Source organism: Borostomias antarcticus (assembly GCF_949987555.1).
Source record: "Borostomias antarcticus genome assembly, chromosome: 14".
Classification (NCBI taxonomy): Eukaryota; Metazoa; Chordata; class Actinopteri; order Stomiiformes; family Stomiidae; genus Borostomias; species Borostomias antarcticus.
This window is the reverse complement of record NC_140247.1, coordinates 25,358,517-25,430,605: the sequence shown is the minus strand read 5'-3', so window position 1 is coordinate 25,430,605 and position 72,089 is coordinate 25,358,517. Positions and strand designations below refer to the sequence as shown.

The 72,089-nt window shown below is 45.4% G+C and overlaps 1 protein-coding gene across 1 annotated transcript; it reads right to left on the bottom strand.

Annotated features, from left to right (window-relative positions):
- Positions 1-36,149: 36,149 nt before the first annotated feature.
- arap3 (ArfGAP with RhoGAP domain, ankyrin repeat and PH domain 3) lies at positions 36,150-61,815 on the bottom strand (the record flags this gene model as incomplete). Its single annotated transcript, XM_084448661.1, has 33 exons — positions 36,150-37,742; positions 40,381-40,419; positions 41,114-41,251; positions 41,489-41,552; positions 42,086-42,121; positions 42,249-42,331; positions 42,797-42,933; positions 43,113-43,241; positions 43,585-43,702; positions 44,175-44,249; positions 44,357-44,425; positions 44,813-44,960; positions 45,470-45,575; positions 46,066-46,278; positions 47,099-47,262; positions 47,454-47,517; positions 47,745-47,943; positions 48,474-48,576; positions 49,238-49,394; positions 49,751-49,855; positions 51,524-51,665; positions 52,862-53,044; positions 53,871-53,956; positions 54,443-54,642; positions 54,898-55,004; positions 55,633-55,817; positions 56,391-56,511; positions 56,732-56,801; positions 57,187-57,423; positions 57,525-57,598; positions 57,880-57,956; positions 60,539-60,570; positions 60,749-61,815. 33 exons carry the CDS (start codon positions 61,813-61,815, stop codon positions 37,233-37,235), a joined length of 5,238 nt encoding a protein of 1,745 aa, XP_084304787.1. The 3' UTR covers positions 36,150-37,232.
- Between the last annotated feature and the right edge of the window lie 10,274 nt (positions 61,816-72,089).

Genomic DNA, 72,089 nt, shown 5'->3' with positions numbered 1-72,089 from the left:
AGGAGCTGTTGGTAGTGTTAACATTGGAGGCTGAATGAGGCGGGTCCTTCTCTGGGTAGAAAAGGGGACGTTTGATGCCTTTCTTTCTTCTCCATTCAGATAAAGGAGTGAAAAAATTCCAAGTGGGCCCATTGCCTCTGTACTTAGATTAATTAGGCTTCTTTTTAGGGGCCATTCAGGCTCCGTCTCTCAAACGGGGGTCCGAGTTACATTCTGGAAAGTTTTTCAGGGCCATTTGCATGTGTTTCTATGGACTGAGTTAGTATTGAGGAGCACTTGTGCAGAGACAGAGGCACCTAAAAACAAGGGACAAGAGAGGAAAAATATTCTTTCAATGGCTTTTTCTGTGATCAACACTGTTTTCTTTACCCCATTCATGTTAACAGCACTCCAAAAGATAAGTGCTTGGAGAAAATACAGAAATGTTGTAAAGAGAAAGGTAAAAACTCGGTCTGTGAGGGCTTTTGGTTGAAATGAGATCCTTTTGCACAAAGAGGTCTGGGTGAATATCTGTGGTAGGTCAATCCTTGAGTGTATTCATGCTTCAGTATTGTTTAAAAGGTCTAATACTGCATTGACAGCATTCCTAATCCTTAATGAAAACAATAAACAAGAAAGTTCCAAGAAAGAGCTCTTGGGCTTTGAGTTGGGGACACATTTATTCCACTGTGAAATAAGCACCTGTTACAGAAATTCTTATGCACTTTGCTTGTGATAAAACAACATATTAAAGCACAATATTTGTTTTATTTAACGCATTCTGTAATGACGGCAAAAGTTTACTAGTTGAACTCATAAATACATGATCTAGTTTGGATACTTTGACGAACACTCACATTATTCATCTGATATCCGATATTTCCCACTGTACGCCATGCATGTACAACCAGGCGTTCAATCCTATGCTCAAGTGCTCAAGCTGCGGAGACCATGGAGCACCCAGGAGTTATTATCAGGAGTCAATGGGGGCTCTCGTGCACAGTAGCGAGACACGCCGCGCACGTGAGACAACAACAGATAAGTTGTTCGCTGTGAGAAAGGGGGTCCCCTCTCGACCCACACCCTTAACACCACCCCTGACCCCCCCCCCCCACACACACACACACACGCACACACCCCACCCTGATCCCCTCACAAGCAGGCTGAGACTAGGGGGGGGTGGGGATTGGACAACAGGGAGCAGTGTGCAGGTTGAAGGGTTGGAGGTTGGTGGTCCTGGGGAGGGAGAGAGGGAGCCCCCCCTGACTGCCCACAAAGCGCGGGCAGGGCGGGAGTCTGGGGTGTTAGCGAGGGGATTGGGGAGTGTGGGGCCTGCTTAATACTCAGCCGCGATTAAGGACACAATGGGGCCTGGATGAGGCGGCGTGAATGGCAGCCGTGTGTCCTCCATCACGTCAGGGTCTTAGCCGGGGGGGGGGGGTTGTTCAGGATTAGCCCCTAGTGAAAGTGTCTGGGAATGAAAGAATGAGGAGAGAGAGAGAGAAAGAGAGAGAGACGGTTGTCCTCTTAATTGCATTTTTATATTCAAGTGTGGTTCGGCAGAGACTAGACTTGGCAGACCTGGCCGTCGCCATGACGAACTATGCATTGGGCTGTGAGTTTTCAGCCGGATCCACTTCTGTCTCAAAGGATCCAGTCAGAAGGGTACTGATGACAGGTCCATCAATGTTGGATTCACGAAATAAAAAATGTGCGCTGTGCATCAGGAATTCATATAAAATACATTTCTCACAATAACTACTTTTCGGGACCCGCGTAAACTTATCTTCACTCTCATGAAGAGCTCTGCATTGCGTACTTTGTGCGAAATCTACATCAATAAAGTTTTGATCAATTGATCCACTGATCTGATTGATTACAGTAGCGGCCTAAACCCAGGTGCCAGCAGTCCCAGTAAAAGATAACTTAACTAACTTCAACATTGTCTTCCCATTTATCTGAGGCCAAACAAAATGGACGTGGGAAATGGCAGGTTTGCTGCACAGTTATTTGCATTGGTAGATAATGGAGAATGTGTAGCACCTGCTTCTATCAGGGGCAACACTGGAGAGGAGGCCCCTGGTCTCGGGGGGGGGGGGGGGGGGGGGGTTCCCGGGGGGGAGGGGGGTTCATTTTTCTTGTCAGTCTGCAGTTGATGATTTTGAAACATTGGCAAGTGTAGCACAGGTGCCCTGGAGATCAGCCTTTTTATCGTGATCCCTAGTCCGAGACTATAGGGAGTCAAAATCTTACCCGCAGACTGAATTTGTCCTCTTGGTCTAATGGTAGGCACTGGGGCTTGGTGTGCCATGGACTGGGGTTCGATCAAAGCCATAAGTGCTATCTTTTTGAAAGTGTTTGTTACAGTGAGCGCGCTAAAAAGTAGATGCTCCAGATTCCACAGTCCACACAGGCACAGCAACACACAGACAGATCCGTTGTAGAAAAAAAACAAAACACCAAATGAGTGGAAATAGTGGAACTCCAAGAAAAATAGAGAGGTGCAAGACTTTTGGCTCAGACTCAATTTTTATTTTATTTTTTATTAGGCTATATCAGGCTATGGCGTTTCGGCATAGTGCCTTCACCAGAGCATCAGTGATCCCTTTACGTCCAGGAAAAGTAGCCCAGGACAAAGAATAGCCGGGTCTGAATAGCAACAGTGTATTACAGACCCGCAGAACAAGGAGGTCGCCTGTGGACATGGAATCTTTCTGGTTCCTCCGGCCCTCTGGTGCGTTTGACAACATCTTCCCGGCCTCACCTTTGTGCCCAGGCCTCAGCCTCTACTGCTCCTTGGGGAACCGGGCGGTCATGTGCGTTTGAACCCTGCCCCCCCCCAACCACAATGTGAGCCCACCCCAGGCCCCTCTCCATTTCCTTGGGGGGGAGGGGGGGGGACACATCCACACAGAGGTCATGGGGGTCACAGGGGTCAGCCCAAAGTGGATAACAAAGCTTTGAAAAGCTCCGGCACTTGAAGATACCGCTGCTGGCCAAAGCACACACGCACACACACACACACACACACACGCACGCACACACACACACACACACACACGTACATGCACGCACACGCACATACACACATACACACAGACGCGCACACACACACACACATACGAGCATGCATGTTCACACACATGCACAAATGTACAAGCAGACATCAAGCCCTGGAGCTATTTCTCCCTCTATGTCCATCTCCAAACACAAAGACACCCTCTCTGCAGAATTGGACTGTCTCTGTGTCTGTGTCAGTGTGTGTGTGTGTGTGCATCTTTGTCTCAAAACACCTGGCTTCACATTATGACTACAGTACATGGCAACAGTACAGAGATAAAGAGCAGATAGATATCGGTCTGTCCTGAAAGTACAGGCTTTTTCATACAGTATGACTCTGTAGTCTTTAATGGTACAAGAATGAAGCACCCTTGTACAACCCGCCCCCCCCAATCCCCCCCCCACCCTGCAGCCTCAACCCTTCAGGGTCAAAGTTCACCTCAACAACTGGCAGCAGTCACGGTTCTGTGACCTCTACTGTTGGGGCGGTATCGGCTTTCTGTCTCTGAGCTGAGGTGACTTTGGTGGCTACACAGCCGACAGCCCTGTCTCAGTTCAGCCTTTGTGTTCTTGTTGCTGCTGCTACTGCTGCGCCGACCTCAGTGCTTGCGCTACGCCAAATTTGATTTGAACTGGATTCTTATGTTCGTTTGTGGGATTATAAAAATAAAAATAAAAATCTTTCCACATTAGTCTGACATTATCAACAACAGATTGTATGAGTGTATAAGTGAAAGATGTTTTCAGTGGAACCCACAGCAGTGTTTTGCTGATTTGTCTAACAACCTGCTAGAATCTGTTCTGCTACATTGCTGTCGGCAGGCGCCCATCAGACCAGACCAGCCTGCAAACCAGGTGGGGGTGGGACTAGACAATCGGGACCCCCCCCCCCCCCACACCCCCCTCCTCACTCCAACCGCTCACCTCCCCTGTGGCTCTCTCGTGTCAACAACAGTACCAGCCTCAACTCACCTCCCACCTTGAGGACCCAGCATCACCTGTAGCGGTGACTTCTAAAACCGTGGTCTTTTGCCCCTTCTTTGGGGTGTGTGTGTGTGTGTGTGTGGGGGGGGGGGGGGGGAGGAGGGGGTTGAAGGGGCACCGTGGGCAGAGACAGGGGGCCGAAGTGTGCCGCCTGGCAGCCAAAAGGCGCCGTTGAATGGGCCCGAGCAGGAGCTCAATGCGAGGCCCCATGCAAAATCCCATTAAGGTCCCAAAAGCCACTTGTTGCCTTGGCTGAGACCTCCGCCGGCCGGCCTGCCCCGGGCTACATATCGCTCTTTGTGCACCTTGTCTTTTTCTTAGATTTTATCACATTAGTTCCAGGGTAAGCTGGAAATCGGCTATAATTGCGAGCCCTGTGATGCTGGCTGGGGGAGAAGAGAGGAAGGGGCAAGAGGGCAAACTGGGGAGGGGCTGGAGGGGTGAGGAGGTGGGGGGGGGGACAGAGGGGGCTGTCTGGTCAAAGGGGAGGAGGGAGGGAGGGAGGGAGGGCAGTGGCGTTTTTGTTCTTGATGCTTTTATAACAAAAAGAGAGAGAGGAGGCATTTAGACAGCAGTGATGCTTAATCTCCTCTGGCACGATACGCCGGCTATGGACTTAAGGAGAGAGAAGGACTGGAGAAAGAAGGAGAGACGAAGAGGAGGAGTGAAATAAGATAAATAACTGACTGTATTTGTTTGTTGTTGCAAAAATCATACTGCTTATAACTATAATCGATTTACTACATTATTCCAAAAACATTTATGGAATAACACCAGGAGTGGCAGGACGGGGGGTTATTCAAGAATACAAATCATCCACCGCTGCTTTTGCCTTCCCCCAAATCAATAAGAGGATGACTATGAAAGAGAACCGAGGACCTCAGGAGGAACCTGGGATGCGTCGGCTGTCGCTCAGCTGATGATGTTCATCTGTCGGGCCGAACATCATCCCCGCTCTCCTGAAGGGCCATGCACTCAACCCAATCAGCAGCCCTCTTTTCTCATTCGTGGATGGGGCGGCGGAGGGGGGGGGCGGGGGGCGGACCAACCGCCCGAACTCCCACTCTGAACTTTGACGTAGTGGGCCTCAGCGGTGGGTCGGGCGCTTCCTGTAGGCATTCCCGGCTGAGATCGTTGATCACCACTGCTGTGGCGGAGTGAGCAGGCCAGGCCAGGCATCCATCACTGGGTCTGAGGGCCTGTCAGGGGGCTGAGGGTGCAGATAGGGTCTCCCTATCTGCCTGACAAAAGGATGATTAACCAGACCTGCTGAGACACCCACTAGTCCAGCTGAGCACTGCTGCCCCTTTTCACTCCCTCCTGCAGTAGGCAGGGTGGGTGGGGGGTAAGGTAGGGGGTAAGGTAGGGGGTAGGGTAGGGGTAAGGTAGGGGGTAGGGTAGGGGTAAGGTTGGGGGTAAGGTAGGGGTAAGGTAGGCGTAAGGTAGGAGGTAAGGTAGGGGTAAGATAGGGGTAAGGTTGGGGGTAAGGTAGGGGTAAGGTAGAGGGTAAGGTAGGGGTAAGGTTGGGGGTAAGGTAGGGGTAAGGTTGGGGGTAGGGTAGGGGTAAGGTTGGGGGTAAGGTAGGGGTAAGGTAGGGGTAAGGTAAGGGGTAAGGTAGGGGTAAGGTAGAGGGTAAGATAGGGGTAAGGTTGGGGGTAAGGTAGGGGTAAGGTAGGGGTAAGGTAGAGGGTAAGATAGGGGTAAGGTTGGGGGTAAGGTAGGGGTAAGGTAGGAGGTAAGGTTGGGGGTAAGGTAGGGGTAAGGTAGAGGGTAAGGTAGGGGTAAGGTAGGGGGTAAGGTAGGGGTAAGGTAGAGGGTAAGATAGGGGTAAGGTTGGGGGTAAGGTAGGGGTAAGGTAGAGGGTAAGGTTGGGGGTAAGGTAGGGGTAAGGTAGAGGGTAAGGTAGGGGTAAGGTAGGGGGTAAGGTAAGGTAGGGTAGGGTTAACTCCCCTTTTCAAGAAGTACTACCACGATCCTCCCTCTTAAGCACCTATTGTATTTTGATTGCTATACTTGCACTTTGCCTTCAGCACTAGATTATGCTCTTAGTCACTTGTTTTAGAAAGGAGAGGCAGTTGTGAGTTCTGGCAAGTAGTAGTACATTGGCTTTTCCCATGTTAAATGCAATAATTCTAAGTCGCTTTGGATAAAAGCGTCTGCTAAATGACTGGAATGTAATGTTCTGTATTATAAGGGGTAAGGGTGTCAGTTTGTCAGGGAAAGCCAAAGAGGCCAGTATGGGTGTTCCAGTAGGCCTATCTCCCTCTGCGTCATAGAAACTGTACTCTTTTCAGGGTGGTGTCATTATGCTAAGAGAGATCTCTACATAATTTATAATTCATTTAATCTTTAGAGTGCTTGCTTTAGAAAAAAACATACCATGCTTTTTGGGGGTGCTTGCATCAGACAAAACTATTAAAATGGCTCAAACGTATTTATGAGTGGGCCTGTGTAGCAGAAGTGGTTTGGAACCACATTCTGGCGCTGCCCTGTCTTGGGACTTGTACGCTCTAAAGGCCACGAGGAGGGTTTATTTGTATTTTGTATTTGCACTGTTTTTTGTAGTTTTTCACTCTCCTGTCCTGTCCTGCACCCTGTCCTGTGACATCTGCAACAGCGTATGCCTTAACCCTAGTCACATTCCTAGTATGTGTGAACCATATACATGGCAATAAACAGATTTTGAGTCTTGGTCTAATAGTAGACAAAAAAAGAGGGAAATGGTGGTTAATTCCCCACCCATTACAATGCTACCTATCGGGTCAGTCTGTCATTGAAAGTAGCCTCCACAGCCTTTCAACAACAGTGAAAGGGCAGGGAGATTGTAAACCAACCAGGGCACCAATACTGAAGAACAAAAATAAGCCGCCATTCTCCTCAGGAACACTGACACACTCTTCACAACAATCGCACTGTGTTTACGGCATGAACTGTTGAACCCGTGCTTTCACCTTTTGTGTTCGGTACACACTTGGAATGAATCTGGATTCTAGACGCTGACACTTTATGGTCCTGGTGAAAAGGGAAGTTGCATCATCTCAAGGGGCATGTTGTTATTTGGGACACACATAGGGATGGGACGGTTACTGGTGTCACGGTGAACCGTGGTGAAAACAGTACAACCGGTTAAATTTTCATTTATCAAGATAACCGTGCATAAAAACAATAATTAAATTTAAAAAAAATAACGGTGCATGACTACGTCACTGAAAAATCATACTAAATGCTGTCTGACTTTAAAAAACATACTAAATGCTTTCAGACTCTCATCCCCGTTCAATTTCTGAGGTAAAGCCACACAGGTAGCAGCGCGTAGGCGGATTTTTGACTTCACGCAAAAACAACAACACTAGCGGCATGGCCGAAAGTGAGATGTATTTTGGTGGAGAGAATGGCTGAGCGCTCAAAGCAATCTAAAGTGTGGTTACATTTCCATAAAAGCTAAAGAAAAGGAGGAGGCGAAATGCAACCTGTGCTCTAAGATATTTTCCTGCAAGGGGGGAAATACAACGTCTATGCTAAAGAACTTAAATGGTGCCCATCAGATTAGAACTGGGACTTGCACTACATTTGATAGTCTCAAAGTGCGAGACCAACTCCCTCGTCCTCTTCTACCACCCCAGCTATGCATGCTGTGCACACCTCAATAAGTCCTGTTCATTGACATTGACAGTACTTAAATCTAGTGCTAGATGTATTCTTTGCTAGCTGGATTCCCTCTGTCATCAGCTTGCTAAAGCTATAACTTACAGTGGTTCATTCATTAGACTAGTAGTAACGTACTGCAGCTAGCCAGCTATACCTAAAGTTAGCTACCGTTAGCTTGCTAGCTCGGTGCAGTGAAGTTACGTTACTGGGCACAACTAGTGAATGAATGAATGACCCACTGTAGTCTAAGTTATACTACAATGTTTTTGTAGCCTTTAGCAAGCGGATGACAGAGGGAATCTAGCTTGCAAAGAAGACATCTAGATTTAAGGACTGTCAATGTCAACGTAAAATAGCCTAATAGTGTATAGCATAGCACTTGCATGTACAATTCTATAGCACTAGCTGCTTAACGTTAGCAAGCTGCAGGGCTCTTCATGTCATGTTGTTGTTGTTATTGTTGTGTAAAGTATACTGTAGTGAGGGGGAGAGAGGGAGATGGAGAGAGGGAGGGAGGGAGGGAGGGAGGGAGGGAGGGAGGGAGGGAAGAAGGGGATGGAAAGAGGGAGGGAGATTGTCTTTCTCTAATACTGTTTAGTTAAGAGCAGCCATTTGTTATGTAATGGTGTGTTGTTATGTTGTTATGTAAAGCATAGCCTATAGGCTACTTTATTTAATTTATATGCAGTATAATTAATTTTTTGTCTTTTCCCGTTATGCCCTGTGCATCAGTAGTGTCACAAATTAACAATGCCAATTCAGTTCTTTTAAGAATTTATAGTTGTCTTGTCTTTCCATCAAATAGTAGAAAAGTAGGGTATCGATAGTGGGATCGATAAAGACTCGAATCGTTAAGCAGTCTCAATAATGGTATCAGTATCGATAAAAATTAACGACACCCATTCCTAACCGTGATAAAACCGTGAACTGTGATAATTTTGGTCACTATAACCGTGATATGAAAATTTCAAACCGTCCCATCCCTAGACACACAGTAAAAGGTGAAGGCAACGTGTGGATTCTTTTTGTGTGATAAAAAACAATGACTGACCAGCAATTAATGTAAATGGTAAATGGACTGCACTTATAAAGCGCTTTTCCACCTTAGCGGCACTCAAAGCGCTTTACAATGGCCTCTCATTCACCCATTCACACACACATTCACACACCAATGGCGGTAGCTGCCATGCAAGGTGCTGACCTGCTCATTGGGAGCAATTTGGGGTTAGGTGTCTTGCTCAAGGACACTTCGACATGTGGACAGTCGGAGCTGGGATTCGAACCACTGACCCTTCGATCATTGAACGACCCGCTCTACCAACTGAGCTACAGCCGTCCCAAATGTAAGAGTTTGCTTGTTGAATATACCATATTTTTTATTACAAGGAAAATCATCACTTTTCATCACAACTCTTTTGATTTGAGATACAAATCCATCCTACTTGTTCTTTTTTTAATCTTTATTGGCTATTAAGTATATTTTGCATTTCCAACCTTTGCTGTAATTTTCCACTGTTGAAACGCCCACATTTCCTCCTACAGGGATGATTAAAATTCATATCCATCTACTCAATCAAGCATCACATTAACTTTACATTACATTACAGCCATTTAGCAGATGCTTTTATCCAACGGGACTTAAAATAATTGCATTTAATTGCACTTGTCACTCATTATTTACCCACAACTCAACTCCTGGATGTCAATTTTTCTGTAATTTCCATACTCTCACAGGGTACAGGACTGCATATTTACTACAGACCAAAGTTTAACCAGGCGCAACGGCTCGTTCTTCAAGGGTACACTGAAAGCAATTTTGCCTAAGCCAACTGTTGCTGACAGAAGTTTGAAAGTTGGACCCTTAAAGAAAGAGTTTTCTGCTCTGACTCTGCAGTAGGCCATGGGACAGCCCGTTCAACAGGAGGAGAGGCGCTCACTAATTGGACTGTGAAAGCCTTGAAGAAAGATAGGCAGGACTTCCCTGCGAGGCTGGCCATTCATCCAGATATGTAACCTGACCTGAATGTATTATTAGGCCAGGGTGCGAGGCCCTTGTTAAGGTTTGGCCACTGTGGTGCCACCTTCAAACCAGGCCATTGTCTGCAACTTTAGAAGCCAAGATTAGATGGTCAGGTTAAAAACAAGAGAAAGGACTCAACCACCACTCCTCCTCCTCCTCCTCCTCCCTCCTCCCCCCACCCCTTACAAACTCCCTTAAATGTTCTCTATACAGCGACGGGATATGTTTTTCGGCATTAGGGAGCACTTGAGTGATCCCTTCAGGTTGCCACGGTCACCTGGTGCCACCCAGCAGGCTTCGCTTTCATCTTTTGTGGCGGAGCGGGGAAGGGGCGGGGCTTCTGCCAAGCAGCTGGTATTAGGAGGAGGGTTCCCAACCCCCACCCCCCCGCCCCACACAGCAGCCTTGTCCCACCTTGTCCCAGGCTTCTACATCGGCCTTACCTATCCTCATCCCACCTCCCTCCACCCACCACCACCTGAGTCTCACCCTGTCCTCCCTTCTGTTCTCAAACCTCCCCTCACCCCCCCGAGTGGCTTTGTAACACCCCCCCCCCTCACTCACACACACACACACACATACATTTCCCCGTCCGCTGCCAAAACCGTTCACTTAATGTTGACACACGGAGCGGCCATCTTGATTTTGAGGTCGGAGTTGTGGTCAGGTCAGGTTGGGGGAGGTGAGGTTCCCCTGACTTATATATATATATATTAGGTCGTCCTCAGACGAGCTTGACAGCGAAGTCTCCAATCCTCTCAGTCGTACATACATCCAGCCAGTTCCGCAGAACTCTCCACTCCTGTGTCCCTCCTCAGTACATCCACGTATGTTGGTGTGGGACGTCCTCTTAATCCGTGCCTGTGTGTTGGTTCCCAGAGCACCTGCTTGCTGGCTGGGAGTTCACGATGTCTGTGGCAGTGGCCAGCAAGTTTCATCCTTCTGGATGCCACTTTCTCACTCAGCTTTGGTAGCCCCCCATACAGATGCTAGTTGGTAACATGCTCTCTGGTTGACATTTAGCACCACATGCAGCATTCTGGTGTATCACCCATCCAGAGACTTCTGCAGGGTGGGCTTCAGGGTCCAGGTTTCACAGCCGTATAGGAAGACAGACTCCACGGTCGATGGAAGAAGCTCAGTTTGATGTGTCGAGGGAGATTGGAGTTCCACACACTATTCATGCCATTCAGGGCCCTCCATGCCAGCGCTTTTCTCACCTTAAGGTCCTGTTCTGATGAGTTGACCCGGGAACCCAGGTAATTGAAGTCGCTAACTTCTGCTAGAGCATTGCCCTCTGCTGTCTTGAGAGGTGGGTGGTCCAGGGGGGTGTTGTAAGTGATTGCCTCAGTCTTCTTTGCATTCAACCTGAGGCCAACCCTGGCACATTCTGCCTCTACTCTGTTCAAGAGCTCCTGTCATCTGCATAGTCCAGGTCTGCCAGGACTACAGCAGGGTTTCTTCTAGACTTCCTAGTTGTTATTATGAAGCCAAGCTCCTGCTCCTGCCCACTGATGGCTTTCCTAAGCGCGTAGTCCAGGGCTACAATGAGGAGGAAGGGGGCAAGAGTGTCCCCCTGTAGCACTCCTGCTAGGATGTCGAACTCCTCACTGTTGCCATCCGGTGTTGCCACTTTGGCTCTTGTGCCCCTGTACATGGTCTCTATGGCCTTGAGTAGGTTAGGAGGGACCCCGTAGGCCTTAAAGATTTTCACCATCACGCCTCTGTGTATTGAGTCAAATGCTTTTTTTAAATCAATAAAACACAGGACTGCTGTTAGGTTGTTCTTTTTCACCTCCTCGATTATCTTCCTTAAGGCCTTTTCTGAAGCCATTTTGGTTGTCCCTCAGGTGAGGGTCAATGGCATCTCAAATCCGGTTTAGTATCATGCAGTTGTACATTTTTGCTATGACACATGTCAGGCTAATGCCACGATAGTTGTCTGGCTTAGACAGATCTCCAGATTTCGGCACCGGGGTGACGTTGGAGAGGGACCATATATCAGGCTTGATGTTTTCTATCAGAGCTTGGTTGCAGATCTCCAATATGATGTTGTCGAGATCACAGTCCTTAGGGACCTCTGGGGGGATGCCATCCGGCCCAGCGCTTTTCCCTTACTTCAGAGCGGACTTCGCTGTGGCAAACTTCGTAGCTGTAAAGGGGCCATCGTCAATCACAAGATTTGTGAGGACTGCAGGTATTTCTTCCTCAGCTCCTTCCACTGTCGAGTGTGTGCCTAGGAGATCCCAGAAGTGGGTGAACCAGGAGGCCACTCTCTCCTCTGGGCTGCAGCCTGCTAGTTATCCTTCCCTCGACCTCTTGCACCCACTCATCTCGTTTATGACCCTCCATGACTTCTTGTACTGTCATTCGCCATGTACCGCCTCCACCGTCCTCACCTTCTCCATCAGCTCCTCCCCTTTGATCCTGTCGTAGGTGTTGAACAGCTGCTGTTTGGCCTCGTTGAACACCTCCCGACTCTGTGGTCCCCTCTTCCTCGAAGCTGCTACGCGCCTCTTCCATCTCTGCCCGCGCCCTAATGACCTCCGGGTGCTTGGATCTGGGGGAGGCTCTGAGTCTCCCCTTCGGCGCCCACTTCCTTGTTGCCTCCTCGTTAGCAGCGAGAAACTGCCCATATGTTGTCCGAGGCTTTTCCTCTTCAGCCTGCAGTTGGACGCGGCTTCTCACCTCCGCCGTGTAGCTTGCCTGGAGGTTGGAGCTTCTTGCGAAGGCCTCCCAGTCGGGCCGAGGCCTCGAGATGTTCTTGGCGACCCTCAGGCTCAGACGCAGCCTCTCAGAGACCACACGGTGGTCGGAGCCTACAGAGTCGAACGTACTGTATGACTGCGTTGAGGATGGACGTCCTCCATTTCTTTCTTACCAGTATGTAGTCCAGCTGACATAGCATACCAGTAGCTCGGTCCTGGAATGTCCATCTCTTGCCCATTCTCTTACGGAACAAGGTGTTGGTGGCCAGGAGCTCGTGTTCTGTGAGCAAAGCAGTTAGATGTTCTCCGTTGCGATTGGTTTTGTTGTGGTATGTGAAGGGTGCATCTTCTGGTCCGAGCCTCGCATTGAAGTTCCCCCGGATTATCAGGAAGTTGTGAGCTGGCAAATGGTGGATCGCTGTGCTTAGGTCCTTGTAGAACTTCTCTACTTCCTCAACTGGTGCTGCGTTGGTGGGAGAGTACACACTCATGACAGTTGTTACCGGGTTCCCCTCAAAGTCAGCGATAAGGATCCTGTCGGTGTGTTGCTGCACCCTGCTGCTTTTCGTGCTCCAGGGCTCACCATTAGCCCCACGCCACCTGGGCGTCATTCCGCCATGCAGATGAGGTGATGAATGAACATTCCCCCACTCTGCGGTATACAATTGTCTCGTCAGTGTGCACTCTCCTGTGCTCCTGGACTCCCAGGATCTCCACTCCCCTCTCACCAACACAGTGCGCTGGTTCCTCTAGCCGTGTCTCCTCCCTTACTGTGTTTGCTTGAAGGTTCCCATAATAAATGGTATCCTACAGTGCAATAGTGCATTGGACAGTGGGCTGTGGTCAGACTGAACCCTTCCTCTCCAATGGAGAGGGTTTGGGGTCCAGTCGTCATAGTGTCCCCCCGAGGGAGGACCAGCACCACCGTCCGCTGCTTGGTTCCTGCGGACTCCCGCCGCTGGAAGTATAGGATTCTCGATGATCTGTGTCTCCATTGTCAGGCTTTACAATGCTAGTTAAGGACTGTGGGGCGCAACTCCTCACAGCCCTACTCTGGTTGTTTTGGGCTTAAAGCCCTCATTCGCCCTTGCTCCACACCTCCAGATGGTATATGGTGCGGAGCCAGGCGCGAGCAGCACCTGTGGTTTTTGTTCGGAGTGACCTTCTCCTAGATGGGTTGCCTACCATGGCTATGAGCCCCATCTGCCCATGCTATTTGCCCATAGCTGAGACAGTGGTTGGCAGGAGCCAGGGCACGTCCACACACGGGTGGGCCTGCGCGCCTTGCCTCTGGGGCCTACTGTTGCTCCGAGATCCCCTACAGTTTAGCCTCAACCTTCATCTCCTCACCCAGGCCTACCCCAATTCCACCTACCCTCGCCTAACACCCCAGTCGCCCTCCCCCACGGCCCCTAAGCTACCCCTAATCCTCACTACCCATACACCCTTACCTATCACCTGTCAACACATATTATATAGAGAGCGCAGAGCACTCTGGGAGAAAGAGTCTGTGGAATAAGTGTGTACACAACAGCAAAACAACACTGACATGGATACACCTTGGCCTGTAACCATGAAATCAAGAGTGTGCAGTATCTCTCAAGAGAAAGCCCTAATATCACATAAGCTACTCAAGTAAGCTCCAGCCTAGATCCTTGGGGGACTGCACTCGCTAGATTCTGCCCGTTGCGGGGTCTCTCTCTCTCTCCCTCTCTCCTCTGTTCAGTGAGGTGTGAGACCAGAGAATGGTGCAGGGTTAGTATGGAACACTTTTTTTTTTTATTGGATAATAAGTGGAGCAGCCATTGTGCCTTTGAGCCTGGGCTCTTAATCACCTACCCCCCCCCCTTTCCCCCCCCTCTCTCTCTCTCTCTCTCTCTCTCTCTCTCTCTGAGGTGAGCTGTGTTCAGAGGGCAGGGGGATAAAAGAGGCTGTGCCATTGAAAGAGCTGTTGATCTAGGTTCTCATTGTCTATGCCACCGGGGTTCGGGCGAGCAAGGTAAACAAATGGCAAACAAAAGGCGGTGCTTCACAGCAAAGGGTGGGGGGGGGGGGGTCTCTTAGAACGTGACCGCTTTCCCTAGTCGCCCCCCTCCATACACACACACACATCACCCCAGTTCTCCCCTTTTTACTTTCATTCATTCATTCATTCATTCATAACCTTTATTTTGTACTCAGAGATAGAATTGAGGGCAAGTCCTCATTTTCAATGTAGCCAAGTTGACATAAAATATATATATATGTATACAAAAAGTTATTATTATAATTATTATACTTATTAGTTATGCACCATGCTCACCTATACCATCTACACACACACACAAGTAAGCGCATGCACACACACACATGCGCACACGCACTCACACACGCACACACACACTCACGCACGCACACATGCATGCACGCACACACGCACGCACGCACACACACTACACCCCTGCAGGACATGAGAGGCCAAGGTGGTGGCGGTAGTTTGAAGCATGTCACATTTAACCTAACATTGGCGCTTTGAAGCAGGGAGAATAGCTGAATAGAAAAGCCCTCTGAAAGATTAGGGTCTCTAAGCTTTGCTTCTGCAGGAAGCACAACTGAAATATGTATCTGTGGAAATGCTGATTCCTGTCACAAACATCAGTTTCAAGCAAGTTTCAAGCAAACTTTCAATATTATATTGCTATAAAGAGGCACTGATGTTTAATCAACACATTTTTCAGGTTTTACTGAGTAATACGTTTAAACTATTCAACATGGTAAGGATTTAATTGTATATTTAATTGTATATGGCACCAAGATCTTGTAGAGTACATGAGCATTGAATCTTTGAAGACAGCATCAGAATTATATAACATAATTATTTTTGCCAGGTAGGTTTTCACACATACTAAGATTTTTTTCTGGACTGTTGCTACATAACACTAATGAATAGACAATATTAGACAGGCTGCAAGGACTAGACAGGACAGTGCAGAGACAGGACAGCACAAAATATATAATACTGTAGTAGCGCAAGAAGCAAAAGGCAAATACAATATGATGTGCAATGTGTTTATTTACCATATACACTATATGGACAAAAGTATTGGGACACCTACAGGAGCTTTTATGAAATCGCATTCAAAATTCATAGGCATTAATATGGAGTCGGACCCCACTGACAGCTTCCACTCTTCTGAGAAGGCTTTCTACAAGATTTTGGAGTGTCTGTGGGAATTTTTGCCCATTCATTCAGAAGAGCATTTGTGAGGTGAGACACTTAGTAAGTAAGTCAAGTTTATTTATATAGCACCTTTCAAGATACACAATCACAAAGTGCTTTACAGTAAAATCGAACATAGTGGAAGACAATTAAAACAACCACATACCGATTAAGATAAGTGCAACATAACCAAGTAGAATAAAGCAAATACAGAATGAATAACACAAGTAAAATACAGAAGAATAAAACGATAAAAGCAAGTACAGGTTGAAAAAACTGGTAAAAATAAAACATAAGGAGACAAATTAAAACTCACAAGGGACAGAAGGGGACATATCAGGGCTAGCCAAAAACCTGTCTAAAAAGCAGTGTCTTCAGCTGTTTTTAAAAATGATCACAGGACTCTAGATCTCAACGAGAAAGGGAGAGAGTTCCATAACTTAGGGGCAACTGCCTGAAAGGCCCGATCACCACGAGTCACAAAGCGGGGACAGACAGTAAGTTTATCGGAAGGTCGGAGGGCCCGATTGGTTGAGTAGTGAAACAAGAGGTCTGCAATATAGCCAGGTGATTGTACATGAATGGCTTTAAAAGTGAGGAGAAGCACTTTAAAATGTACTCTGAACATCAGGGGGAGCCAGTGCAGTGAGGCTAAAATAGGCATAATATGAGCTCTCTTGTTGCTCCTGGTTAAAAGTCGAGCAGCTGCATTTTGGACAATTTGTACACGGTCCAGAGCAGACTTGTTCAGCCAGGTAAAAAGCACATTACAGTAGTCGGAAAGAAATTAAGGCATGGATGATCATCTCCAAATCTGGCTTGGATACAACTGATCTTAATTTGGCTACTGTATATTCCTCAGTTGGAAGAAACAGGAACGTGTAAGCTGACTGACATGATGATTAAAAGACAAGGCTTGGTCAAAAATTACCCCTAGGTTGCGTAGTTTATGTTTAACACACATGCTTAATGACCCAATGCTGTGCTTGATGGTGGGGACTAGGTTATCAGGCGCAAGTATAAGGGTTTCAGTTTTCTCATCATTCAATTTCAGAAAGTTGTCAGTCATCCAATCCCTAATGGAACCCAGGCAATCATTTAAAACAGACAATAAACTACACTCATCTGGTTTAATAGAACAATACAGTTGGATATCATCAGCATAAAGATGATAGGAGATGCCCTTGAAGCGGCTGATAATCTGACCAAGAGGTAGCATGTATAAGGAAAACAACAAAGGTACAAGGACAGAGCCCTGGGGGACACCACATGACAGAGGGGCAGAGTCTGACATAAACTGGCCCACAGAGACAGAGAAACTGAGATCAGCAAGATATGATCTGAGCCAGCCCAGTGCAGATCCAGTAAAACCCAAATCATTTAACCTACTCAAAATAATACTGTGGTAAACAGTGTCAAAGGCTGAAGAAAGGTTCAATAACACCAATAATGAGCATTTCCCGTCATCTGCAGCCATCCCATCTGCAGCCACTTATGTCGGACAAGAGGGCCTAGCTCGCAATCTCCGTTCTAGTTCATCCCAAAGGTGTTCGATGTGATTGAGGTCAGGGCTCTGTGCGGGCCAGTCAAGTTCTTCCACATCAACCTTACCCAACCATGCCTTTATGGACCTTGCTTTGTGAACTGGGGCATAGGCATGCTGTAACAGAAATGGGCCTTCCCCAAACTGTTCCCACAGATTTTTTGATTCAGATTGAAGTTTTAAAGCCCATATTAGTAAGGTGACCCAAATAGCTTTCTTCCACTTGAGAAATGTAGCCAAAGTACGGCCATTTTTAACACATCAGGATGCTGAGAAACTAATTCATGCTTTTATCACTAGTAGGTTAGACTACTGCATAGGGATGGGACGGTTTTAAATTTTCATATCACTGTTATAGTGAACAAAATTATCACAGTTCACAGTTTTATCACGGTTAGGGATGGGTCTCGTTAATTTTTATCGATACTGATACCATTATTGAGACTGCTTAACGATTCGAGTCTTTATCGATCCCACTATCGATACCCTACTTTTCTACTATTTGATGGAAAGACAAGACAACTATAAATTCTTAAAAGAACTGAATTGGCATTGTTAATTTGTGACACTACTGATGCACAGGGCATAACGTGAAAAGACAAAAAATAAATTATAAATAAATTATAAATTAATTAATAAATTAAATAAAGTAGCCTGTAGGCTATGCTTTACATAACAACATAACAACATAACAACACACCATTACATAACAAATGGCTGCTCTTAACTAAACAGTATTAGAGAAAGACAATCTCTGTCTCTCTTTCCATCCCCTTCTTCCCTCTCTCCCTCCCTCCCTCTCTCTCCATCTCCCTCTCTCCCCCTCACTACAGTATACTTTACACAACAATAACAACAACAACATGACATGACGAGCACTGCAGCTTGCTAACGTTAATCAGCTAGTGCTATAGCATTGTACATGCAAGTGCTATGCTATACACTATTAGGCTATTTTACGTTGACATTGACAGTCCTTAAATCTAGATGTCTTCTTTGCAAGCTAGATTCCCTCTGTCATCCGCTTGCTAAAGGCTACACAAACATTGTAGTATAACTTAGACTACAGTGGGTCATTCATTCATTCACTAGTTGTGCCCAGTAACGTAACGTCACTGAACCGAGCTAGCAAGCTAACGGTAGCTAACTTTAGGTATAGCTGGCTAGCAGCAGTACGTTACTACTAGTCTAATGAATGAACCACTGTAAGTTATAGCTTTAGCAAGCTGATGACAGAGGGAATCCAGCTAGCAAAGAATACATCTAGCACTAGATTTAAGTACTGTCAATGTCAACGAACGGGACTTGTTGAGGTGCGCACAGCATGCATACCTGGGGTGGTAGAAGAGGACGAGGGAGTTGGTCTCGCACTTTGAGACTATCAAATGTAGTGCAAGTCCCAGTTCTAATCTGATGGGCACAATTTAAGTTCTTTAGCATAGACGTTGTATTTCCCCCCTTGCAAGAAAATATCTTAGAGCACAGGTTGCATTTCGCCTACTCCTTTTCTTTCACTTTTGTGAAATGTAACCACGCCTTATCCCGCGTTCCAGATAGAATTTTGAGCTCGTAAGTTACGACTTTAAGTCACGACTCACGACTTCATAGCGTTCCAGGCAAACTGTCTGAATGCGTGGCATTCTGGATAAATGTAAACAAGCCGATATGGTAAAAGCTTGAGATTTGGCACATTGTCAGAGCTGGCAAGCAAAACATTGTATGCCTAATTTCGCTATGCTAAGAAATCGTACGTTACATTTCATTTATTGACATCATCGAATTTTCGCCGTTTGCATGGTCACGTTGCAGGTTTACCTTAATGTTATCTAGCTAGCACTAGCTATCTCTTGTCAACATATTTGGGCATCATTACATACACATAGCAGGTTGTAGTGCATAATCGTTTGTATTATTTTGATTACAACGTACAAATTTACTTTACGTTGCCCTAAAGTTATCTTTGTTGCCATGCCCATGCTCATTGTAGGCTCCTCCATGGTGCGCCATGTTGTAGTCCCAAAGGCCAAGACCTACTGCTTCCCAGGGGCCAAGGTCCGGGACATAAATTCCATTGTCACTTCGCTGACCCCAGGCCTCATCAGTCATCATCCACGTTGGTGCCAATGATCTCAAGCTCCAGCAATCAGAGCGGCTGAAAGAAGACTTCAAAACGCTTATCAGCACTGTATCAAGAACGGGAAAGATCTGTGTCATCTCAGGACCCTTTTCCTCTCCTCGATATGGTAATGTTAAGTACAGCCGGATGCGCAGCCTCCACATCTGGCTAAAGGGATACTGCTGCCGCATGGAGGAGCACGTCTATGCTCCTTTGATGATTTTACCTCTTTTGAATACCACGCTATTGTCTTAAAATGCCAGCCCCCAGTTCTGGCAGTACCCGTATATAGGCCTCCCAAACAATGCCCTGCCTTCTCTACAGAATTTTCAGAACTCCTGTCCATCATCCATACAAATTCTGATAAGATTATCATAATTGGAGATTTCAACATACACGTGGATACTGAGGCGGACTCGAAAGCCAGGGACTTTATCAACCTCCTAAACTCCATGGATTTTACCCAACATATCACTGAGCCAACTCACAACCGCGGCCACACCCTTGATCTAGTGATTACTAAGGGCCTGACTATCACTGTCTCCTCTATTAGTGACCTTGCTCTCTCCGACCATTTCTGTATCTTCTTCACTGCATTGGTTCCTAAAGTCAAAAGTAGTACTGAGCGCTTTATCAAGAAACGTTATCTTACCTCCGCAGTAGCCGATAGTTTTAGAGAAATGATGATCACAAACAATTTATCAACTCCAGAAGTGGGGCCGTCAGGCACTATTGAAGACTTAGCAACCACCTTTAACACCAGAGTAGGGGCATCCTTGGATTCTGTAGCACCTATTAAACTGAAAAGGATCACAGCCAATCATAAAGCTCCATGGCGAAATGAGGAAACAAATCAACTAAAGAGAACCTGCAGAAGATCTGAGCGTATATGGCAAAAGAACAAGCTACAGGTCCACCATGATATTCTCAAAGAACATCTCTCTGCCTTTAATAAAGCAATAAGAAATGCAAGGAAAGACCACTTCTCAAAATTGATATCTATCAACCGAAACAACTCAATTGTGCTCTTCTCAACAATTCATAGTCTAATAAACCCCACCGTAAAAACACCAGATAACCTGCTCTCTACCTCCAAATGTGAGGAATTTGCAGCTTACTTCAGAGATAAGATCATGAATATTAGGAGCAATATCACCCAGGAAAGGCTATGCATCCTGTTCACAGATCCTCTTCCTCCATGTAATGGACACATGAGCTTGTTTACACTGGTGGACACAGAAATGTTGAGAAAAGTAGTATCCAAACTCCAATCCACCACATGCCTGATGGATCCCATCCCCACCGATTTTCTCAAAACTATTTTTGACTCTGTATCCTATGACATTTTAGCCATTGTCAATGACTCCCTATCTACCGGTGTCTTCCCACCAATACTTAGAACTGCTTTGGTGAGACCCGTGCTGAAGAAAAACAACTTAGACACTTCAGTCCTTAGCAATTTTAGACCAATCTCCAACCTTCCCTTTTTGAGTAAAATTCTGGAAAAGATTGTTTTCAAACAGATTAATGATTTCCTAGCTACAAGTTCTACCCTTGACCTTTTCCAGTCTGGCTTCCGCGCCCATCATAGCACAGAGACGGCATTAGTCAAAGTTGTAAATGACCTCAGAATTAATGCTGACTCCAAAGAGCTCTCTATTCTCGTTCTCCTTGACCTGAGTGCAGCCTTTGATACTATAGATCATGCAATCCTCATCAAAAGACTGGAGAAGTGGGTTGGCCTCTCCGGTCCAGTCCTTAATTGGCTTAGGACCTATCTAACCGGTCGTGATTTCTTTGTTGCCCTCAGTGACCATAGTTCAGGAAAGATCCCTATGACCTGTGGGGTGCCCCAAGGATCGATCCTAGGACCTCTACTTTTCAGCCTGTACATGCTGCCCCTTGGCAGTGTCATTAGGAGGCACAACATTAGCTACCATAGCTACGCAGATGATACCCAACTCTATATTTCTGTAACACCCAGTAACTACAGCTTGGTTGACTGCCTTGTCAAGTGTATTACGGATATAAATGTATGGATGTCACATAATTTCCTCCAACTAAACCAGGACAAAAGTACTGATCATTGGAGAAAAAGCTTTAAGAGAGAAACTATCTGCACATTTAAAAACTCTGGAAATTGACACCAAATGCCAGGCTAAAAACCTAGGTGTCATACTTGACTCAGATCTTAATTTCGAAAACCACATCAAGAATATTACAAAGACATCTTTTTACCCCCTAAGGAACATTGCCAAGGTGCAACCCTTTCTCTTTCAGGCTGACACCGAAAGACTAATGCATGCTTTCATCACAAGCAGGCTGGACTACTGCAATGCTCTACTATCAGGCCTACCAAAGAAAGCAATCTCTAAGCTACAAATGATACAGAATGCTGCAGCACGAGTCCTCACTAAGACTAGACAAAGGGCATACATCACACCAGCCTTAAAATCACTACACTGGTTACCTGTCAACTCTAGAATAGACTTTAAAATACTATTACTAGTCTATAGATCTCTCCACAGTCACGCACCAGAATACATTTCAGATGGTTAGGTACATGCCCAACAGACCACTCAGATCCTCAGGTACTGAACTTTTAACAGTTCCAAAATCCAGGACCAAGAAACACAGAGAGGCAGCTTTTAGTTTCTATGCCCCAAACCTCTGGAACACCCTACCGGAGTGCCTAAGAAGGGCCGAAACAACGGAGGTCTTCAAGCGAGATCTCAAGACGTACCTTTTCGACCTAGCCTACAATCACTAGTCAGGCCCTTGAAACACAGAAAGGCAGCCTCAAACCTACCTGTGAATCCTCAGTATACATTGGTGTATATTCTGCTATGCACTGTATGTATATCAAGTAGTGTACAGAAGCTGGTTACCCTGAAACAGGCTTGTTCTGTTCTGACATCTGTGTTGCTTCAAAGGCTTAGCATGCTACTAACCATTTTCTGCCTCCCCTAGTGCCTCTCTCTCTCCCTCCTACCTTCTAACCAGGTCCAGTGGATGCCCCACTGTCGCCCGCAGACCACCCTGAGATCGATAGATACCCCCGTGTCAGCTGTGGATGTTGTAGTATTTAGTTAACACACACACACGTACACACAGACACACATCAGTCCACATCCGGCTTAGGCCTGGACCTGATGCTCTTAGCCTTTCTTGCTCTGAAAATGTAATTTAATTTATTGCTCTATAAATGTTCTTAGCCGTTAGACAAATATATTCCAGGAGCTTACTCCAGGTTGCCTGGTTTAATATCTGTGTTGCTTTTATGGCTCTGTGTGCTACTAACCCTGTTCTGCCTTCCCTCTTCCTAGTGCCTCTCTCTCTCCCTCCTATCTTCTAACCAGATCCAGTGGATGCCCCACTGTCACCAGCAAACCACCTTGAGTCCGATAGATACCCCTGTGTCTGCTGTGGATGTCGTAGCATTTAGTTAACACACATACACAGACATACACCAGCCCACTTCCGGCTTTAGGCCTGGGCCATGGCAAACACACACCAGTATTTGCCATATCTCTCCTATGATGTTTTTAGCCTCTCTTACTCTGAAAATATAATTTAATGTAATTTATTGCTTTATAAATGTCCTTAGCCGGTAGACAAACATACTTCAGGAGCTTGCTCGATCGCCTTGTTGAGAGGGGTCAGGGAAGAATTTTTACAGCTCACTTATCTGGCCCCCGGGTGATAGTGTTTTTTTGCTTCCCTCTGGAATATGTAGGGGTGGGTCGTATGCCCACCTCCCTTGTTCTCTGTAAAGCACATTGTGTTGCCTCTGGGTATGAAATGCGCTAAACAAATAAAGCTTTGATTGATTGATTGCTAGATACTGTATATATGTGTGTATGTATATGTGTATTACTAGATATATCCATACAGTCTGTATTCAATTCTTTATTTCGGACCCAGGGTGTGTGTGTGTGTGTGTGTGTGTGTGTGTGTGTGTGTGTGTGTGTGTGTGTATGCATGTATGTGTGTATGTATGTGTGTATGTATGTATGTATGTATGTATGTATGTATGTATGTATGTATGTATGTATGTATGTATGTATGTATGTATGTATGTATGTGAGGAGGCTCGTCCATTGAGGTAGGGGAGGACAGTCCTCAGTTTTTGGAGAGAAGAAAGGGATTAAAATATAAATATATGCATTTATTTATTCATAATTCATATTTAATATGATCTCAGTTTTGTTCATAAAGTAGGTTTTCCCTATGGATAAAAACCCATTATTGAAATTCTACAGTGAATCAGTGACATCTATAACATGCAGCTGGAGGAACCATAGATATCTATGGAAGGGAGGCTAGCCTCCCTTGGGCGGGTTCTTTTATATTAAATCAACGTAATGCCATTTTTCTTGCTAATTTATGATTGGCCAAAACACTGAAAATGACGCGCATCGGAGGACTGTCCTCTGGCCCTGTCTGAACAGGATTGAGATATTGACATTTTGTTGGTCCAATCACAATCCTACGGAAGAGCATTAGGGCCAACAACAGAGTTTTTTTTTTTTTTAAGCTTCTGAGTTTAAAGTCAGAAATTCTGACTTTTTTCTCAGAAGTTATTTCTGACTTTTTTCTCAGAAATTCCGAGTTTTTTTCTCAGAAATTCTGACTTTCAAGCAATACATCGCAATATTTGGACCTTTACAAACATGTCTGGTGCTAATTCTCCAATTAGATTTACTAAAAGTAAGCTGAATCGTCCAAACAGTCTACTCAGAAAGATAATACATTGACAGTTATTACCTTTTAAAACTCGTGCCCCCGGGACGCAGCATTCAGTCGAAGTACACATGCCCAACGTTGTGCTTAAACAACACAGTAGTAGTTAACTATTCCGGCGTCTATGGATATCATGCGTTTTTAGCTCAATGATATCATGGCGGAGGTGAGAAAACCAAAGCGAAACATCAAGGAGGAAGCCAGAAAAAGAAAAAGACAATCTGATAACTTTACGACAGTACGAGACACTTGCAGAGCCTGTGGGGGCGCATTCCCGAGAAAACCGGAGAAAACGCTATGTATTTCTTTAATCTCAGAAATTCAGACTTTAATCTCAGAAGTTATTTCTGACTTTTTTCTCAGAATTTCTGACTTTCTACGGAAGAGCATTAGGGCCAACAACAGAGGTTTTTTTTTAACCTTCTGACTTTAAAGTCAGAATTTCTGACTTTTTTCTCAGAAGTTATTTCTGAGTTTTTTTCTCACAAATTCTGACTTTAATCTCAGAAGTTATTTCTGTTTTTTTTCTCAGAAATTCTGACTTTAAAGTCAGAAGCTTAAAAAAAAAAAAAAAACTCTGTTCCATCCATCCATCCATCTTCATCCGCTTATCCGGGGTCGGGTCGCGGAGGCAGCAGTTCCAGCAGGGGGCCCCAGATATCTCTTTCCCTGGCAGCATCAACCAGCTCTGCCTGGAGAATCTTTATCCGCTCACAGGCCAGTGCGGAGATGTAGTCCCACCACCTAGTCCTGGGTCTGCCTGGGTCGGCACGCTTGGAACACCTCCCTCAGGAGGCGCCCAGGAGCCATCCTCACTAGATGCCCGAACCACCTCAACTGGCTCCTTTCAACGCAAAGGAGCAGCGGCTCTACTCCGAGTCTCTCGTGGATGACTGAACTTCTCACCCGATCCCTCAGGGACACCCCAGCCACTCTCCGGAGAAAACTCATTTCGGCCGCTTGTATCCGTGATCTCGTTCTTTCGGTCATGACCCATCCTTCATGACCATAGGTGAGGGTGGGGACGAAGATAGACCGTTAGATCGAGAGCTTTGCCTTTTGGCTCAGCTCTCTTTTCGTCACAACAGTGCGGTAAAGCGACTGCAGAACCGCACCAGCTGCTCCCATTCTCCTGCCAAACTCCCTCTCCCTCTCATGGTTCCCTCACTTGTGAACAAGACCCACAGATACTTGACCTCCTTCACTTGGGGTAAGGACTCATTTCCTACTCGGAGTGGACAGACCACCGGTTTCCTGCTGAGAACCATGGCCTCAGATTTAGAAGTGCTGATTCTCATCCCAGCTGCTGCATACTCAGTTGCGAACCTATCCAGAGAGTGCTGGAGGTCGCAGGCAGATGATGCCATCAGGACCACATCATCTGCAAATAGCAGCGATGCGATCCCCAGCTCACCGAACTGCAAACCCACCTCCCCACGACTATGCCTCAATATCCTGTCCATGAAAATCACAAACAAGATTGGTGACAAAGCGCAGCCCTGGAGGCGGCCAACCACCACCGGAAAGGAAGACGACTTACTGCAGAGGACAAGGACACAGCTCTCGCTCTGGGTGTACAGGGATTAGATGGCCCTAAGGGATCCCCTCACCCCATACTCCCGCATAACCCTCCACAAGACCTCTTTAGGAAGTAGGCATAGTGACGGACCGGGCGAAACAGTTCATCAAATCTACCGACAGTGCTAAATGCAACTTATGTAAAAAGTTAGTTGTGTCCACAGGCAGGGCCGTTGCTAGGAATTCTGGGCTCCCTTAAAGAATATTGCTGTGGGCCCCTACACCTCTGACTTTTCGTCACTTTTTTCAAACCCTTTATTTTTTTTATTTTAAATTATGTATAATTTTGTATTTATTTTTCTGTTTCTCTATGTTCTTTTTCAAATTAACCTATCCATAGACACTAGGTATAATTATATAAATAAATTATGCATTGTGTATTATCTGTGCTTGGACTGTCTCTGTAGCAGTTTCATGACTGGAACTACTCTGAGCCTCTCACTCCCTTCACTCTGTTTCTGACTGGCTAGGACCTGACTCTGTAGACAGTAAGAACTGAACAGTGTCTTCTTAAGACTTGGGAATAATCAGCACTGTAGAGTTTACAGGAAGCTGGCTAGGCGGCTGTTGATTGGCTAATCAACGCCTATCTTATTTCAAGAGCAAATACCCTCTCTAAAATAACAAAAATGAACTGAACAAATCAGCATTTAAACTGAAATTAACTCTATATACATTTCTATGAATTAACAACAATATTTATTTATTTATTAACTATGAATGTCTTTATGTAATGTAACTGTTTCATATGTAGGCTATCTTAACCTGGATTACATTTACATGTTGCTATTCAGTACAATAGTTCAGTAATAAGTTTAACTAGCCAACCAGTGTCTACCTCACTCACCATCTAAAGCATCTTCTGGGGGCTGGGGGTGGGTGTCTAGGTCAGACGAGGCCACAGCTGATTCTGTGAGTAGCAGGACATAAAGGTTTTACAAAAAATCAACTCTATATGAATTTCTATTAATTAACTTAACACTATTTATTTATTAACCATGAATTTCTTTATGTAATGTAACTGTTTCATATGTAGGCTATCTTAACCTGGGTTTACTTACATCTACATTTTGCTATTCATAGCAGTACAGTAGTTTAGTAAAAAGTTTAATAGCCAACCAGTGTCTACCAGTCACTCACTCACCATCTAAAGCATCTTCTGGGGGCTGGGAGTGGGTGTCTAGATCAGACGAGGGCACAGCTGATTCTGTGAGTAGCAGCACATAAAGGTTTTAAAAAGATATGTCAACAGGACCGGCTAGCTAGCACATTATAATATAAGCATTCATGAGAATGGAAACATGTGTCCTGGCTGCTGCTACTGGATTTTATTTTTATTATTTGGACAGGAAGTATTTGCAAGTGTGCCAGCTGGCAAGCTAGCTAACAGTAGCCACCTCACTAGAACAGTGCAGTGTTGAGGCTGGCTAGCGAAAGCTAGCTTACTAGAACTGTAGTAGCTGTCTAGTTAATGGTAGTGTAACGTTATCTAGCAGCTAGCTTACCAGAACGGTAGTTGGCTGGTTGCTAGAACTGTAGCTAGCAGTAGCTGTCTAGTTAATGGTAGCTAACGTTATCTAGCAGCTAGCTAACCAGATCGAGTTGTTACCAGAGCATAAGCTTACTAGCTAACGTTAGCTACCTAGCTTAGCACTTTCTAACACACTAGGCTAACGGCTCTCGTTGTCATGGTTACTGTGAGACCGCGGGCAACTGACCGACCGTCTCCTAGCAACACAGCTACTCTCACCTTTCTAACATATATATATATATATATAATAATATAATACCGTCTGAACACAGCTACTCTCACCTTTCTAACATATATATATATATATATATATAATAATATAATATAATACCGTCTTAACAGAGCTACTCTCACCTTTCTAACATATATATATATATATATATATAATAATATAATACCGTCTTAACACAGCTACTCTCACCTTTCTAACATATATATATATATAATAATATAATATAATACCGTCTTAACAGAGCTACTCTCACCTTTCTAACATATATATATATATATATAATAATATAATACCGTCTTAACACAGCTACTCTCACCTTTCTAACATATATATATATATATATAATAATATAATACCGTCTTAACAGAGCTACTCTCACCTTTCTAACATATATATATATATAATAATATAATACCGTCTTAACACAGCTACTCTCACCTTTCTAACATATATATATAATAATATAATATAATACCGTCTTAACAGAGCTACTCTCACCTGTCTTGTGGAAAAAAATGCTTATGGGCTCCCGCTCTGCTGCCTTTTCTCCTGGTCTCTCTCTCCACTCTTTTCTCCTGGTCTCTCTCTCCACTCTTTTCTCCTGGTCTCTCTCTCCACTCTTTTCTCCTGGCCTCTCTCTCCACTCTTTTCTCCTGGTCTCTCTCTCCACTCTTTTCTCCTGGCCTCTCTCTCCACTCTTTTCTGGTGCCTGGATTTATGTTTTGGGCATGATGTTTATGATTGAACGTTAGGCTATTAGTGCTAGTATTTGACAGCCAGCCGGTATAGTAAAGTTAATATCAAAAGAGGTGAGACTTGCCAGCATGAACCGTGGCATGGACTAAACCATTTAAGAAGGGGGATATTACTCAGGAAATTACAACTTTTTTCATCTGTATTGCATTATTTGTGGCTTAATTTGAATTCTGATGCAGCATTAGTGTGACTTATCTACATGCAGAATAATTTCCTCATAGAAAGAGGGACCTCTTGTGTTTTTTGTGGGCCCTGCTTGCTTGTGGGCCCTTATAATCATCATCACCTTTCACCGCTAAACAACAATAACACCAGCAACCTCGTGAAACACTTATGGTGCATTCGTTTGTGGTCGGAGGTGGCAAGTCGCAAGTGGCAAAATACCCACCTCCGACCTGTGTGCATTCAGATATATACCATTATATCACAGTTACCTAGTTATATCTATATACCATTATATCACAGTTACCTAGTTATATCTATATACCATTATATCACAGTTACCTAGTTATATCTATATACCATTATATCACAGTTACCTAGTTATATCTATATACCATTATATCACAGTTATCTAGTTATATCTAGTGCATTCGAGCAACTGGGGGCTGAGAAACATCCGAATTTGCGACGAGGAAGTGTGAGTTCATGCGGTGTTTTATTTAATCATTCCTAGTAGCAAGTCGCAATTTGCACCTCCCAGTTATAAACGAACGCACCATTAGAAGGGTCACCTTCAGTAAATGTGGAGCAGCGTTAGACTGCTTAGCAGCTAATGCTAACGCTTTTGGCTCTAGCAATGCTGCAGCAGCAGATGAGCCAGGCTAAAGATACAGGTAACACTCATTATCGTTATTATAAATAATTCTGTACAGTGCCCCCCCCCCCCAATAGAACCTCCCACCCCTCCTGAAAGACCCCCACAAAAATGAATGCCAACAGTCGCGGACTTTTAGATCGCTAACGTTTTTAGCATAAGTCAATGGAGTTTAACACAGCGAAAATTAGCATCGGAATTAGCTTGTCAGTTACTGTTAACTGTTACTGTAGGGAGATGACCACAGCCCTTAACCCCAGTTACCAGAGGCACATTATCAGACACCCTCATAGCTGCTTAGCATGCAGTTGAAAAGAGAAATATCATAGGTGAGCTTGCCAATGTGTCAAAAGTAGCCATAACCAGCAATGACTGGACAAGTAGGCCTATATCACACAGGATCACTATATTACAGTGACAGTCCACTATGTAAATGAAGGCCAACAGACGTGTATGACTCCCAAAGTGGTAGTGTAGTATCGATAAGAGTATCGTTAAGTATCGGTACCGATAAGCAGTATCGGTATCGATAAAATCTTAACGATACCCATCCCTACTCCTGTCCTCCAGCCACCACTGGTATGTATGTATGTGTATTCCTAGACATATATATTTAAACAGACTAGATGTATGTATGTACCTGTACATGTATTTTTTATTTATTCTATTCTATACTGTACACATGATGTACATTTGGATGTATATTTCATCTCCAACCTTGCTGTTATTTCCACTACTGAGACATCAAATTTTCCCTATCTATCTATCTATCTATCTATCTATCTATCTATCTATCTGTCTGTCTGTCTGTCTGTCTGTCTGTCTGTCTGTCTATAAGATCAATATTCCTGCCTACAGTATACTTTATCATGATCTGAATTACAGTATACAGGTTTATATATATGGGCCTATATTCTATAGCTAGCTAATCTATAAAATTATTTTGCGGGTCACTGGTTATCAATCTAAATAAGAAGTAGATATGCGTGAAGTTTTAAAAGCTAGTTAAGTGCTATTATTCAACAGAATAAAAAAGGCATGCGAGGAGAAGGCGTTAAGAGGCGAGACGTGGGTATTGTGGCGAGGATGCCATCTCTCCACGCCCTCCAGAAAAACCTCACCGGATGGCAGCCGAGAATCCGTCTGCAGAAAAAGGCTTTGACTGTCACTACAAAAGCAATCTAATTGAGAACAAACTGTCATTGAATGAGATGGTGGACCATGACAGGCGGACTGGAGCGGGACGCGCTCCTGCACTCTCTCTCTCTCTCTCTCTCTCTCTCTCTCTCTGGCTCGGGGCTATGGCTCGGTGGGGGTGGACCCGTGGGGTCCTGGCGGGTCCCCAGTTAGCCTCTATGTGGTCCCCCCTCGGTGCCCTCCGGGCCCTTGTGAGTGACACGAGGGGCCACAGCAGATAACACGCGCAACAGGCCCAGACAATGGGCTTTCACTGGCTCTGTGAGGGGACACAGTCCCTGCGCAGCCGACTGTCAAGTGTGAAGGGGAGGAGGAGAGGAGAGGCTGAATGGAGCGATAGATGGATGGATGGACGGATGGATGGATAGATGGATGGATGGGCTGGAGGTTGGTCTGGGTCTGGAGGTGATCTATTAAGACGGTGTCAGCTCGAAGATGACCCATCACTGTTTTATATAGTAAAACAGGATACACAACGAGAAGATTATTTACATAGAAGATGGAAGATACTTGAGTGTTACGTTGATTCCATTTATTTTACATTCACTGTTTAGCACATCCAAGAGGGAGTTTTGTGTAGGTAAAATATTAATAAGGGGGGCAGAGGGAACAGAGAAATTATTCACTTTTTTAGACAGATATTCTATCAAAAAACTCCAGCACACATGCAAAGATGAATTTTTTCTTTTTTTTTTTCATTCTTAATTGTGCTTTCAATTAATTCAATGCCTTCATTTGAATATGCCTGACAGACATGTATAAAGCTTCTATCACATGTAGACAAAGTTCACAATGCTTCAGCAGGTCCTTTTCGAGAAAAAGGCTCCATTTCATAGTTCAATAAAGTATCAACAGTAATATCTTTCCAGACACAGGATGAACGAGCCCTGATACAACTACAGAGAAGAGTCGTGCTAGTGAGAGAAGGACGAGAGACAAAGACATGAAAACAGAGCGAGAGAGAGAGAGACACACACACACACACACACACTAAGAGAGACAGAAGAGAGAAAGAGGGAGACATACACACACAGACACAGAGAGACTGAGAGGGACAGAAAAGACAGAGAGAAAAGACAGAGAGAGAAGAAAGAGAGAGAGAGATAAAGAGGCAAAGAGAGAGAGAGATACTGTAGAGAGAGAAGACGGAGGCAAAGAGAGAGAGAGAGGACCAAAGCACCAAGTAGTCTCAACTAATCTAAGATTCTGTCGCCTTTAACAGCACCATCAATCATTCCATTCCTGGAGTCAAAAAGAGATTCAAATGTCAGTCGAACTCATCAATCACAACCTCAACTTTTTTTGTGCATTTTGTCCTGTGAGCACTTTAGGAATAGTTGAAGAATATGCTATTTTCTGCATTCATTTCCATACACTCATACCCTCCCCCTTACAAATAGAGAATAGTTCTCACTACCTAGTCGCTATTCTCCAAACAATTCACTGCATCCCGAACAATTTCAGACTCTTAACTTGTGACGGTTGAATCGATATGGTGCAGAACGCGCCTGAAGCTGGGTATCGTAAGCTACAAAGAACGATCTAGAACCAGGGCACATCAGACTGGGTAGTTTTACCGACCACACTTCACACTGCCTCTAGCGTCCCGTAGACAGCTAGCCCGTAGCCGCCTGTATGCTGAGGGCAGTGTCCCCCCTTTGACCGGGCGTTGGAGCCTCCAGCAATGGAGGGGGGTTCGCTCGGGACGGACGCGTTAGTATTTTATTTTGTTTTGTATAAACAACGGGCATCACGCGCCACCTTTATGGGCCTGCCGCCGCCGGCCCCAGTCACGATTATTCCTCCCTCTAAGTCCACCCATCTGTCCCCGTTTATCTGGCCTGAGCCTCTTTCACAGCCCCCTGACAGGAGCCTGCAGCCCCAGAAAGAGGGGAGCTGGTAGGGGGGCCGTCGTCTCGCCCCCCCCTCACAGCCTCCTGATTGTGCCCTTCCAGACCAAAGCACTCTTCTATAGCTTTTTGATAGGCTTTCAATCCCCGCACCACTGACAAGGTTTTCTTTCGGAGGAGGAGCGAGGAGGAGTTGTGTAGCTTTTTCCCTCCCTGTATTGGGGCCGGGGGGGGGGCGGGTCGGAGGGGTGGGCTTACTGAGGAGATTTAGGAGTGGGTGGGGGGGGGGGGGGTGAAGGGGGGTTCAGAGGTGATTTTTTTTCTGGGGAGGGCAGTAGAGGAGGAGGAGGTGGAGGTGGAGAATGGGAGGGGGGGGGGGGGTGGAGGTGGTTGGAGGAGAAGCCCACGGTGGTGGTAGGAAAGGAAAAACTGGAGCAGATGGGTCTGATTGTGCTCTCTACGCAAATTAAGGAGCGAGACATCTGCAGCGGAGAGAGGCATACTGGTGGTCCAAGGCAATTAAGGGCGGGGTGGGGGGGGGGGTGGATAGGGGGCTGGGGAGGGGGGTGCTAAAGTACGTAGAGAGAGGAAAGGACAGTCTTGCCCCTGACAGTGCATTGAGATGAAGTCAGGCTCACATTACAATGAGGGCCCGGTTACAATAGGGGGAGCTCTGGAGGTGGAGATGGGCCTGCCTGGAGGGGGAAGGGGGGGGTGAAGATTAATGTACGGGGAGCAGTCAGCAACAACACACTCTGTGCAGCAGCCAAACGCAGTGGAGGGAGGGGTTTCAGCAGTGGTGGTGGTGGTTTGGTCTGAGTTATAAAGTGTGTCCTTTTCTCTTTTTTTCCCCTTCTCCTCCTCTCCTCCTCCTCCTCCTCCTCCTCTCCTTCCCCATTTGAACCCAGGGGTCATTTACAGAGGTGACAGCTTAGACGCGCAGTGTCGTGGATTTAATGCGGGGCATTTTTCTCTCTTCTTCTTCTTCTCTCCTCTCCTTTTTTGGGGTTTTGTTTTGTTCCCTCTCTCCACCCCCCCCCCCACACACACACACCCCGCTCTGTTCCAGAGAGGTGACGTGACAAAGCGAGGTCATCCCTGGGATAATTCCTCCTTTAACATAGCTTTTATTTATTGATTCGGTGCTGTGGGGGATATTTGGGGCAGGAGAAGAATGCTATGCCATGGGTGTTTACTGCAGGCCCCCGGATCTGTGTGTGTGTGTGTGTGCGCGTGTGTGTTTGTGTGTGCAACAATGCAACCCACGTCCTGGATTTGCATACCACTGTCTCAATCAGAACAGCCCGGAGTTGTTTCTGGTTATTGGGGCAACTAACTGGCTGCATGGCGGTGATTGTTGTGGGCGCGGGGCTCTGAGCTAATGCCACACACTAGAGACCAATTATATACTCTAACTGTCTGATATGGAAGCAATGAGCGATGTGATGTGGGTAGGAGGTCCACACATGCTGGAGAGTAAGAGGGCTGGTGTATCTATGTACTGTAGGCCTACTATGTTTAGTAAGGAATTGAGAAATAGTAAAATAAATAAATAAATAAAATGAAATAAAAAGTTGTCTAAAAGTTGTCATTTTTTGATATTTCTTAAAGCTAGGTGCTCAAAGTTGGAGCAGTTTTTAGTCTCACAATGTCAATACTGGCTCTCCACCCCGCCCTGTCTAGCCACCATCTTTTTTTCTCTACCTAGTTTTGACAAAAATATGTCGTTTTAATGCCAGGTTTTACGGCTACGGCCCTAACTGCCTTGCCAAAACCTTCATGTTTGTGATCTGACAGGTTCTCTGTGTTTATTAGGGAAACACGGATGATGAAGAAAGTCCCAATTACTCCTAATAGTTCTGCGTGTCCCTCTAGGCCTTGATATCAGATCCTACTTTCTCCTCTAATCCTGTGGTTTCTACAACTTGTCAAGCACAACCCTGTTCCCAGCGGGTCGGACCGCTGATTGGTTCAGACACCTCAAGTGTGAGGCTCTCCAGGCGCCGGGTGCTGGAGAGTGAATCCCATCCAACTCAAAGAGATGAGCGCCGCTCTCAGTGACAGCCCAGCGAATCCCCCTTTTTAAAGAAAACAGCCTATTTCACAGAGCTCTCTGCTGCTTAGTTAAAGGCTTAATGAATCCTTGTGGGATCCTTTCACACCAGTACCCATAGTCGAGGGAAGCTTTTACAAGCCTTGTTGGCTCATCAATAGGGCAGAGAGGTTTCACAGGCCTGCATTGTGCATCATCCACCAACCGCTGGTGATCTCAGAATAGGTTTGTGAGATAATGCCCTGAGCAAACCTGCGAGGTGTGCGAGAGAGAAAAGTTGGTTCTGAAATGGAAAACAAGTCCTAACCAGATCAGGATTATTCTGTAGTGTTATCAATTAACTGTTTTCAGAAGGGGCCCCCGGAAGAAGCTTCGGGGGTCAGAGATGGGAGTTTGTCACTGCAGCAGTCTAGACAATACATACATGCAGACAATTACCTGGAAGCATCTCTGGTTTCACTCAACACTTTGCCCTCAACACTTTGCCGTGAACCGAGAATAACTGCGTCATCTTTGTAAAAATCCAGCTATTGAGAGAAATGGCAGCAGTCAGATTGCCAATTTCACATGGGGACATGAATAGTGTATACATACAAAAAATAATTATGTTGTTGGATAAAAAAAGAATAATTTGGAGATAGTTGTCTATCCATACACAGTGCATGCCATTTATCAACGGTAATGTATAATGTCTCTTTTTATTACACAATGACACATTTGTACCAAGTAAATATTGCCATAGGACCTATAAGTAACTTGATGAAAAGTTTGTTGGAAAGCTTGTTGTTTTTTTTTGGAGAGGCTTCCTTCTGCCCCGGGGGTATTTGCTCTGCTGGCTTCGGAGTAACCCATCAGTCCCAGTACTGTTCAGTCGGCTGGATCGGCCGTCACTAAACCCTGCTGCACACTCAGGCCCTGCACAGGGCACACGGTAGGTGACCGACTGGCAGGCAGAATTAACTTAATCCTCCAAAGCTCTTGTTGAGGCTTGTTTCTCTCACTCCCTTCCTCCCTCCCTCCCTCCCTCCCTTCCTCCCTCCCTCCCTCACCCCACAGAGAGTTGACGACTGCAGGCCACAAAGGAACATCAACTTTGTACCTCAAGACAGTTCCGTTTTCAGAGATGCATGTCACTGGTTGTTTTTTTTCCCCTTCTGGTGTAAAATGTTTTCCTGGTGCAGACACATCAGTTGGTGACATCCCTATCAGTTCACAAAATCTAACCTTGAGATTATACCAATGAACTTGACATCAAACAAAAATCATCAAGAACAGACTGCTGTATGTCCACTTTTTGAACACATAACTGCAATATTCAGTCCAAAACAAATGTTTTTAACAGTTTCCAGGGTCATTATGTAATATCAGGGAGACAAATGTCACTAAATGTCTTTAGCCAAATGTACAGATGTGTTTAGTTTCACATCAGGGTGAAGTGTTACTTGAGGGACAGGCAACTCCACTTTTCAACCATTTACTTTGGGCATCCTGTAAAAAGACAGCAAAAAGTGATTACACTGAGGTGATTTACCAGCTAGGATCAAGTGGATTTACTGATTGAGGGAGGTTTTGGGGCTAATGCTTGGAATCGTTGTTTTCCAGATCCTTCTGACCAGTGATAGTTTGAATCGGGGCAATATAACTCTGGTTTGAATGGCTAAATATATATGGACACCATACAGATCTGGTTTGAGTAGATATATAAAATATACATGGACATATGGAATATATATGGACACCATACAGATCTGGCTTGAATGGATATATAAAATATATGTATATATGGAATTTATATAGACACCATACAGATCTGGTTTGAAGGGGTGTATAAAATATATATGGACATATGCAATATATATGGACACCATACAGATCTGGCTTGAATGGGTTTCCACCATGGAGTGTTCTTGCACACAAACATCATCTGATAACTGAGCAAATGTGTTTGGTAATGAAATGTAAACATGCCAGTTTAGGTCTGGCACTCTCTTCCACAGGTCTGGTAGCAGATTAAGTAAGTCTGCTCAATGAAAACAAATACTGCAGTAACATTTAATATATTCCTTTATGTACATGATACATTCTGTAACATACAAATAAGTAAAATACTGCAGGATGAATATTGAGATGGTAGGAATACGAGATAATATACAATATTTACACTTAACATGCTAAATTATGTGAGCAATAGCAAGTGGTGATGAATGGAATGGCACAAGCAGATTAAACCATTATGGCCGACAATACCACCTGTCGTAGAGTGAGTACATTACTGAAACACCACGCTGAATGTTTAGATCAATGAAAAAGATGATCTTTAGTTCGATGGAATTTTCATTCCATATGAATTTTAAAGCCTACAACATAGCTAAATATCCCACGGTCAAAACATTTTGGGAATCTTGGGAGACTTTGGGAATAAAAACACAAAAAAATGCTTAGCGTCACTGCTCATATCAAACAGTGGTTGAACATGGGGAACACACATGCCTATATCTCCACAAGTCCATTGACTGAATTGTGAATCCACACTGCCACCTACAGGCTCATCTAGGCAACTTTTCTCTGTGGATTTCTGGGGGTACGTCATATCATGGTCCCCCTTTCACAGTCTAAAAAATATTAAATTAATACAAAATTCTAAAAATAAATTAATAAGTAAAAACTTGTAGCATATTTAAGAAAATCCAGATGCTGACGACTAATTTATGTGCCTAATACATCATGCCTGATAAGTTGCTATTAAATATGAATGATATGGAACATCCCAGTAGGTCTTTCCCCATAGTAGTTTAGTTAACTATCCCAGTGGCTTAACAAGTATAAAAAGTAGACAGTGGATTGTACTGTTAACAGCTACAGCACAAAGAAAGGCGGCTACTGCCTAAACAGCGTTTCCCAATACATTTAGAATGGATATGTGGTTCATATGACAAAAGCAAACTGGTTATTCACATCTGATATGATAAGCTGTACTAGCTACTGTAACAATGCATTCATATCAAAATGTTTTCATCATAATTATCCTTGGCATGTAGAGTAATGTCTTCTAATGTCCTTCATGCTTGCCTTTTTATTGTATCAGTGGAGTCCAACCTAAACTAAGCAATGGCTAATCATCAACATATGGGAATGTTGGAGTTAACTGAGTGACGAGGCAGACTTGTGGGATATTCTGGATTCGATTGGACACCACTTTTGTTCACACATCTCACTCCTCAGGTGTTGCCTTCTCCCTGAGGAGTTTCCTCATGCTCCATCTTCTTAGTGAAGACAGAGGAGAGCTCCTGGAGGAGCAGCTCCTGTGACGGGGTGCACACTCCCTGCTGCTGCCTCCTCCTGGCCACTGGCGGTAACTGCACCCCGGCCTGAGAGGGCGGGAGGGAAGACGGCTCGCTCTCGGGGTTGAGAGGACGCGTCTCCCCGCCTCCGGGGACCAGCGTGTCCAGCGAGCCGCCGGCGCCGAGGAGCAGGCCGTCCCCTCCCAGGACGTGGACCGGGTTGGGCCCGATCATGCGGTCCAGGGAGCCGGTCTTGTGGGGCAGCAGGGAGAGGGACACGGGCCGGTCAGGAACCTCCTGGGTCTCGCAGATGGCGCTTGACCGGAAGCTGGTCTCCAGGGACTTGAGAACCTGCAGGCCAAAATCGCCCACCTCCTCGTACAGGGGCTCCGGAGGGGGGGGGGTCTCGGGACGCTCCACGAACGAGTCCTGCTGCACCTTCATGGGCTGTAGGGGGGGGGGGGGGGGTTTGGTGGGGACGGACGGATGGAGAGGGCCAGTTACCATCAAAACCACTCTGTAACTGTTGCGTAACTGGCCGGTAGTTGACTGTACTTTGTTGTTTAAACGCTACTTTTGTGCTGTTCAGAATTCTGAACTGCAAGTGTCCCTGTTTCTAGCTGTGAATGCTGAAGTGACACTTAGACAAATAACCATATACTGCCATTTACATTTACAGTTGTGTTACCGTTTTGTAATCTCAGTCTCTTCTGAGTTGTATATTAAAAGAGGGTTAAATGCATAGCACTACATAGATGTTGTGTACTTGCAACTGATGTATATCATTCACACAAAATATTAGTATGGTTTGTATGTCTGTTACTGATGAAGCGCTCGCCCGAAAGTCAAAATAAGATTTGCTTTTTTCACCAGGCCTTTAAGGGAGTAGTAAAGGGAAAATGCATGTTTAGCCCTGTTTTAATGTTACTTATGATCATATACAATGGTTCAGATCAAAACGTTGACAAAACTAGCACTTTTGAGGAGGTCTGATAATTGCTCTACCACCGTTTTGGTCATACAATGGATGTGGGTGGGCACCGTGAAAAATCATTCAAAAAACATGTTAAACTCTCAATTTCAAAGACAAGAAACTCACCGAGGTGTTAGTTGCCGTTCTGACATGTAATTCGCCATAAAGTAAGATTCTAGTTCATCTGGAAATGCTTTTTTTTATATTTAGCATAGAACTATTTAGTCGCAGCACATACGTGTGTAAACTTCCGCAAACTGGGTAGCCTAGCAACATAAACAATAACAATAGCTACCGTAAGTAGTTCCGCTTCCTGAATCCCCTCTGCGGATTGATCTACACATCTACAACGATCGCGTCAATACAAGTCAATGGATTTCATAAAATGATCAATAAAACCCTACAGGATTCATACTTTGCGGCGAATTTGATGTCAGAACACCAACGGACACCAATTACCCCCTCGGTGAGCTTCTTGTCTTTTAAATCGAAAGTGCTAGTTTTGTCAACGTTTTGATCTGAACCATTGTATATGATCATAAGTAACCTTAAAACAGGGCTAAACATGCATTTCCCCTTTACTACTCCTTTAATGTGAGAGCTTGATGATGTGCACTTTGAGGGTTAGATTTCCTGAAAGGGTAAATACTGTGATTTTTCTGGGTACTTTAGTAAGCTGACACATTTCTGAGGAGTTATGATGCCATGAGCGTCGGCTTTTCAAGGAAGGCCTTCATCTTGCAAGCCTACGACATCACAGAATCTACAAGCGTGGAAATCTCCATGTCACACAATATGACAGCTATGCTTTACGGAGGAATGCCAGCACTGAAGCATGATGGGATGTGTCAAGTAGGGGAGAGGTCAAGCTGGAGGAATTAATGGATAGAGAGGCATTGAATCGCTGGCTACCAGATGATTCGGCCTTTGTCTCTGCAATATGAAACACAAAACTTCCATTTCCAGATATGGATTGATAGAACACCTGGAAATGGAAATTTGTTGAACTAGAAGCCTGCCTATGTGGAATGTCTTGTAGGCATCAGTGGGATCAATTTGACAGTGATTGGCAGCATGCTTCTTACCAGGGTCATGACAGAGGCAGTCTAGTTAGGGGTCAAAGTTCAAAACGATAGGCTTGCAGTGAATAGGGACACAACTCATTTTATGGTTTGCGTTGGACAATAACATGGCCACAGGCATACAGTAAGTACAGCAAGCTCTAAATATTCATTACTATGCCACTCATTCATGCCCACAAATATTTGAATGCACTCTTTGAGAGGACTAACCCTTTAATGACACAAACATAGGGTAGGCTGGGTGAGGGTTCAACGATTAAACAACACCAAAAACAACCTCCTTTTCTGAGGGTGCGGCCATAGTTGAACTATCACAGTGATAACCTCAAGATAATCGCTCAATCCAAAATTCAAGCAAAACAATTAATTTGTAAATGTGAATGAGTCTGGGATGGGTAGCTTTGCTACACACCCATAGCCAGTCAGTCTATCTGAAATGACACAGGGAGAGGAGGGGGGTATACTGTAGCTAATCTTCTCCTAGGTTGGCCTCAAGGCTTATAAGCGTCCATAGAACAATACTGTAGAACAATCTAGAAACAAGCTTCCTCCCTCAGCATCCTGTTGTCCTCACTTCAAACCTCCCCGACATCCTGGTGTAGTCATGGCAGGAACCTGAGGCTTCGTACAGGAAGGGGAAGGGTACGGCTAACTGATCCAGATCTAACGGGAGTGAACGGGCCTTCTTCATGCAAGGCTCGGTTTCCAATTCACTGAAAGCTTCAGGAGGATATGGTTATGTGGTTGTCAAGAGGACTGGATTGAGGAACTGATTAGCACTGATAACATACTGTAAGGACAAGCGATTACAAGAATTCCAGTGTACCTGTGCCCATACGTGTTACACATGGTGAATACACTTTCTATTGTATTCTATTCTAGGGAACAATCCACTCACCTAGGCTCTAGTTACTGTAGGCCCCAACAATTGTGGGACAGTACAATAGTGTTACACTGTTAACCACCCTAAACAGCATACAACAACAACAACAACATTGCCATTAGAGACAGGAAAGAACAGGATACTTACAAAGAACATAGAGAGTGTCCTTCTGGCGTGTAGCTTCCTCTGTAGAAAGAAATATAGCACACATCAGCTGCAGAAATGACAGATCCCAGGTGAGGCTCTGTGGTTATATAGTGGGGCTGTCAATCAATAAAAAAATGTAATCGAGTTAATCACAATAATAGGCTGTGATTAACCATGATTAATCACAAGTTTAAAATACTGTTTACTTGCAAGATAAAGTGGCTTTAGTAGCCTGATAATTAGATTCAGGGGCTGGAGCCAGGCTTGTTAGGCGAATCAGAGTTTCTTTGCGTTGTTTTACTTAACTTTCTTCGGTGGAAAGACATCACTGCAATATGTGCAAACAACTGGTTTCATCTAAACTTCCAAGCTTTTTGAAACCATGCCGAATGTGAATGTCTGTTGAATGTCCGATATGAAACCAACTTCGACTCGGACCATCGTGTTAATTCAGCACAACCTGCTCAGCGAGTGTTTACATGAGTGTTTACCTGGCTGAATTACTGCATGTGAAACACAGATTTATCCACATTTCACATGCCTTTCAGTAATTCAGCCAGGTAAACACGAGCGAGCCAGATTAATCACGAGCGTTAATGCGTTAACGTTGACCGCCCTATTATATAGCTATGAAGTGAGGCGATGGGCCTTTTAAACTGGAAACTGAATGCTTGAAAGAAAGAGCAGTTTGGTTCAAAGCCTCCAGGGGGAGTGATCTCTGCTCCAACCGTACCAGTGTTTGATTGGCCGAGAGCATGGTGGAGTTGCTCTCGTCCCCTCGGATGGGCACCAGAGGCATGGTGCCGAATTTCTGCTTGGAGATGTCAGACGAGGAGTGACGACGCAGCACAGGGGGGCGAGAGTCATCGTTCTGTGTGGGGGGCAGGGGGGGGGGGGGTTAGACAGGAAGACAGGGGGTGAAAATGTAACCCTGGCATATTATATAAAAAGAGAGATTCAGACGAGTGAGCAGTAACCACAAATGCTCACACACACACACACACACACACACACACACACACACACACACACACACACACACACACACACACACACACACACACACACACACACACACACACACACACACACACACACACACACACACCTGTGCTTTGAGGATATTAGTGATCCAGTCCCAGAGTTCAGTCTCAGAGTTGCAGCAGAGGTACCTGCGAAGGGAGGATGAGAGAAAGTGGAGGTGGAGGAGGAGGTGGAGGAAGAGGAAGAGGGGAGGAGGTGGAGGAGGGGAGGAGGAGGAGAAGTAAGAGGATGGGGGCTTAGTGATTAGCTCTCTATTGAAGAGGGTGTGGAGAGGCAGACCGCGGACTAACAATACCCACTTACCCACTTCCATAACATCCTAGTTCAGGTCAGCTAGAATACTGACCACACAATGAGGAATCCGGAGCACATCCTCAGGGAACAGAAGCATTACGTGTCCCAGCAAAATGGTTTCAGTTATAGAAGGCATGAAAGAATGCGGACTTGGCTTGAAAAAAAGAGTTTAAAAAGTTTTTTTTTTTTTTAAACCAAAGAAACAGATAGGGTAAATCCATAAAGCAGAAAAAAAGTACACTAAGCTACTCAAGACACTCGATCTCCAAGTATTACATTTAAAAAGCCTTTATTAAATTTTTAGTTTTAGAGTTTTAGAGTTTCGCTGTGACCAAAATACCTCTTGGGTTAAGAAGTAAACACTTACAATTGGTGCTTGTCCATCATGATAGTGAACCCCCATCTGAAACAAAGACAAAACATTTATTTTTACATTTTCACACGTATAGATGGTTATTCAAAGCAATTTACAGGAAGGTATGGGGCATTCTCTAACAAATCCATTATTAAGTAAAGCTACAGTATTATACTTTGAGGGAGCTTTGAGCTTTCTCCGGATCCCGATGTACATCTTCATAGATTTCAGTGCCCACTCTTTTTCAGGCTTGATGCTCTGTAAGGACAGAAACACTGAATTCAAGAAACATAATAGAACATACTGAACGTGTAAAAAGCCTTTGAAAGGACAACTTTGAAAGAGAGGGACACAGACAAACATGGGAGGTGGAGGTGGATTTGACCCTCTGTCAGGGGAGTACCACACATGTTTGGTCCAGGAGGAAAGTAAATGGACTGCACTTAATCAGTTTTATCCAAAGCACTTTACAACCTCTCATTCACCCATCCGCACACACATTCACACATCAAGGGCAGCCAGCTGCCATGCAAGGCGCTAGCCGGCTAATTGGGAGCAATTTGGGGTTCAGTGTTTTTGCCCAAGTGTGCAGAACCTCGACATGTGGAGCCGGGAATCGAACCGCCGACCCTATGATCATCGGATGACCCGCACTACCTCCTGAGCCTCAGCCGGCCCTGTAGAAACACTAACCACCGCACTTGCGCATCTTCCCAGAACTACCTTCTTGTCCTTGAGGAGCAGCAGCCGGTGGTCCCTGATCTGGAAGGTGTGCTCCTGGAACTTGTTGGCCTGCAGGAACTTGGGAGGCTCCTCTCGACACTTCAGAAGCCCTATCTTTGTGATCTCGCTGTGGTAGGCTGTGACCAAAACAAAAACGCAACATTAATAATTACCTCCGCCTCAGTGAAAGCTCAGGGCGAGAGGTAATATTTTCGTGTGGCGTGTGTTGGTTGGTTTGTTTTTTTGGTGGATAGGCCAAGTTATCAGACTGCTCTTTCTCTCATAAAGAGAGGTATCTGTTGCACTGATTACTTACATGTCAGGATGTTGAAACCCTCTCCTTTGGGTACTCTCTTGACCACCAGGTAAGCAGAGCTAGGGTCAGCCATCTCGCACCACTGTAGGGCCTGCTCTAGAACCTTCTCTTTGGGGTGTAATGGCCGCTCTGGATAGAATGACAACATTACTGATTACTGATTGTTCAAACTTCCTATTGTCTCGAGTTTCCCCTGTTTTTCATGACTTAAGTTAATTCAACTGTAACTCAACCCAATAACTAGGCTTCAAAGATTCCAAGCAATTCAGTGCTTCCCTCCTTCTCTGTAATGCACTGCACGTATGCAAATAGGTTCATAGTAGAACCATTACATGCGTTTCTCATACTTCTCCAGATTTAATCTAAGAGCAAACAAGGACAGCTTGTGACTGTTTGAACTGCTCCTTATTTCAGTTCTGCTACTCGCGCTATTTGGAGCATGTTCCCATTTCTTTGTCAGAGAACTGCTCACCCAGTTGCCCATCCTCAATGGCCTCAAACGTCATCCAAACGTCTTTCTCAGAGGGAGAGACGTTCCTCATGTACAGCACCCGGTTGGTCAGCTCCTCAGCGCACATGGTGGGGGACACCTGGATAAGAAAGGACACCTTTAGTATCCAAACTCCTCTCAATGGATGGATGTTCACTTGAGGATATATAGTGTTAGCTGAGGAACAGGTGCCACCATGTGGTTGAATTTATAACAGCATCTTATAGAATAGGTATTTCCAAAATGAGGTATTTCCAAAATTAGATAATTCACTGTTCTTCATTTCAGATTGAGACAACTTTATTGATCCCAGAGGGCAATTCATTTGCAGCCCGTAAGTTCCATCCACAGATAAAAACACAGAAAAACATTCACAGGCAAAAGTTATATGTCAAGAGAGATCAGATTGACATCGAACTAGACTACTCTATGCAGGGTCAGTGCAGCAGCAATAGTATAACTACAACTATGTCATTGATTTTGACCAGGTTTCATGAACCTTCTCTTGATCTCCCAATATCTTGTTCAAGTAATCACGTTTAAGAGGTCATCTGAAAATAATCAGTGTTTACCTTGAGGGTGATGCAGCAATCGGATATCTTCATCTCCAGGTACACCTCAATGATCAAGTCACCTGCCTGGGATAGCTGTCACACAATGGAGACACGGGAGATGGAAGAAAGGAGAAAGGCATTAATTACTTCTGTCTCTCTGTCATTCATAATGAATATTTGACACTGGCCGCTGTCCTTACTTGGGTGTCTTTCCAGGTGGTGATGAGGCTGATCTCCAGCTCAATCTGGGTCTTCTGTTCCTCATCGATCTGAAACCAAACACCCAAACACAAAACAAAAGCATGTAGTGTTAAGGCTTGACTTTAAACAAGAGTTAAACACTATTGTATTGATCCAAGAAGGCAATTCATTTGTCGCCCGCAAGTCCTGTCCGCAGATAAAAACACAGAAAAACACTCACAGGCTAAAGTTACATGTCGAGAGACATCAGATCACCATCAGACTAGGCTTCTCTATGAAGGGGCATAACATGTAGTGTTAAGGCTTGAATTAATAGAGTTAGAGGTAACACATAATCTGTGGTAACAACTGAAGTTTTTAAGTTTGACCTAAGGTCTCCCATTCTGTATGCTACTTGTTCAATACGCCTTGGAAGCCAAATGAGAGTTTTACATCCTCGATCTTTGAATACTCACATCGAAGACGTACAGGTAGTTGTCTATGAGGTCCTCTACGATCTTGACCTCGTGCTCTCCTTTCCCGTCCGTCTGGAAGAGGCTGGGGGCGAACAGCAAGGACAGGTTCTTGGTGCCCATCTGGTTCAGGTCTGCACACTTTTGGACTCTGGGGGACCCGGAGAGAAACAAAACAACCCCCGGGATTATTGAACCTGCTGCATGTCGGCCATTTCAAAGAATGAGTTCCTCTCATTCCTACGGGATGAGGTTTTTATTGTGCTTCTGCCTTATCGGCATCAAACAAAATCTAGGGATTAACTAACACTAGTTGACAGCAGTGTTTAAATGACAGGGGCATGGGGTTTGCTCTAAGAACAGACTGGGTGGTAAATGGCTTTAGCACTAGATTATGCTCTTAGTCACTTGGAGACAAGTGAGACAAGGAGATGCACTTGTGAGTTCTGGCGAGTAATAGTTCATTTATTAATGTTTATTTTGGATCCCCGTTAGCGGTCACAGAATGACATCTTCCTGGGGTGCACAGTACATCGACTGCCTACGTTAAATGCAATTATTGTAAATCACTTTGGATAGAAGCATCTGCTAAATGACTGCAGTGTTATGTTTTACTGTTATAAACGCAGGAAAGAAAGGCAGTGGTGTGGCGCTCCGGACCTGTAGAGGTGTCCGATGAGGGCAGCCAGCGTCGTCCTGTTGACCCGGGGTAAACTACGGATGATGTCCTTGTATCTGTCCAACCGCAAGGTCTTCTGGGAGATTTCTGCAGGGGGTGCAGGACAGGAGAGATTTTTAAAGATCTTATAGAGACACAATCAAAAAGAGGAGCTATGATACAGTATGGTGCACTGCATCTGCAGTACTTGATAAGGTGCACTAGCGATTAAACATGGGTTTAAATCGATCTATTCTGTGGGTCCAACACAATACTCATGATTGAATGAACCCCCTCAAGGATTTTTGCTTACGAAACCCAGTTGCAACAGTGCTGACACATTTTCACAATGCTGAACATTTTAACTGGAGCAGTTAAGATGAGGGCTCTAATACAAACTATAACCACAGAGAAACTATGAACACCAAACTACCAACACATCCTCAGGGACTGCAGATGCAAATTAGCCTAAGGCTAACTCTGGTGTGATGCATCAAATGTTTTTACATGTATGTTTTAATTGCACATGGTCCCTTCCAAATAAAATTGGAAAAAAAAAAGAAAAAAAAAGATGCTACGCTGTATTAATCCAACTCACTAGCTGCCTCCTTCCACAGAGGGTGCAGCTCAGCCATGAACACGGGGTCGTCGATCTCCCGGAAGAACCTCTTCAGCACGTCTGTTACGTCCTCGATGAAGTTGTCCCCGATCCGTAGCTTGACGTTCCTGGCGTCCTTCCGGAACTCCTCCATCAGGAGTTTGATCCTGGAGTTGGCGCCATTCTTCCGGTAGATCCCCTCGTGGCCCAGGCCTACGGAACGTAGATGCGTGACATCACTTCCTGTCTCTCAGTCTCCGAGTCAGGGTCAGAGACATAACGGACTCGTCTAACACATATGGAACAGGCTTCAGGAGACTTTTAAATTGGATGCTTTAGTCACTTTGGACATTTTTAAACATATGATTCAGGAATCTGGGGTCGAGGTCTGTGTATGTTTTAGATAAAGTTGTCATTGTATCTAATTGTGTAAAATGTATGAGTGATTTTATGTTGTTTTTATATTGTCTTATATTGTTTATGATGTTTTTATCAAGTTGTAGTCTATGATGTACTTGTATTCTGTATTTGTATTTTGTTTTAATGTATAATGTTTTTATATTTGCTTGTAATCAGGGCACCACTGAAAATGAGACCCCGGTCTCAATCAGCTCCCAAGTGAAATAAAGGTAAGATACAAAATAAAAATATGTCGCCAGATGGGAATGCTGAGGGTTGGCAGTAAAAACGTCACAGCTGCTTATTCATCCAGTACATCTTGGGGTCCCCACAACCAAGGCTTAGGCTCACACGTTTCCTTCTTTTTTGGTCTACCGAATGTAACCGAATCCTATTCAGATACGGTTGCACTCGAATCCTATTCAGGCACATCGGAACCTTATCTTTATATTGTATAGATGCGTAATTTGATTGTGTAATTTGAAAATTGTATTGTATTAGTCACTTGTCTGTAACTGAGCACATCACGGAGCCGGTAGCAACATTTCACTGTGATTGTACACTGTAAGTTTACATGTGACGAATAAAGATCTGAATGGGAGTCTTGAGATTCAGATTGTGACTCCTGCCTTACCGTACTGGGTGATGAAGGCGATGCAGCTGTCCACGATGATGGGAATGTCGGCCCTGCTGAGCTGCTGTTCCCTCAGCGCGTTGCCCTTCCCTCCGGCTGCCCTCTGGATGTCCGAGTACCACAGGGAGAAGTCTGTCCGGCCCATGCCCTGCAGGTGCAGCGTCCTGGGGTTGGGGGGAGTGGAGGGGGGGTGTATAGGCTTTAGGATCTGGTCAAGGTTGGGGTGCCTTCAAATTCTATTGAGTTAGCTCAGAATATAAATAGAAATAGTGCTATTAACTCTGACCGGGCATGACAATCCTTGAGTATAAGCACAATGCAATATTTGTGATGATAGAGATGGGGAAAAACCGACCTTCCTTTCTCAACCAAAACCAGAATGTTCTTTTTCTCGTGGTTCTCGTTCTCAGAGGCTATACCTGACACACAAAGACAAAACACACACAAGGTCAACTCAACTGCGGAACGTCCTATTAATACATCCATGACCGGAACACACAAAGAAGAGCTCAGTTCCTCAAAGAACAGCGCGCATGCTCAAAATGTTTCTTAGCTTAGCCACATCCTTTAAGTGACGACAATATTGCCACATGGGACCGTCAACCGTGAAAACCCCCATCTGCTGTGTGGATTGGCATACACTCACTAAGCTCTTGCAAGTGTTTAAGGTTGATGATGTCCTCTGCAGCTCCGTCGTTCCTGGGGCAGATGAACAGGTTGGACTTCTGGAGGACGAAGAAGGCCTCCCTCCACTGCTGGGGGTCCAGCATGGCCTTGTAGCGCAGGACCCCCACCCTCTCAAACTCTCGGGTCAGCAGGCAGTGACAGCTCAGGGGCGTGGCAGCCTGAGAGGAAGGGGGGTGGGGGGGTGGGGGGGTGGGGGGGGGAGAGGCCTCGTTTGAATGCATCCTTCCTTCTACCCTCTTTCTTGAAGGAAGTCAGAACTGAGTTGACCTGACTTGATGGACGAAAGCTTTGCCTTATGGAATGCTTGCTTTGTCCAGTCGAGTTTGTTTAGATCTGCGGTTAAGTCGAGGAAGGGAGCGAGGGAGGGTCAGAGAGCTCACCACCGGACGATCACAGGAAGCAGCATTGTGTTGGATATAAGCAACATGTTACAAAAGTGTGGGTTTAACAACGAGGTCCACATTCCTGGACCCAGAGTTAGTCTCAAAACACTCTAAAGATGTAGCACAAAAAAATGTTTGAAATGTTTGAAATGACATAACAGTTGTGAAAAGCTCAAAAAGAATGTCCACAACACATTCATCTGTAGATGTTAAGATTCCTATCAAATGGGTTGAATGAATAGATTTATCTGCTAGATATGAATGAGTAAATAGGACTCTTTATGAGTAAGAGTTGACTCTGGTACCTTTCCAATGGCCTTGGTCCAGCTGTGTAGAGCATCAGGAGTCTCCAAACCGAACTGGTAGAGCTTTTCTGACGTCAGGTACAACTCGAATGTGTAGCGAAACCTAGAACCAGAGAAGTTTGAGAAATGTGAGAGAGTTCTATAAGAGGAGACACTGCTTTTTATCCAGACTAGTCAAGTTCAGGCTCATGTGGCCCGCACATGGTCACGCAAAAAACCCTGGCGCTATCATCAAAGGCCAAGGCAATAGGCAATTTGGAATTTTCAGTGCCATGTGGTTGCCAGCATCGCGCCAAGTTTTCCTCAGAGGAGGTGGAGCTGATCATGGAAGCGTCGGGGGGCAGAGGTCATCCGTTCGTGTCGTCACGGAGGAGGAGGAGGAGGAGGAGGAGGAGGAGGAGGGAGGGAACAGCTTTTCACAGGGGTTAAAAATAAGTAACAAAATAAGTAAAAATAGCCGATATTAATTAAACTAAATATTCCTCAGAATGTTTGCATTCTGAGCCCCGTGACCCCTGTTATGATTTCCAAATAATCAAATTAAGATTCTGGCATGCAAAAGAGCTGCTACCAAAACTTAACGAGGTCGTTGAAACAATTCAATAGACGTCTCGAAATTCAAAACAGAGATTTATGCCGTTTCTGGAAAGAGGGGGCATTGTATGGCATAATAAACATATCAGGTACAGCTATCAGCAATGCTTGTGTCGGTTTTAGATATGTATTCTTTCCGGCTGTTTTTGTGGTATGACATCTCCCGTCACCTGTCGATGAAGCCGTTGTTGTTGTTGCAGGAGTCCGGTCGGCTGACCCCCATGCACAGGATGTCTTTGACCTGGATCTTCAGGCTGGGCTCAGGACACCTGTCTGTCTCATAGAAGAGCAGAGACCTCTCCACCGTGCACCAGAACTTCTGGAAGTCTGCAGAGACAGGAGACACGTGGACGTACAGCGATAGAGCTGCTTGAGAGTCTCGAGTCTTGAGTCTTGCAGTAAAACAAGAATCTGTCTTTGATATGAGATGACAGTTTACACACTGAGAATGTCCAACGAACGACCAGCGACATAAGGTTCTACCACAACAAACAGACATATTTTAGTAGTCAGTTCCACCCCAAAACGAGTGGCTTGGCGTCCCACAGTGAGGGTTTGTGTCCAGTGAAGTACTTTGTTCTATAGAGGCCTTTATACGGATGCTCAGAGGAGGCTCTCTCTATTCAACCTGTGCCAAGTGCAGGGTCGCTGGTCGCTGGAAGCCTGGCAGCACGGTCGCCTACCTTCTCGGGTTTTCCGGGATAAGGTGCCTTTGTTCGCCGAGCCTGACTTGTAGAGGAAGCCTGAGTGGAGGACGGGCTGCATGATCTCATCATACACACTGGAATCTGAGTAGAGTAGAGTAAAGAAGAGTAGAGTAGAGTAGAGTAAAGAAGAGTAGAGTAGAGAAGAATAGAGTATAGTATAACAGAGTAGAGTAGAATAGAATAGAATAGAATAGAACAGAGTAGAGTAGAGTAGAGTAGAGTAGAGTAGAGTAGAGTAGAGTAGAGTAGAGTAGAGTAGAGTAGGGTAGGGTAGGGTAGAGTAGAGTAGAGTAGAGCAGAGCAGAGTAGAGTAGAGTAGAGTAGAGTAGAGTAGAGTAGAGTAGAACAGAGTAGAGTAGAGTAGAGTAGAACAGAGTAGAGTAGAGTAGAGTAGAGTAGAGCAGAGCAGAGCAGAGTAGAGCAGAGTAGAGTAGAGCAGAGTAGAGTACAGCAGAGTAGAGTAGAGTAGAGTAGAGCAGAGTAGAGTAGAGTAGAACAGAGTAGAGTAGAGTAGAGTAGAGTAGAGTAGAGTAGAGCACAGCAGAGCAGAGTAGAACAGAGTAGAGTAGAGTAGAGTAGAGTAGAGTAGAGCAGAGTAGAGTAGAGTAGAGTAGAGTAGAGTAGAGTAGAGCAGAGTAGAGTAGAACAGAGTAGAGTAGAGTAGAGTAGAGCAGAGTACAGCAGAGCAGAGCAGAGTAGAGTAGAACAGAGTAGAGTAGAGTAGAGTAGAGTAGAGTAGAGTAGAGTAGAGTAGAGTAGAGCAGAGTAGAGTAGAACAGAGTAGAGTAGAGCAGAGTAGAGTAGAGTAGAGTAGAGTAGAGTAGAGTAGAGTAGAGTAGAGCACAGCAGAGCAGAGCAGAGTAGAACAGAGTAGAGCACAGCAGAGCAGAGTAGAACAGAGTAGAGTAGAGTAGAGTAGAGTAGAGTAGAGCAAATTAGAGTAAAGGAGAGTACAGTAGAGCAGAATAGAGTAGAGCAGAGGAGAGAAAAAGAAAGTAGAAAAGAGGAGTAGAGAGGTCTGGTTTATTTGTCTATAATATACACCCCCATTAGCTATTGTGAACAAAACCGGTATTTTTGGTCCTGCTGGCTCTCTCCTGGGCCGGCTAGCTTGTACTTTGTTAATCTTTGACTCCGGCAGGACTCGAGGAAAGCATACAGAGCATGCTTGTTTATCCCCATGGCTACCACACGGCTAGCACAGGATACTACTCCGAGTCTGGGAGGAAACACCCAGAGAACAACCCCCCCCCCCCCCCCCACACACACACACACACACACACACACACACACACACACACACACACACACACACTCATTAGACTGGCCCCAAAGGCTGCTCTGCACACGGACTCAAACACCCTCTCTCCTCAGAGAGGAAAAATCTCCTTCCAGAAACTACAGCTCTGTTTGGCTTTCACAACACTGTTTGGGCTATTCTATGCTAAATTCAATACATTTGGCAAATATGATCTAATAATTTACTGAATTCAACACCTGGTCTTTCCGTATTCAGCACAGAAACATAAATGTTTCCCTTTTCTTCTTGAAACATTCCTATACTGCCTTCGTGCTTTCATATAGCAAACACAAGCATGATGGCTAGAATTAGGTCTGCAGTTCTCTTCCAACTCAACTGCGCTGCAATTACAGTACTTGAAGGCTTCCCCAGAGGAGGGATGTTTTGAGCACTCAACGGTCCGTTGCCACAGACAAACCCACTAGTCCGGCAGGCCTGTAGACCCTCACCTGAGGTACCCTGGGAGTGGTAGTTCTGGGACAGGTGTCTGTCGTAGTCGTTAGTGTTTGAGAGGCGCACGGCCTCCGCCTCAGCGAAGATCTGGGTGGCCGTCTTCAGCAGGTTATGCTCGGTCACAGCGGTACACAGAACCTGGAGGAGAGAGAGAGAGAGGAAGGGAGAGAGAGTAGAGAGAGGGAGGGAGGGAGGGAGGGAGGGAGGGAGGGAGGGAGTGAGGGAGGGAGGGAGGGAGGGAGAGATGGAGGAAAGGACAGAGACAGAGAGGGTGAGATTAGGAGAAAATACACTCGGCAGACGCGCCACTAAAAGCATTCACTGCCACAGGACCTCCAGCCCGAACTAAAACCCCCCTCCACTGAGCATCCACCATCCTTCTACCTCCTCCTCATAGTCATAGTCATCCACCATCCTTCTACCTCCTCCTCATAGTCGCCCCATTTCTCAAGCAAACTCCACCTCACTGTGATCTGCATGAGTCTACCTGGCAGCCTGGAAACAAACCAGCTACTGGGGTCGCTCCCGGACAGATCTGACCTCAGAACAGCCTCACTTCAAACAGGCCTCGCTGTCTCTTTCATGTGTTTTTAAGGAACAGCAGCTAAAGACCAAAAAATATTGCTTTTACCATTTCAAAATGATAAAGGGCGTTTATGTGTCATTAAACTGTGAGTTTAATGACACATTCTAGCTGGTTAGGGGGCTGGGTCCAGTGCAGGGTTAGGGTAAGGTTACAGTATGCTATTGCAGTCAAAGCTAATGAGCCAAGTCAAGTCAAGTTTATTTAATATAGCACATTTCATGCGACAAGCACAGACTCAATGTTCTTGTCCCGATACATTTCTGCTCTCTGTTGCTACGGCATAAACTCCTGGCCTCATCCAGACTCTGTAATCTCCAAATCTGTTTGTATTTGCCCTCTACTTCTTGCGCTATAATACTGTATATACTGTATTTTGCACTGTCCTGTCATCTGTACCGCCCTGTCATTTGCACTGTCCAGTCTTGTTCCTGCACCCTGTCTGTTGTTGTCTATTTATTGTACGCACCAACAGTCCAGAACAAACATGTGTGAAAACCTACATAGCTACAACAAATCTCATTGTGATTCTTCTTCTTCTCCTGGAGGTGTGCCCAGATATATAGCCCGGATGACCCCTCACCCAGGCTCGGAGGGCTAAAAGGATAGCCCCTCGGCCTCGAGCCTGGGGAGGAGAGGACACAACACCTAACCCGCACGACGGGTTCGAAGAAGAAGAAGAATTGTGAGTGTAAAGCCGTTTCTCTAGCGGGCTCCTGTGGTGGGGTGGAGAGGCTGGCTGTGTGGGCACCTTGAGCAGCTCCTCCTGGGTGGTGAAGCTGGGGTGGGGGTGGCGGTAGCGCCCCTCGCGGTACTTCTGGTTGATGAACTCGTGGCGCTGGTCCGGAGGGGCGTCACAGTCCAGCTCGTCTGACACAGACAGGCGGGCCGCCCAGAACTCGTTGGCTCGGTCGTTTCCCAGCATGATGAAGAGCTATGACAGACATGCACATGCACGCGCACACACACACACACACACACACACACACACACACACACACACACACACACACACGCGCGCGCACACACACACACACGCACACACACACACACACACCATTACAGCGATAGTTATGAAGAGGAAGGCTTAGATTTGGCATTCATCTAGCATTATATTACACTTACTGTATTTGTGTTGTGACTCGATCTCATGTTCTATTTTGAGTGAAATATCCCTTTAGTTCCAAACGTACAATATCAAACTCTTGAAGCCCCTTTTTTACTTTACTGGAGTGCAGGGAGGGCTTACCACATAAATGAACAGATTGTAGCTTGAAGCAAAATTGCTCTTTTTTTAGACTGTATAGAATTTATCTGAGGTGAATGTGGTGAAGAACAAATGTCATGAACAAAATAATTGGCATTTGACCAAACATAGCGAATAGTACCCCTCACTTTCTGAACACACCTTCCCTTTACACCCCTTCCCCTCTCTCAGGGAGATATACCCCGCTACACACCACACCACACCACACCACACCACACCACACCACACCACACCACACCACAGACAGACAGACAGAGACACACACACACACACACACACACACACACACAAAGACAGACAGACACACACACACACACACACACAGAGACACACTCACCACACACAGACACACACACTCACCACAACACACACACACACACACACACACACACACACACACACACACACACACACACACACACACACACACACACACACACACACCACACACAGACACACACACACACACACACACACACACACACACACACACCTGCACGATCTCATTGCTCCACACGCTGGTGTCCAGTTTCAGGCTCTGTACTTTAGACACCATTGTTCCCAGACCCCTGTGTTGACCTGCAGGCACAGAACACAACAAACGAATCCAAATCACTCCGCTAGCAGCAGACAGAGTCATTGTGTTGGTAACAGGATCCTCATTGCTCCTCGTCACACCTACCTTGGAAGCTCCTCAACTCACACCTTACTTGGGAAAGGTGTTCCAAAACAACAGGAAGGCATGAAACAGTCTGTGACTCACTGTGTGTGTGTGTGTGTCTGTGTGTCTCTGTGTGTGTGTGTGTGTGTGTGTGTGTGTGTGTGTGTGTGTTGTTTTCTCTGTTGTGGTTGATGGAGGCGTCACCTGGAATGGAAGTTAACGGTGACCCTAACACCCGCAGAGTTCGGAGTCACTCATCCGCACAAAACGCACTATAAGTACTGATACACCTGTGCAGGCCTAGTCGGGCTTTACCTGCAGAAGTTGAACCTCTGCCCAACTATGCACACCTGACAGACTTCCCACACACACTTACTCACACACACACCCAACCTATACCTCACCTGCACAGTTCTTACAGATGACAACACAGAGGTTGATGGACGCCCAGTCGGGGTTGATGGCCTTGCAGTCGGCGCATATCTTGTTGGACCGGTTGGACCAGATCTTCTCCGCTACCTCGTAGTCCGACAGCGTCTCGGCTATGGACTCCTGCAGTGCCTCCATCCAGGCCCGCTTGTCCCGGTCCGACTCAGCTGTAAAGCTGGGAGGACGGAGCACACTGTCGGATCTCTACTCGGCTGGACTCTGGGTGGAAAAGCTGCTGTATTCTACTCAGTCTGCTGGTTAACTGCCAGGTGGCAAAGGATGATGATCATTTTTTTGTAAAGTACCACATGTAGATACCACTTTTGTAGATATTATAGCTTTCAGCTATGGTTATATCACTGAAACGTACTGTATGAAATGTAGAACACGTCGATGAGAAATCTGTGCCACAGAAGACATGAACACATACCTGAATGTTTTGTAAGGTGTGATGAGATCAAAGCTTTTGTTTTTTCCATCTCGTATAGTAGCTCCTCTGGCTTCAATCAACATGATTCCTATTCCACTCTTAAAACACTGCAGGAGGAGACACAATTCAACATGGGGGAGAAATCATGTATAGACTGAGTCATACGTAATATGTTGCTGATTTAATACTAATACTAATACTACTACTACTACTACTACTACTACTACTACTACTACTACTACTAATAATAATAATAATAATAATACATCAAATTTGTTAAGCACATTTCTGGAACCCAAAGCGCTGTACAAAAAATTATCAACTAAATTAAAAACAAAAAAGTTATTTTTTTTCTTCTCTTTTACAAGATACAAATCTTTGGCTTTCTTATGAAGATTTCATATGTATGCATCTACAGTATATGTTGTTTGTATGTGTTTTGGTATATGTTGTCTTATGTATTACAGTATGTATTAATTATGTATGTAATGATTGTTTTCTTGTAAAATAAAAAAATAAAAAAATAAAAAAACATGCATTTAAAAAGAAAACGGTAAGTTAATTTTGGAGGTCTTGAGCAACTCTGCCTCTTTGATGGTACTGAAGGCCCTGGCTCCCATCCACAAATTAACCGCACACCAACGCAACACTCATGTTAGGAAAACACCCTTAAAAAGAACACAAGCGATGAATGAAGAGATGAATTGCGAAACTTGGCAAAGGATGTCCCCTCACCTGTTCGCTCTTGTAGAGCCAGGTCTGCTCCGTGTAGATGGCTGCGTAGATCTTGGACTTGGTTCCCTTCATCTCCAGGGGGCCGCTCCTCTGGCAGTGGCTCCCGGGGCCGAAGTGAGGCCGCCCGAACACCAGCTGCTCCTTCACCCTCTCCTGCAGGGTGCTGACCCAGCTGTGGCGCTGGGCTGTTTTGAGTCACACAGACAAAAATAATGAATACAATAAACATGCCCCCCCCCACACACATACACACTATAACTTCAATGCTCTTGATGTCGTTTGTCTAAAGTGCTGTGGTCAGAACTGTCAGGGTCACCCAAAAACTCATTGTGTTCAAAATAGTAGGGATTGCGCCCAAAGGGAGACGACTGCACAGAGATGGCTCGTACCGGGATTAAAACTAGAACCATCTGCAATCTAGCGCAGATTCAGCTAGCTCGCCCTGAGTGCTGTCTGGTCAGGGTACACTTCACAATAGACCAGCTAAATCTAATTTACCCTAATTAAAAAAATAAAAAAAGTATATTGACCCAAATCTGACTCACATATTTTCTTAAAGAGCCCCATAAAGCCTAGTCCTAGTTTAGTACTCTCCACAGAACAAGGCTTCCAAGGTTATTGGGTCAGCCTTTGTCTCAGGTTCTGTCTGTGGGAACTGAAACTGTGTTTGTGTGTACTCTACAGTATGTGTGTGCAAGTGTGTGTGTGTGTGTGTTTAGTTTCTTGTGAGATACTGTAGTTTAACGTGGTGTGTTTACCTTCGTTGTCAGCCCGGAAAATAAATGTCCTGTGACTTGTCACTATCTCAAATTTATTGTCTTTGGCCGTCCGGGCCATCTGTATAGCAGCCAATGGGATCACTCCTTTAGAGTAGGTATCCTAAAGCACAGGGATTAGGTAAATACATTAGTAACAACTAGGATCTGCTTAATATTAATATTATTTATTATTAATACGTTGGAAAAACATTAAGAAGGTATATTACAGATAGATTAATATTACGCCTACTCTGTTTCGAAATGATGCAAACTTTGGAGGTTTAGACAGCATGGCACTGAATATATTAGGTCTAAAACATAGTCTCAAAATTCTCAAATACCTTCTCACTGCCAAAGTACATCAGATTCTTCCCGTCAAACTTCACATAGCGCTTCTGGAAGACATAGCTCCTAGAGAGACGAAGAAGATCACAGCCACATAAGTGAAGAAGATAACTATGATAAGTGGAACATTGGAAGAAATATTCAGACAAAAACACCACTGAACTGAATAAAATACAAAAATGGGCAATAAGAAGTGAATAAGAAGAAAAAAAGGACAGCAATAGTACATGATTACTTCGGCTATTGTACAAATGTATACCTTTAAAAAACAACAAAAATAACAACAGAAGTGAGAGAAAACAGGAAGGAAGTGACACACCGCTTGCGCCTGGAGGAGAGGACAGAAGCCAAGCACAGACAGTTCCTCAGAAGGGCAGAGATGCAGCGAGGAGAGGAGGAGGAGGAGGAGAGGAGGAGCCCCAGACCCAGGCCGGACCGGGGCCAGGCGTACCCTTGGGGAGAGAGCTTGTCCAGCCAGCCGGAGATGATGGGCACGGTGCGCTCCGAGAGGGAGGTGTAGCTGGCGTAGGGCGAGATGATCAGGTCGTCGTCGGGCTCCGGGGGGTACAGGTGGCGGGACAGGGAGAGGCATCGTGGGGGCGGGGCGGGGTCGCCCACCATGCTGTAGCCCTGGGAGTCGCTGTGGAGAGCGTGGGAGAGGCGTTTGGCCCAAGAGAGCTTTCCTGTCCTGCAGAGACCACGCACTGTTATGTAACCAGGACTTAATACTCAAATACTAAATATATATTCAAATACTATCGGATATCTCTCGTCTACCCAGAATCCTACCCATGATCCTCTGCACGGCTCTCCTCCTCCTTTCTTCCAATCCCTGTTCTTCCTTCACTTTTGGTTCTTTCCACCTAGACACACACACACACACACACACACACACATACAGACACACATACACATGCATGCGCACACACGCAGGCACACACAGACACACACAAACACACACATATAGACATATCCACACACGCACACACACATACATACAAACACGGGCAGAATTATTTTAGTCTGGTGTGTTACAACCAGAACTAGATAGAGTATCACTAATGGTTTGTGGATTTGGTGACACACACACACACACACAAACACAGACAAAACACAAAGCACATAACACAAAACATGCTCTAACCTCAGAGTGTTCCGGTTGCCACCTGGTCTGGAAGACTGTTTCACAGTACGGGCTGATCTCCTCCTCCTCCATGGGAACTGGGGGAGAAAACACACTTTTCTAATTGAGCCAGTATGAGGCCTACCTGATGACTCCACCTCTCATTACAGCAGTTCCCGTAAGTATGAATCTGAAAGTAAGGTCAGCGTTGTTACAGCAGCCCCATACAAGCCTACACATGATTTAATCATGTGTGGGTTTATTTGATCATGAAGAAATATTCAGCTAGCAAGCTAGACAATCCAGAAAGTTTACCCACAATTATTAACCAAGATTTAGCAGAAACCTGGAGATATGCCAACAGGTGTCATCTTGAAGGTACTAAGAATCACTGTATGAATTTGAGAGATGTGTGTAGTAGGCCTTGGTCTACTAAGAGCAAATAGAAAATGTGCAATGAGGGTCACAAGTATGTAGAACAGACACTAATTAAGCATCTTATCAACTGATAATTGGATTTTATGACAAGACGTGTCATACAAATTTGTGGGATTATTGTGCTTTGTGATATTGTATTGGCAAGATTTTTAAAATGTTACACATTTTACTTGATTTCTTATCTTTATCTTATTTTATTGTGTTTTATCTTCCATCTTATTTTTCATGCTTTTCATTAATTTTATGCCTATTTATGTGAGGAACTCTGTGCATGTAATTTCTCAGTTGTAAAGCACTTTGAGCTGCATTTATTTGCATGAAAGATGCAACACAAATGACGTTTATTATTAGGGGTCAAGCACCGAAGGTGTAGAACCCTATTGTAATTGTTGGTATTCTTATTATTTTCCTTGACGTCCTCGAATAATTCTTGGAGTCCTCAACCAAAAATGCTGTAACTCGGCATGTCACAACTACAGACCATGAGTAACTACCGCACAAAGACTCGCCATGGTTCGCCCATAGGTCGCGCTATAATAAGCAATTTAGCGTACAATGCTGCCATGTCCGCCCCGATTGACGAAAATGTATGAAACTTGGTAGACTTAAGTGATTCCTCATGAGGAACAACTTTTGGACCCATGATCTCCGCCATGATGGATTTGGCTGCAGGTTGAAAATTTAGCAAAACCTTCAAAAGGTTTATTCTCATAAGCCGTAAGTCTGATTGGTCTGAAATTTCATACGTACATGTACATGCATGTCTCCCTATAGGGTGTTTACAGCTAAGAGATCCAATCCAAGATGGTGGAGAAACTGGCATTTAAAATTTTTAAAATGTCAAAAAATTGGGGTGCAAATTTCAAGTGTTCATCATTTTGTACAACAATAATCTACGGACATGAAACTCACTGTACACAAATATGGCCCAACCATGTTGCACCAAGTCGAAGCATTTGCAGATTCGCCCATAGGTGGCACTATAATGAGCAATATAGCATACAATGCTTGCCATTTCCACCCCATTAGATGGAAATGTATGAAAGTTAGTACACTTACATCATTCCTCATGCGGAACAAACTTGCAATTTGCCATAGTCTCTGCCATGATGGATTTGGCTGCAGGTTGAAAATTTGTCTAAATCTACAAAACGTTTTTTCTCATAAACCGTAAGTCCGATCGATCTGCAACTTCACACCTATGTTTAAGATGCATGTCTCCCTATAGAGTGTGAACGACTAAGAAATCCAATGAAAGATGGCGGAGAAACTGGCATTACATTTTTTTTTTTTTTTTTAATTGGGCCACAAAGTGCTTATAATTTTGTACAACAAGTATCTAGGGACAATAAACTCACTGGACACTGTTTGCAGATTCAACCATAGGTGGCGCTACAGTCAATGAATCAAAACCTACAAAACGTTTCTTATAAATCATAATTCTGATTGGGTGAATCAGAAGGGTGTTAACAGCTAAGAAATCCCAAAAATATAAAATCGTGCCACAAAGTTCAAGTGCTTATAATTTTGTACAATAATCTAGGTAGATTAAACTCACTGGATACGAAGAAGGCACTAACATGTTGCACCACGTCGAAGCATTTGCGTGACTCCAGCACTTACATGGTCAGTAGCCTAAACGCGCTGGTGGTGCAGGCGGGACGGGAGTACATTATGCACTATGCGCAAAGCCACGCCCATCATGCTTTCATTGTATTTTCATTGATGTCATAACTCAAATATGCTGTAATAGTATGGCCTGTTGATGGGCTTGTTGCTGCGCTCGCTCATTGCGGCTCTCATTCGTTGCAGCGTGGTCGTTGCAGTGTGGTCGTTGCAGCGTGGTCGTTGCAGCGTGGTCGTTGCAGCGTGGTCGTTGCAGTGTGGTCGTTGCAGCGTGGTCGCTTGAAGCTTGACCCCGTATCGCCGCTTGCAGCTTTAATTATTATTACTATTATTATTATTACAATTTACAAGCAGGAGGCAAAAGTTGCTCATTTGGACAAGGGAAGATGACTGTCTACTATGCAGTTTGCCTCAGCCTCCTTGGGTCTACCCAGGGGTGTGTGTTTACATCGCTGTCAATCGGAGCCGGCAGACTCTGAGTGGACTGAATGCAGTGTACCCTTTCACACTGACGACTAAACCCACATGTTAGTGGGTGTTGGCGAGTTTTCGGGTCGATGGGAATTGGGCCCAAGGAAGACATTTTGAAGAGTGAGACATATAGTACTTTACTTACCTCCTTGGGGTGAATCAGTGTTATCTAAAGTGCTGTAGACGAAAACGAGAAGAAGTAATATAATTACTGTTTGTCATAAAAGGTGATAGTATTTACAGCCATAATGTGCGGTACTACTGATACATCTACTGCTGATACTTACATATGAAACTATTATAAATTTCCACACAGTACTGATTTCAAGGGCTGAATCAAGTGTGCGAGACGTACCCATGTCTTTCAGGAGTCGTGTCCAGTGCTTGTCTAGGCGGAGGTAAAGGAACAGACGGGAAGCTAGGAGTCCTCCCGCCACTAGGGGCAGCGGCAGGTAAAGTGCCACAGTAGATCTCATTGGAGACCATCTCGATGCCCCCGCCTGGTGAGCAGGTGGGAGGGGGGGTCGACAGGGAGGAGTGCCCGGTGTCGTCATGTTTACAGGGGGAGGAGGAGGAGGGGGGAGGTGTGGAGGTCTGGGCCCGGTCTGTCCATCCAGACGATGGTGATGACGACGTCGGGGAGCCCCTGAAGCTGGAAGGGGGGGGCCCTCGGTTCAGCCGGGGGGGCACGGGGGGCAGCGGTCCGCCTGAGTCTGTCGACGCCGGGCCGCTCTGACTCCTCTCCCCCAGGCTCCGCCTCTGGCTGGGGGTGGGGGTGGGGGTGGTCACCTGCTCTGACGACATCTCCCCGGTGGTCAAGCCCTCCAGGACAGAGAAACAGAGGGATTCCTGAGAGGGTTTCCTTCCTAGCTGGGGCTGGCAGGGCTCCGTCATCGCTGGACAGGAGGGGAACCCGGGGAGTTCCGTCGTTCTGCGTCTGTGGAACACAGTTCTAGGTTTAGGCACCGGCTTCACCAACACCTTGCCCTGCTCCGGTCCTGAGTCTGCGAGCATGGTGCGCAGGTTTGGGACTGAACTGTTACGGAATGCTTCAAAGGGGGCGGGACGTCCTTCCTGATTGGACAGGGGTCCGGTCTGTTCAGGTTCCGGGGGGTGAATGTCCGACTCTGACTGACGGCGGTGCAACGACAGGCCGCTTTCAGTCTCCGGGCTTGGACCAGTCTTCAGGGCGTCCGCGGGAGCCGAATGCTGACTGGCTCTGTTGATGTGGTTGACCAGTCGGAGTATCCTCTTCCTGTGCCCCGTGGCGGTCACGCCCAGCCTGGTGAGAGCCTCATGGTCCAGGCGAGTGAAGCTGCGGGCCGTCAGGAAGCCGGAGCACCGGAAAGCCTCCAGGTAGCGCTCCAGGTGGAGGGACGCCAGCAGGGTCTCAACGGGCGTGCTGCCATCCAGCATTGCCATAACGGCCGTGGGCACGGGCGCAGCGTCGTTGTCGGCTAGCGGGCGAGTTAGTGGCCATCGCTGACCTAGAGGAGGAGCTCCCTCCACTCCATCTGGAGAGACAGAGAAAAGAGTTGTAAGAATATACAGTACAGGGCGCCATAACGAGGTATAGCTACTACATGTAGATGGTCTTCAGCTAGTCTAACTTCACCTGTACACACAGGAGGAGGATACACACTTTTGATGCTTAGATAGAGATAGATAGATAGATAGATAGATAGATAGATAGATAGATAGATAGATAGATAGATAGATAGATAGATAGATAGATAGATAGATAGATAGATAGATAGATAGATAGATAGATAGATAGATAGATAGATAGATAGGAGACAGACAGAGACAGACAGACAGATAAAGATAACTACTCTCATTTGTTCGTATGATAATTCAATAATTTAATTTGTTCAATGAATCGTATTAGTTAAATGTAGGGGAATCACAGTATTTGAAATATAAAACTCAAATATAATCAAAGCACAAACAACAACGGTAATTAATTTCAGTTGACACCACGTCAGTAGTATTCACCCCAGCACCAGCAGTGTGTTGTGGTGGACTTGGGACGGGAGCACATATGAACCACGTCTTAATCACATTTGCAACGGCTAATTCTTCAAGTCTCATTTTACAACCTCGCAATGCGCAAGAGCGTGACCCGCTGGGGCCACGGGAGGGTTAACGACTCGACTCCCAGCGGCCGGTCATGTTTGGGGGGGAAAAAGAACAGAGCTTCTGTTTTTTTTTTTTTTTTTTTTACAGGACTGCGACGGCATCGCTGCCACTTAGGTAGAGCCAGGTAAAGCGTTATTTCGCAATTTATTCCATCAACTTACATAACCGGCTGTCGCTTTGAGAGAGCAAAATGGGCTAAGACAAGTGGTAGCATTTTGTTGACGAGGCCCACGTGTCTTGTGACAGGTTTTCCCAACTTAAAAGTTCAAAATTCACTGAGTTTGTCCCGATGATTACAGGGGGAACAGGAACAAAGAATGGACAACCCAACCCTTGTATAGACTTTAGAAGAGAGAGCCTGGAGCCTGCAGCTAGGGCGAGGTAGACTGCTGGCGGGGTGTGTGTGTGTGTGTGTGTGTGTGTGTGTGTGTGTGGCGATGAATGTGTGTGGGGGGAAGACTCTTCCTGAAAAATCTCGGAATGCGTTAAATTTTTAATGGACAGGCTTCTTCTTTCAGAGGGCCTGGCTTGTGTGTGCGTGTGTGTGTGTGTGTGTGTGTGTGTGTGTCGATGGGTGACTCAGCTTGACAACGTGTAGGAGAATTTCAAGGCCGAGTGAGGCTCTGTGCCCAGGTGATGAGTGAAAGGCATAGTCTGCCCCTCCGTCCATTAGAACACACAGGACTGAGTTTGAGGTAGAAGTGATTTCGTTCTGTAGCAAGTCAAATGAGGCTAACTGGGTGCTATTCCTAAATCCAGTTCACTCCCCTGTATTAGGTACAGTATAAGCCTCTACTCGACTTTGAAAATCATCTCCAAGCTACAGCACAAATAGAACAAATCCCACAAAGAGTTTTCTGTAATGGTGGCTGTTTTCTGTAATGGTGGCTGTTTTCTGTAATGGTGGCTGTAGTCTTTAGGGTTCCCTGCCCTTAAGCAGATAGACGTCAGGGAGGAGCGTCAAGAAAGGAAAGGCCAGCAGTGGGAAGCTGGAAAGAGCCTCTGACTCACATCCTCCTCTTCCTGTGTCTGTGTTCTGGCGGCTCTGGAGGCTAACCTCTGGCCCTCTGGTCTGCCCTGCGGAAGGCTACGCTATGCTAAGCTACTGCAGGGTTCCCATTCACATGCTAAGCTAAGCTAGGCTACACTAAAGGAGTGGGTCTGCGTCCAGCGCTGAGGCAGGAAGTCCTTGAACCGCGCTGATAAAAGCCTGACCTGAGGAAGGCAGCGGGAGAGAAATGGGCTGCCCAGAGGATATAGACACCTCCCATTCCTCTTCCACGCACACACACACACACACACACAGACGGAGGACTAGGCAGACTGAGTTCGAACACTAGAGAGGACAATAGAGTGAAGCCATCTTGGTTAGAAGCTCAGCTAACATTGTAAAGCCACTTTAGAATGATCTGGATCTCTAGACAGCCATATAAAAATGCCTTCCACCATGTTGATAACAGTCATCCTGCTGTTCTGGATCTCAAAATCTCTTTCGATACCCTTATCCTTTTTGTAAAACCATCTGCTTAGCAGATAAGAGATATATTAAGCAACCTCAATCTCAGTCAACTGTTTATGTGACGGCCCTCAAGATCTTCCTGTGCTCCCTGTGTTGCGTTTCCTCTTTGCGCAGCGGCGCTGGTGGGCGGAGCATGCGCTGGTGGGCGGAGCATGCGCTGGTGGGTGGAGCATGCATTGGTGGGCGGAGCAGGGAGGGTCGTCAGCGCTGATGGAGAGAACCTGGGTCCGGGGGTGTGGCCCTGGAAGAATAAAAGACGGCGTCCTCCAGGGTTCTGGGAGATCCCTCTCCTTAAGCTCAAATGTTCTGTTGCTTAGATTTTGTTTGATGAGTTCTTGATTAAATCCTAAATCCTTTGTTATTTCTTTAGTTCCCCAAGTTCTCCCACACGAACTCTCATCTCTACACTGGCTTCCTGTAGCAGCTCACGTCCAGTTTAAAACTCTGGTACTAGCCTTCAGGGCAATAAAAGGAACAGCTACCTCCTACCTCCAGGCCATGGTCAAGCCCTACACCCCCTCCCGACCGCTACGCTCTGCTACCTCAGGGAAAATTGCCCCATGACTCCGAGGCCCCTGCAGTCGATCGACGCGTTCACGGCTCTTCTCTGTCCTGGCCCCACAGTGGTGGAATGAACTGCCCACTGACGTCAGGACAGCAAAGTCTCTGCCCATCTTTCACCGCAGGCTAAAAACTCACCTCTTCAAGAAGTACTACCAGGATCCTCCCGCTTAAAGCAACTATTGTATTTATATTTTGCTAATCATGCACGTTGGTTTAGAAAGGAGATGTACTTGTGAGTTCTGGCGAGTAGTAGTAAACTGACTACCTAGGTTAAATGCAACTATTCTAAGTCACTTTGGATAAAAGTGGCAGCTAAATGACTGTAATGTAACGTGTGTGTGGTCTCCCTTTTGTTTGTCCTAGCTCATTACAAGCCGGTTGTGACATTTAGGATTAGCAAATGGAGACGTCATCAAGACACCAGACGTCTCTCCAGCCGCCACACAGCAAGGGCCTCACCACAGCTCCAACCAATATGACAGCGGAGCGACTGGTCAAGTGACAATAAGGAAGTGTTGAAGCGACATAAAAGCCTGACCACCTTCCACTGGTCATATGGTCAGAGGAGAGAAAGAGTTACTCAACAGCAGAGGTGAGCCAAGATGAGAGAAAAAGGTAGTGTTTTAAAACCCTACCTTTGTACAGTCTGTAATTAACGTAATAAAATGCAGAAAAAGGAAATTAAATGTAACATATCAGTTATCGTGTCAATATCTGCCATGACGATTAGGCTATATCAATCTAACAAATTCCACATTGATGCGTCACGAAACTGGGTCCTTGACATGGGCTTGCTTTCAGCACACTCCTCAAGAGAGGTGGAGGGAGACTGGGAGGTTTAGAGGAGGTGAAGGGGGACAGAGAGGAATGGTGAGTAAGGGTTGGGGGAGGGGAGGGGGGGGGGGGGGGGAGATGACTGAGATAAAATGGAAGGCATTGAGTGGTTTACTGTGGGAGCTGAAGAGAGAGTGTTGTAGCAGGATGTGGGAGGATTGAGGGAGGTCAGGACAGACGATGGGTGAGGCAGGGGGTGGGAGGAGACGAGGGGAGGTGTGGGGGGGGACGGGTACAGGTAAAAGAGGGAGTGCAGGGAAGGTGAGAGGAGAGAATACGAAGAGAGATGAGCGGAAAGAAAGAATAGGGTTTTAGATTCAAATGAGTCAGACGTAAACTGACCTTCTCAGACTAACCGTCTTGGCCCGGGCCAGATGAAGATAGCTGTAAAAGTAAATAAACAAATCTACTCTGACTCATATGAGTTAATCACCTCTGCACACTTTACACCACCATGCCCATAACACTTACCACTAGCATATTTCAAATACTGAGTAATTTATTCATTGTAATACTGTAGCTACTAGTATTGTACTTATGGGCAGGGTTAGGGTGACGCTTAGAGCTATAGGCTATAGGCTTTTCTATAGTGCAATTTTACAATGTACACAAAACAGCAAAGAAGGTGGTAGTTTTTTCAATGACAAGCAATCCCAACAACATCTGATACTCCACCATATACAAACAAACAAAAAAACAAACTAGGCCTCCATCTCCCCCTCTCCTGCTCCCCCTTCTCTCTCTAGCTGTCCTTATCTGGGCCTTAGATCCGACCTGCTGGAAACACAGGATACAGCTGTCCCTCAAACACTGACTGTATGGTAGAAAAAGAGTTACAGACCACACCCTCATCCCTCTCTCTCAATCTCTCTCTCTCTCTCCCACCTCCTCACATGTCCTCTCTCTGCTTTACATGACTGTCAATTCATTGAGTAAGTGTACATAACATACAGTCCCGGAAAAGCAGCTTGGTCATAAAGGGCTTCTGTAGATGCTGATTGAGATTTGAACAGGCAAACAAACGAGCTACGGTATTTCCTGTGGGCTATTGTTACTGTACTGTCTCTGGGATATGACACAGAACGCTGACAACTGACAGACTGTTAGGTTCCCATGACATCAGTTGGTCAGGGTTCTGAAGTGACAAGAGAGAGACTCGCTTGTGCGTGGACTTGGATCACAACCACAACATAGAGTGTTTTGTTCAAATAAACCAAAGGAGGTTACAGTAGGCCTATATTGGAATTAAACTATAATGCGATCAAAGAGCTGCTAATTGTTACCGTAAAGTAATCTTATCATTCTAATTACTGGCAGTTGGCTAGTAGTGCTTTTCAAAGTGTTTGTGGGCTCTGGGCTTGAACTCATGTTATTGCTTTACATAAAAGTGTCAACCAACAAACAAACAAACAAACAAACAAACCGGAACTCTTGTACAACCTCCTGTTTACTCCTCATTTAGACGAGGTCTTTTATACGTGTGCCCAACCTGAACACCATGAGTGAGTTCTGGCCACAAAGCCACATGCTGGCAAAACTACAGAGACATTGTACCGAATGTTGTTGTGTACCGAATGTTGTTATGTAACCAAGTCATGCATCACCACCCCATCAGTGCGCTGGAAGCACAAATTCACATTCGCTTTCACTGATATTTCGGTCCATTTTTAAGGTACTTCCTCCTCTTTTCTAGATATTCTACAGTTTCTTACAGGGGCTCATTGCTCGGACCTGAAAATTCAGCCCTTGTATCTCCTTGTTCCTCTATGGTAATTATTATTATTTTTATTTTTTTTAAGTACATCCCTTAACCCCTACCCAGATATAGTAATGACCCTAAAAATTCCCAACATCTAAATGGTTCCCTAAACTCAAACAATTGCAGGAAGCAGTGGAGTCCTGAGCGGTCCACCAAGCTGAGCTGAAGGAGGCCTCTGGGAAGCGGGGGGTTGTGGGGGTGGACAGAGAGGAGGGGGGGGGGGGGGGGGGGGGTGTATATAAATAACAGTGAAGCTCTATTGTGAGATACAATATGTCATTGTTTGTTTCATGCAGACTAGCTGGACCATGGCTGAGCTACATCACTGCCTGGCCTCGATGACAGTACAGGCCTGTGTGTGTGTGTGTGTGTGTGTGTGTGTGTGTGTGTGTGTGTGTGTGTGTGTGTTGTAGCTGCTCTTTCTCTCTCAGTCAGTCACATTAGACTCTCTGGACCAAAACATCTGACTAAAGAGGACACAGTGCTTTTGTCAAAACTCACTTTCTTATTTGGGATGAAGAGGATGACAGCCACACAGGAGCTATAAGTATGAATGGGCCTTTTACAGTAAACCCACATATGTAAATCAGTGAGGAGTAAAACATACTCACAGTAATTCACCATGGGAGCACAAAGCTGGGACTAATCTACGCTATAATGACACTTGATTCTTTGAGAAGTGTCCACTTTTAGATGCAACCAAAAAAAGCTGTGAAGTGCAAAGAACAGCAACCAGATACGGCGCTCAGATTGAGCAGACCTCCGCCCATGAATGTATTCCGTGGCTCTGTGCGAGTGGACGTGCATGCAAGCAGGACATGTTTGGTATTGCTGCGTACATTAGGTCGAGAGCTTCATGCCAGTCCAAACGCCGTGTCTCTGTGACCTTCCCATGTCGAGATATGGCCGTTTCAACCCCCCCATTGAGAATGAATGGGGGGAATTTTTCACTCCTGAGCCTGTCCAAAAAATGAATGGAGGTGAATGGCCGGCCATGTTTGGGCAGCTTGTGGATTTTAATCCACTCTCAGATGTAATAGCCTCTACGTTGGCCTGTGCTACACCCCTCCATCGAGTTTCATGAAAATTAGTCCAGTAGTTTTTGTGTAATTCTGCTAACAAGTGAACAAATAAATAAATAAACAAACAAACAAACACACGCCACCGAAAACATTACCTCTCAGTCTGCGCCGCTGTCGCTGGGGAGGAGGTAGCAACAGTGTGCACTCCTGACTTGAGTGTCACTATCACAGCTTCTTATATTGAGACCGGAGCTTTTAACTTCGATGGTAGTATAGTCACTAAAATCACTAGAGAGACTGCAGTAGTTATGCGCCGGCAAATACTGGATCCTTTGCCATTGGTCTATCTACCGTGTGTCTAACAGAGGAAGCCATATCTGCCTGTTCCTGAATACAAAACCTAGTTCATGGGAAGGGCATCCTTGAGATTCTGCGTACTTCCTAATCAGATAAGAAGACTGTGTATGTGTGTGTGTGCGCGCGTGCGTGTGTGTGTGTGTGTGCGCGTGTGTGTGGCTGTGTGTGGGTGTGCGCGCGTGGGTTTGTGTGTGTGTGTGTGTGGGAAGGGGGGGGGGTATGTTGGGGGGAGGGGGAGATAGAGAGAGATGTCTGTGGCTGTGTGTACTGTATGTATGTGAGTGTGTGTACTGTATGTATGTGAGTGTGTGAGAGTGTGTGTGTGTGTGTGTGCCCGTGTGTGTGGCTGTGTGTACTGTATGTATGTGAGTGTGTGTACTGTATGTATGTGAGTGTGTGTACTGTATGTATGTGAGTGTGTGTACTGTATGTATGTGAGTGTGTGTACTGTATGTATGCGAGTGTGTGAGAGTGTATAAGTGTTTCTTGATGATAATCAGTCTGCAAAATCAGCCTCAAGATGAGAGCTGCTCAGTCACTAGGGCATAATTACAAATTGCTGTGAAAATACAAACGCTGATAAGAGAGACAGTGCAATTGACCTTACTAACAGAAAAAAGGCACTCTGGTTGTGCTTCTGTGGAATTCTTTTTAGACAGCAAATATTTAATGACTGGCATCCTGTCTACTTGAGATCTCACACTCCATGGAAGTAGTTTGCCTGCAATGTTGACACATTGGAGAGGGGATTCAGGGCTGCCAGCAAAACGAACAGGCAGTGGATAGAATCTATCGGGCCTTGGTGCTATTCCCAATAGAAACATAGCTGACATGAAACAAATAGTTGACAACAGTCTGTAATAGACTGTATATCATACATCTAGAGGTTTGTTCTGGGATGCTCTGGTCTTCTGTATAGCCAATACATGTACAACAAAGATGCAGCCTAACACTTAACTGCATAGCCTGATTTGCGGATGCCAAGCAAAAGCATAAGACCCACATTTGAAACCTGGTGAGTTCTGTATGTAATATGAACAGCTACCACATAGTTTCCTGTCTGTCAACACATTCTGCTGGACTGTAGGCCTAGACTAGACACACAACATCCCCTTATACTACCCTGTGCCATTTTACCATTTTAACAATATAAAACACTCTCACTAATCCTTTCTGAAGTCTTTGAAAGTCAGCTTATCTGCTCGCTGTGCGTCTCAAAAACATCGTGCTCACTCCCTTTAATAACATGGCAAACATTCAGAGACTGTAGGCAATATCAGTGGATTCAGAGAAGTCCCATCAGAGCAACATAGACAACATATCCACAGCCCAGTAAAGTCATTGCATAAATACATAGTGTAAGCCTGCATAGAAGCCCGAACAGAAGCTAAAATTGGGAAGCATGTTAACTGGACAAATTCCCCAGCCGGTCCTTTTAAACTGGTTATGTCTGCTCGGCCACAGTCAAACAAATAGCCCTATCCTCACTGGCTAAAATGGTCGGGCTGGTCTTAATTCAATCGGGTTTACAGCTGTGTAACTCTGAACTGCAAGATCCCAAGACCCCATAAAGGCACCTAGCCGTGCCTACTCAAGGAAAGGGGTGTTCCGATCTGAATTTAACTGGGTCTAACTCTAGACTGGGTCTGCAAACTGACCCTATGAACAGTGTGCCAGGCAGGATATAGCCTATTTTCTCACACGGATATAGAGGCATATTGTTCAATTACAACTCGTATGTTAAATATAATAAAGAAAGATGACCATTGTGCATGCCATAATTGCATAGCTATGCCATATTCAAACAAGCGAGTCTGCACTTCTATCCTTGAGGTGCGCTAGGCAGGCGTACTGTATCTCTACCGCTCTCACAACTTGCAGCAGCATAAACGCCCCAATTCATCCAACTGCAAAATAAAGTCGAAATGCAACGGTGCTCTAAAGTTATGCAAGATTCAACATAACATGACACTCTGATCAATACATTATCTATTGTTTTTGTTTGTTTTTACTGAATAGGCTGAAATGTTCAATCTCAATCTCGTGGGACGCTGCCGGATGACGCCCATTGAACGATGTTTTGGATTCGGACCGATATAGACATTCAGTTCTATTAAATATAGGCTATATAGGGTATGACCATGATTTACCTTAACTTGTTGTGCGTAGTTTGAATCCCAATTCCCTGTGAACGGTTTGGTAAATCCCTCAGATCACCAACCTTGACGGAGAGCGCTCATGACTGGAGCGCAGAAAGCCCAAGTATTGACGGCAAGTTTGTTGCAATGATTAGTTCACTCACATCAACGAGATCTTAAAGGGAAAGGCGTCGGTGTGGTTGGGGTTTGGCCGACTTTTTTCATGTTCAAAGGCATAGGCTGCATAGGCTACATAGCCTACTGTACGAACATCAAACATGTAGGCTAGTTGATGTAGAACTTGAACATATGAAACAATTTTACAACAAGAATATCCTCCAATTTTTCACTGAACATAAAGCCCTGTCAGGCTGTGATAGTTCTGTATAGGAACAAACAAGGCACAAAAACAAATATCATTCTGCAACAAGACAAGAACAATGAAATAATGAAATAAACAAGTTCAGTTTATTATAGGCAAACCACTGGCAATGTCTTGGAGCACAGCGCTTTTCTGTAAATATGAAAGGAATAAGGACTCACGCAAATAACAACCTGGTCTCACCAGGTTGCAAATAAAGGTTGGTGTCATCGCGTGTCTTTACAATCAGCCCTAATCAGTTCCTCATTTCAGTGCTAAGTACGCTAGCCTTGTGAGACCATCCTGATTTCACAAGCTCACATTCTGTTTCTCTCTCAAATCAGTCTGGATACTCTCCATAGAGATCCATTTGTGCTAGATCAGAAAACAATCTCGCCAATCAGTGTTGGTTCTGAGGAATTTGAAATACAAACTGCTATGCTGGGCGGGTTTAGGTGTGATGACAGCGAGGAGCAGTTGAAGATGATAGACTCGATAGACAGATGGTTCATCCAATTACCTGGCAAGTATTTTTGAAGTTTCCAAACAGTTTCCAACAGAGAGTTCCCAGATGGGGAAGCAAACCATCATCAGGCTAATACAGTAGGTGCACAGCTAGATATTTAAAGGTTCCCAAACTGGCAATTTACTATCCGCGTTTTGTTGCAACGCATTTACGTATGCCCCATTGACTTCCATTGTAGCCCAGTGAGAGCCTGCAGAAAAACTACAGCTAACTCAATACTGGAACGAGCAGTGAAATTATGGTCTCTATGTTTCAGGTTCATGGTAGACACGTCACAAATAGGGCTAAATGTCCAAAACAGCGCACTACTCCTTTAAAGGTTTTTACATCTACATTAAATGCATAGACTATAACTATTGCAAGGAGCATAATAGGTCTAGTGCTGTAGTCTAGAACTTACACTGTGGGCTGTGTAGGCCTGCAGATTGAGCATGGTCATCTTGAATGCTCCAGCCAAAAACAATGATTTCATGTAGG